We start from the raw sequence: 60,948 nt of genomic DNA on the forward strand, positions 1-60,948 counted from the left end.
AAATATTGGTGATGGTCTCTTTAAGTGCTCTTAATTGTGGTTTGGGCCCTTGAACGGCTCACAGGGCAGCCATAGATGTCTAGAAGCCACCGCCTCGCCTTTATGTTCGCCTCAGTACATCTAGCCAGTTTTGAGTCGTAGTATAAACGCTTCGGACTATAGCTTCGTCATCATAGCTAGGTATAGGAAATAGGAAATTCCAGAATTTTACTTAGTCTGAGGTATTCATGCGTCGAAAAAACAGTTTGAGCAAATAAGCACTACAGTGCTATTCCGGAGTAATGTTGACCGTGTTTTTTTCAGTATCAAGCACGAAGCTGCATTACGGGTGCTCTTACATTTTCCACTAGACAAAAACCGTCCGCCTCGGCCGGTATCAAACCGTGCTGCTCAAAGGCGCAACGCTATATCGCGAGAAGTCGCCCTGAGCAGTGGAGCATCAAGAAAATAATGATTCAGCGTGGAGGGCAGAGCTTCATATCTACCATTGAACTAAAGCCTAATACTTTATCGCTGTGATTCGGACTAGGTCCTGATACAGTGGTGATCAATTCAGGAAAGTTATTCCTTTTTTCATAATTTCCACTTTATTAATCTGGCTTTCAAGTGGGAATCGAGTCTGACGAGTTTTCATGGAGTTAGAGGTGAGGGGAATATGTTGGGGTAAATATAATGTTACGTGACGGCAAGCCGATGAAGACAGGACTACATGAGAGATAATGATGGCGTGATTTAATGGGGGTGGATATAGCGCGAGCACTCCGAGCCGAGGTACTGCCCACTTTGCCGTCTTCTAGTCCGTGACATTACCCGGGGCCATGCACTAACATTCGTAACATTCGTAACGAACGTTACGGAGAAGACGAAGTAATAGGCAGTGGCACGGGGAAGAGCGCTCGCGCTAAGCCTGCAGCTATTCAAAGTCATATTTCATCTGTCATAATGTCGTCCTGCTCCTAGGCTCGCTATCTCATATCAATATTTTCTGTTAAAGACCAATAATACAGCAAGTACAGCAATGACCAAAGTTTCTGAGCTGTGACCGAACACTGCGGCAGTGGAATCTCACTTTGGTGCACGGCGATAAGGGAGCATGCCGTTAACGATATTGCCCAGCTGTTACTCCGTTTTCTGTAGAGGGGAGGGTGGCTTTAAGCAACCTTTGTCAAGCACAACTCATCCAAAGCGCTGGAGTCTCGATACGCTGTCTGTGGTCTCAGTGGGCCGTGGGTGACGGCGCACGTTGCATTCTTTAACTTGTTTACACGTCCTGCAGCCATATAAAGGGTTGCGGTACGTAGCAGTAGCAGTAGCTTCAGTATCAGGTGTGCGTGTGAAATGTTTTAATTCTAATCGAAAAATATTCAAGAATCTGAATAAATTGAACACAATGAACTGTGCAAGTAAAATGGAAAAAACAGCCAACACTTTTCAAATGTCGTTTTAGTGGGGAAATTGTAGTGGTGGAGCACTGTCTTTGTAGACTTCACTTGCACTTCTCACAGCATGAGCCTTCACAGCATGCCGTGGCAGCAAAAGAGAAGAGAAGTGAGGCTAACGTGGAAACCCAGTGGATGCCACTGAATTTTTTGTCTGAATAGAATTTCTTAATGACGCATGTTTCTGAGCGTACATTTTTGACGGCTGCTTTTCGTTCCTGTCTGAAGCCTTCCTTGTTATGCGCTATTACTTATAATATGATATACTTATATTTCGAAGGCATCGCGATTGAATATAGTGCGCTTTCATTGCAACGGTAAGACACATTGGTTTCTTTAAAAGCATGAGCAGTTTGCGGGACCTCTAACAACCCCATGTGGCAATGGGTGGCTTTAATTGTATAGGCGACAAGAGTGACCGTGCTGCTCCTGATGGTCTGAGTGAGAGGACGGGATAAGTCTTGTCACGTGGTCCAGAAAATGCAAGAATTCTAGTTTCCCAGTCTTGCAATGCATTCGGAGGCGTTCTTACTGCAGCGCAGATTACATTTACTCATCCTACGCGCACATTTAGCGTTAGGTATTATGTAATACTGCACCACTTTCTTTCAGTTATGAACGTATGGTGGCTAATCGGCTCGGTTAAATGATCGTTGAAAACTTGGGCCGCAGAAGACGCTTTAAAGGCAAAACTCATGAAGTATTAGTGACCACAAAGTTTCCATTTTTCTGCTCAGGCAAGTGCAAGGGAGCATTTCTCGACATTGTTGTACTGGCAGCATGTACGTCGTATATTAGGTTCCGCCTGTACAATCAAAACGGAATCCAACCTCATGTTACAATTAGACATTTTTAAATTATGCCCAGAGCTTCATATTGTGACACTGCTCACATTCCGCGAGCGCCGCCATGCGGCCGAGCGGCATGACTGGGCTCGCGTGGGAGCGAAGACGACGACGTTCTCGCATGTACGCGCGCTGCGGTTGTTCTTGGCCATCCGATTAGAAGCTCCTTTGGTGTCGCGCTACTTTTGTAGGCGACATTTTGGTGGAGCCGCTGGGTATCGTCCCAAGAATGCTCACCCCGAGGACAATTCTTACGCTCATCAACGGCGCTTGGAAACAACCCGTCCACAAAGCGAGCCGCCAGCGAGGCCTGATACCTGAGTGTGAGCTACTGACGAGGTCGTTGCGTACCATGACGTCCACTACTGGCGGTCAGACAGGTCTGCCTTCCGGCACGGTCTCACCGGTTGTAGTCCTCACACCTCGCTGGCCACCATCCTCTCAGGGCGATCGGTTCGATCATGTCGAGGACTGGTTGTCCAGCTTTGAGCTTGATCGAGCCTACTTTTATCCAGTGGGACGACGACTGAAAACTACGAAACGTGTATTTCGCTTTCCATGACTCGGTGAAGACACAGTTCGAGAACCATGAGGCATCCTTTACCAGCTTGGAAGCGTTCCGTCGTGGGTTGCTCGCTACCTTCAGCACAAACGCACGCATGGAAAACGCCGAAATCGCCCTTCGCTCGAGGTCGGAGCAGTCGAAAGAAAGCGTCGCCATGTTTATCGAAGATATGGCACGTCTCTTCAATCGAGCTGACCCTGCCATGCCCGAGGCTACTAAGGTGCGCCACCTCATGCGTGGTGTGAAGGAGCAGCTCTTCGCTGGCCACATACGCGACCCTCCAAGAACCGTCGTTGACTTCGCCAAAGAAGCCACGGGCATGAAACGTTCATTGCCGGAACGCAGTGCGCAGTTCGGTCGTCGGGGAAGTGTTGCGGCGACCAACTATTGTGCGTCACTACCAGTCGCCGGAGACGAGGCACTTCGGGAGCTTGTGCGGAGTGTGGTTCGCGAAGAACTGCGCAACCTCCCCTTAGATACTCCACCTGCCAGTGTTGCAGCTGTAGCCGATGCCGTCCGTGACGGAATTCGGCGAGCGGTCCAGCCACCACCGGCACCACAGCTGGAGCCGTGCATCGTGAGCTACAGCGAAGCCCTACGGACACCGCAGCCGGAGCCGCACATCATGAGCTACAGTGAAGCCCTGCGGAGACCTGCGCCAGTGCCACATGCATTCCGCTTTGCTGCCGAACCAACGCAGGGGTACCTTCTTCCTATAGAGCTGCGTGACCCGCGCCCTGTTCGAGAAGCAGACGTGTGGCACACACCCAACAACCGGCCACTATGATAACACTGCGGGGAGCCTGGTCAGGTCCTCTGCAACTGCCCATACCGGCAGATGGGATTAAGAGGATTTCCACCAAGTGCACCTCGACCGCGCTATGGTGAGAGACCGCAAGACATTGAAAAGTACCTGGCCGATCATGTGCTGCCCTCAACGCCTCCACGACGTCAGTCTAGGTCGCCGTCTCCAAGACGGGCTCCTTCACCCAGTCACGCATCGTCATCTGCCCAATTCAGAAGCACGTCCCCCCGCCGGGAGAACTGAAGACGGCGTCCTAGGGGGTAGGATTGCCGCTGCCGCAGAGAGTGAACAGCCTCCATCCAATGACTTGATGCAACGACCCGAACTCCGACGAGCCCACCCGCCGACCTCACAGGCGATCTCACTGCGGACCTCAAAGACGATCCCACCGCCGACCCCACCATCGACCGCTTCGACGACCACACTGACGACCTCACCGACGACCCCGTCGACGACGGCAGCAAAGATCTCAACGATGAGTTGTCAAAGAATTGTTTCCGCTGACGAAATACTTGTTGCCGCCGATGGCTATGACGTGTCAGCACTCGTGGATACCGGAGCTGATTTTTCTGTCATGAGCAGCCACCTAGCCACGACCCTCAGAAAGGTACTAACACCTTTGCATTGGCCGCAGATGCGCACAGCTGGTTGCCATGTGGTAACACCGATTGGCGTCTGCACCTGCCATATAAAGATCCGGGGTGCAACTTTCTTTGGGTCCTTCGCCGTGCTACGAGAGTGCTCCAAAGAACTGATTCTCGGCATGGACTTCCTTAAAAAGTATGGGGTGGTCATCAACCTGCATGAGGAATTGGTATCGTTTTCGACACAGGGAGCCGTTGATAACGACCCTGAGAAGCACAGGACATCACTACGCATCTCTGACGACCACACAACGGTACCGCCGAGTGCAAGCAAGTTTGTCACAGTCCAGTGTGATACCAGCTTCGGCACTGGGGGCATTGCCGCAGCGAACATGTCGCTGCTACTGTCTCGGCAAGTCTGCGTTGCTCGAGCCCTTGTCGACCTTTTTCACGCGCAGACCGAGCTCTTAGTGACCGACTTTAGGTGCGAACTCCCCCATTTGACGAAAAACACAGTGATTGCCCTTTTTGAAGAACTTGGCGGGCATTCCGGCCAATGTGCCTTATCCACAACGGAGCCCGGAAGAGCGGAACAGGACACGGCAACAGCCATTAAGACAGACGTGAACCCTGTCCTTCTGACCAATCATAAACGTCGCGTGGAAAGCTGTAGTGTTTGTATCACGATAAGCAAACGGCGAACTCATGGCCACGTGCCTGTGTTTCGGCAGCGCCCCTTTGCCTGTCTGTATCTCGATATAAGTGCATGGCGTGCTGGCTTGCACGGGCAGTCGTCGACCAGCGGGACGCATGGTCTGACGGCCGGCTGACATTAAACCTGAGTTCTTGTTACACCTTGGCTGCAGTGTCGTTCCCCTCCCAAGACACAACAACCTTAAGCGACGAGGATGGAATCCTGAGGCAGGCCGATGACCGTTCCCACGGAGACCGTTAAGACGGATATTCAGCCAAGTGTACAAGAACGACGGAGGGACTCGGAAACATTCAGGATGGTCACGATTTTGCAAGTGGAATCTTTCGATGAATCTCAGTCGGATTGCGAAACGTACGAAGAAAGGATTAATGCATTCTTGCGAGTGAATATGATTCCAGACGAGAACGAAGTAGATGCCTTCCTGAGTATCGTGGGTCAGAGGACGTACAAGGTGTTTAAGAGTTTGACGCCCCGAACACGCCGGCTAGTCAGTCTTTATTAGAACTGCAAGAAGCATTACGGGAGCATCTTTCGCCCAAGCAATCGGTTATAGCGGAAAGAGCAAAGTTTCACCGGAAAACGCAACAACAAACGGAGAGCATCGCGCAGTTCGTGGCAGGCCTCAAGCGATCTTCAGAAACATGCAACTTTGGAGCGAACTGAGAAAAGACTGAGAGACAGATGTGTATGTGGTTTGGCCAGCGCTGACATCCAGAAGATACTCTTTGTTGAGGATGTATCTCTGACCTTGAGAACGGCGGTTGAAATAGCCTTATCAGTAGAGGCGGCTTCCAAGAACATTAGAGTGCCCACCTAGCAGTGCAACCCAGGAAGACTTTCAGAAGTTTTCTGCAGAAGAGTCCCTTGCACGGGATGGTTAGCCGTACACGCGATGTGGCTTGCGTCACCGCAACCGGGCTTGCCGTTTACGAACAGCCACTTGCTTTAGATTCCACTAAGTAGGGCATATTCAAAAGATGCGCCGCTGCAAGCGGTCATCTAATTCGCACCCTTCGAATGCGAGCGGACAAGACACACGGAAAAGAAACCCCCAGAGGCAAAGCTTCGGCGTGTTCGAGACCGAGGAAGACATCGAGCCACTGTTGCAAACAACGCTCGAGAAACCGCGTCAAGAGCCGATACGCTTTACGATGTGTGTTCAGGGAGTGCCGCTTGACATGGAGCTGGACACTGGAGCAGCGGTGTCAGTGATGCCATACAGGTTGTTTCGCTTATGCTTTCCACAGATGAAGTTACGCCAGGCATCGGTGTTACTTCGTACTTACACTGGGGAGTGCGTGCGCCCGAAAGGGGTGGTTACAGTAAACGTCAAGTGTCAGCACCAGTCTCTCCAGCTAGCCCTGCGCTCTCCCTGCCAGGAAGGTCCGGCTCTGATATGAAGAGACTGGTTGCATCAGCTCAGGCTCAATTGGAGTAGCGTTAATCGCGTGGTTGCGCAAGACCGCCGGGCCTTGAAACAAGTTTTAAACAAACGTTCTGAGTTGTTCAACGATGAACTCGGCGAAATTCAAGGTGAGCAAGCTAAACTTTCCCTGAAGCCGGAACACCCAATTTTTTGTAAATCTAGAAGCATTCCATTCGCACTGAAAGAAGCGGTGGAGAAAGAACGGGAAAAACTAGTTAGTCTGGGCGTAATCGAGCCCATTTCGAACAGTGCTTTCGCTTCTCCAATTGTACCAGTTGTAAAAAGATGGCAGCGTACGCATCTGCGGGGATTATAAGGCCTCTTTGAATCCTAGCTTAAACATTGACAGCTACCCCTTACCCAAGATCGAAGAAATCTTGGCCACACTTTCGGGAGGGCAGGTGTTCTCGAAGATTGACCTGAGTAGGGCGTATTAGAAAATTGTGATGGATAAGGTTTCGCGCGTGTACCTCACCCTCAATACGCACAAGGACTGTATGCAGTAAATCGCTTAGCTTTCGATGGGGCATATGGACCTGCGATTTTTCAAAAGATAATGGAACACATGTTAAAGGGAATGAAAGGTGTAATGTGCTACCTAGATGATATTCTCGCCATGGGCCGGAACGAAAAAGAGCACCTAGTGAACCTGGATGCGTTACTAAAGCGGTTGCACGAAAGGGGAGTGCGGATTAAACTAGAGAAGTGTGATGACCCCCATAATGCGCAGGTCCACACGGGACGGAGAGGCAAAGAGTATGGCTCAGTTTAAACAAACAGGTATATTCAATAATTACACATGATTAAGATTATACATCAGAGGCTGGGGCGTCCGAGCTTACGTGCCGACGACTTCATGGGGGCGATGGAGTGGCTCCGGAGTTGGGCTCGAGCGGTTGCTGGCAGAAGCTGCACGCCGTCGGGCTTCGGCGCTGAAGGCCCTCTTGGCGAACGATGTCGTCCTCAGCGTGTATGCAGTAGAATTTCAATAGTCGTCCGTTTCTTCGAGGATGGTTCACAGACCCTTCCTCTAGTGTCGTTCGGCTTGGAAGATGAACAGGAGGCGAGCTTGTAGATGATGACAGCAGAGCATAATTTTACAACATACATATACAGAGAATTAAACTGGAAAAAGCAGAACTGAATTTACAAAAGAACAAACTTTGCACTACTTTACTCATCGACCGGGCAGGTTAGTGCCTAAGTAGCATCACATTACATGCTAAGCATGGAGCCCCAGCTCAGACTGAACTGCATCCGTTTACATGCGCTTTTAAGCACTTGATTAACAAAGGACTAAGGGCGGTCATTTCCAGTGGCCCGCCCAAAGCATCAATTCTCCAATCCAAAATAACATGCGAGATGGGGACCACCCCTTTGGTTGGGCTTAGCCTCGACCCCAGAGTCTGTTAACAATACAAACTAAATAAACAACAAAAACGCCACCACTCTCTCTCAAGTGAGAGTATACACAGGCTCTCTCTTCGGAGCTAATTCACTAGCGCCTGTCTTTCCACATTCTTGGCGAGTACTGCCTGTCTGTCTGACAGGTGTCCGTCACGGCCCTTCTGGGAAGCTGTGGGTGCCTTCCCGGCGATAGCCCACGACAAAGGGGGGGGGGGGGGAGGGAAAGAATGTTGTCTTCGCGGTAGCGCATAGCGTCGGCTGTGGTACGGCGCGCTCTGGCCCGCTGACAGCTCCCTTGTCCTGGAATGTGCCCGGAAATTGGGGAGGATAAAGCCTGTTTCCCCGGGGCGGCGGCGGGTCCGGTTGTTCTGGTCGTCACTCAAAGAGCATGGCTGGGTAATTGATGATGCCGCTGTCACGGGTCTCCGTCTACGCCGCGCCGTCGAACGTGGATCCTCGTAGCACACACGGAATGTCACACTCGCTCACCCTCCAGAAGAATGTTCTCCGAACATTTGAGTCCACGCAGCTCCCCTTGTCTTTCTGAATCGCCTCGCACAGTGCGTCCGACAAAACACTTTTCGCTGCACTCAACACCATTGCACAACACCAATGCCTCCGCTGTCATAACTGGCGTCTCCAGGGGCAGCACTGATCTTCTTTTACAGATAAACATGAAACTCAGCACCCAAGCCTCTCCTTTCTAGTCCCAACTGGACGAAATAAATTTACCACAGTTACAAAGGAGCTCCCACTTCTAGCACGATCACGGCACAGACAAAAATATAGATAACGAAAGGAAGTAGGGCAGGTTCTGCATGCGCTCCGCATGCTCTCCTGTGAAGGTGTTACTTAATGACAGAAAGGTTTAACTATTAACTCCGATAACTTAACACATACGCATATAGCAATGTTATGAGCTGCGGCATTACACAATTCTAACCAGTTCACAACTCCGCTCTGTTTACGCCATTAGTCCGACTTAGCTTTCCGATTTCGCAGCGGAAATCGGCCTTCATGAGTCATACTAAGTAAGTCTGTGCCCCTTTGTCTGCTTTGGGACTCGCGAGGGCTCGTGGCAGGAGCCTCTCCTGGCGTTATCTGCGCGGCAACCTCGCGCGCTTCTTCTAGCAATGCATGAAGTAAATCCGGTGGCATTCCGGCCGTCACCTCGGGCGCCTGCCGAACAAATGCAGGAGAGGGCGTTTCTTGCGAACTATCTGCGCGCTCCGCTTCACTTCTGTCCCCATCAAAATCCGCGCTTTCCCTTTCCTCATTTCGTGAATACTGAACCGGTGCCGACTTGAGGCGATTTGCGTGTATCCTTATCAAGCGCCGGTTCACGTCTCGGACTCTGAAGTTTACCGGAGAAAGCTTCTCGACAACCTCGCACGGTCCTCTCCACTTCGTCTGGAACTTACGAGCTAGCCCAATCTGCCTTTGGCAGTTTTCAATGTACACGCTGTCCCCCACATTAAACGGCGCGTCTCTAGCACTGCGATCGTGCACCTCCTTCCTGCGCTTCGCCGCTTTCTTTAAGGACTCCTTTGCGATGTCCCTCGCCACTTGCAAGCGCGATTCTAGCTCAACCTTATAGTCGTCCAGTGAAGCGTATGGGACACGACGGGGGCCCTCTGGCACTTCACTAGGCTGGTCCGGGTCTCGGCCGTAGAGAAGAAAGAATGGCCATTCGCCCGTGCTCTCGTGTGCTGCGGAATTGTAGGCAAACATTGCATACGGGAGCCACAAGTCCCAGTCCCGCTGGTCGCGCGAAACAAAATGCGACAGGAACCCGGCCACGGTTTGGTTCAGTCGCTCCACCGCGCCGTTGCAAGCCGGATGGTACGGTGTTGTCTGCTTCTTAGTGATCTTAAGCAGCTCGTAAACTCTCCTCATTAGCTGCGACACGAAGTTCGTTCCCCGATCTGTCAAGAGTTGCCTCGGGGGTCCATGTCGGAGCACGATCTGTTCGACAAATGCTCTTGCAACCGTGTCTGCCTTCTGATCTGGGAGTGCTACCGCTTCCGCGTATTTTGAAAGGTGATCGACAGATACTAAAATGTACTTGTTTCCGGAAGTGGTCGTGGGCAAGGGGCCCATTATGTCCATACCTGTCCGCTCGAAGGGATCCGAAACCTCAAGGAACGGCTGAATTGGAGCTGGTCTTCGTCCCTTGGGTGTTTTTCTTTCGAGACAGGAATGACACTTCGCACAGTAGTCTCTAACATCCTGTCGCATGCCACTCCAAAAGTACAAACGCTGCACACGCCTGCGTGTCTTCGCTACGCCAAAATGACTGGCGCATGGCGCATCGTGAAACGCGCGAAGAACCCTTTCTGTCCACGACCGAGGTATGACGACTCTCTCCCAAGCGGTTTTCTCTGGTCTCCCTTTCCTGGTTGGCCTCGTGCGCCGACACAGGGTGCCGTCTTTGCCAATGAAATAACCTAGCTGTTCGGGGTGAGACGGTGCGCCCTCTAAGCTTTCGATTATTCGCTTCAGGTCAGGATCTTTGCACTGCTCTGTGCGTAATTCGGCGGGGTCGGTTAGTGCCTAAGTAGCATCACATTACATGCTAAGCATGGAGCCCCAGCTCAGACTGAACTGCATCCGTTTACATGCGCTTTTAAGCACTTGATTAACAAAGGACTAAGGGCGGTCATTTCCAGTGGCCCGCCCAAAGCATCAATTCTCCAATCCAAAATAACATGCGAGATGGGGACCACCCCTTGGGTTGGGCTTAGCCTCGACCCCAGAGTCTGTTAACAATACAAACTAAATAAACAACAAAAACGCCACCACTCTCTCTCAAGTGAGAGTATACACAGGCTCTCTCTTCGGAGCTAATTCACTAGCGCCTGTCTTTCCACATTCTTGGCGAGTACTGCCTGTCTGTCTGACAGGTGTCCGTCACGGCCCTTCTGGGAAGCTGTGGGTGCCTTCCCGGCGATAGCCCACGACAAAGGGGGGGGGGGGGGGAAGGAAAGAATGTTGTCTTCGTGGTAGCGCATAGCGTCGGCTGTGGTACGGCGCGCTCTGGCCCGCTGACAGCTCCCTTGTCCTGGAATGTGCCCGAAAATTGGGGAGGATAAAGCCTGTTTCCCCGGGGCGGCGGCGGGTCCGGTTGTTCTGGTCGTCACTCAAAGAGCATGGCTGGGTAATTGATGATGCCGCTGTCACGGGTCTCCGTCTACGCCGCGCCGTCGAACGTGGATCCTCGTAGCACACACGGAATGTCACAGAAGTGTGAATTTTTGAAACTTGAATTACAGTTCCTGGGCCATTTGGTCAGTAAACAAGGAATTGCAGCATCACCAGAGAAGGTAAAAGCCGTATTAGAACCCCCCGTCCCCGCCGATAAAAAACGGCCTAGAACGTTTGCGGGCATGGTAACAAACTACGCACAATTTTTGCCAGAGTTATCAGCAGTCATCTACCCACTGAATCGGCTGCTGTGCAAGAATTCGCCGTGGGTGTGGAATGAACAGTGCGACATAGCGCTTAAAATGATTAAAAGGTTGCTAACAAAAGCGCCGGTGTTGGCACATTACTATCCAGAAGCCCAGCTTTAGTTAGTGTGCGATTTCTCATCGTATGGAAGGGTGCCGTCTTATCAAAAGTGGAACAAGATGGTTCCAGGCGGCCGATTATGTTTGCATCAGGCACATTATCGCTGAGTGAACGGAACTAAAGCCAGTTAGAGCGGGAAGCGCTAGCCTTAGACTTCGGAATTAAGAAGTTCCATTAATTGGTTTGGTTTGGTTTATGGGGGTTTAACGTCCCAAAGCGACTCAGGCTATGAGGGACGCCGTAGTAAAGAGCTCCGGAAATTTCGACCACCTGGAGTTCTTTAACGTGCACTGACATCGCACAGTACACGGGCCTCTCAAATTTCTCCTCCATCGATATTCCACCACCGCGGCCGGGATCGAACCCGCGTATTTAGGGCCGGCAGCCCAGTGCCGTAACCAGTCAGCCACCGCGGCGGCATGAAGTTCCATTACTACATTTATGGCAGACAGTTCAACTTGGTAACTGATCACAAGCCCTTACAGACGATACTCGGTCCCAAAACAGCAATACCAAGCATTGCCGCTGCGCGTTTGCAGAGGTGGGCAATTACGCTGTCGGCCTACCGTTATGATGTCGTCCATCGTTCAGGGGAAAGCAATGCAGAGGCACCCTGTCTGTCGAGTCTACCTCTGCCCGGGAGTGGCGAGAAGGAAGAGGACGACAAAGTAACCGCTTGCTACGCACTTCGGTGCGAGACTTTTCCAGTTAGAAGCTCGGACATTTCGCAAGAAACATCACGTGACCACAGCTTACGGCGAGTTCTTCACGCGGTAACGGGACAATGGCCCGAGCGGGTGACTGATAAAGAGATGAAACCATTCGTTTCAAAAAGACTCTAGTTGCAGGTGAACCAAGGATGTTTATTTTGGGGAATGCGCATTGTGGTTCCCCTGTATTTACAGAACACAATCCTGGACGAGCTGAACGAGGGGCATGCTGGAGTGCTGCGGATGGAAGAGATTGCCCAGAGCTACGTCTGGGGGCCAGGAATTGATGCAGACACGGAGAACACCGTGAAAATGTGTGCGGCCTGCCAGTAGCAACGCGCGCTGCCTACCCAAGCTCCCCTTCATCCGTGGGCTTGGCCTACGAGGCCATGGGCCCGACTCCACTTGGATTTTGCTGGCCCGTTTCTTCAGCGCAATTTTTTGGTGGCGGTAGGTGCCCATTAGAAGTGGCCGGAGGTGTTCGTGATGCCCTCGACGTCGGCGGAAGCTACCATCGGTAAGCTGCGTGACCTCTTCAGCCGTTTTGGATTGCCCGAGGTTATCGTGTCAGACAACGGGCTGCAGTTTTGCAGCGAACAATTTCAGTTATTCGTCAAGGTGAACGGAATAAGACATGTACGGTCCGCGCCATATCTCTCGTCAAGTAACTGTTTGGCTGAAAGATTCGTCTGAACAGTGAAATAAGCCATGCGAAGGGACACCAGAGCCCGGCCCATTGAAGCGCAACTAGCCAGTTTCTTTCTACCGTAACGGAATACACCACATGCAACTACCCGGCAATCTCCGGCTTCGCTTTTGATTGGGCGACCTCTCATAAGTAGACTCGATTTACTTAAACCGAGTACTCGTTCAGTGGTCGAGCAAAATCGGTTTCGACAAAGCGCAGTCGCAGATCACTTCAGAGAAGCTTTGTTGTTGGCGGCAGTGTGTTTGTGAGAAACTCCAGAGAAGGTCCATCATGTTTGGAGGCAACGGTGACATCACGCTCGGGGCCTGTGTCTTATGTGTTACAGGTGACAACACCACGTGGTGTCATGGAATTGAAGAGGCATCAAGACCTCATACGTGGAAGGCAGGCAGAACCGGAGGCACCGTCTGCCGACCACGGTTATGGCGCCCATTGTGAGGACTCCTGGCAGCCGTGGCAACCATCTGGGTCACCGACGGGTACTCTGGTCGAGTGCCGTGCAACCGCAGAAATAAGCACCGAGCATAACTGAGGAAGATCCAGGGGCGTTTACCGTAGGAGCCGGACTATCGACGGCAGCCCTCGGTTCCGAAGACACCGATCACGACTCGGGGTTATCTCCTGGCGCCAGGGGCCACGAAGCCTCAACACGACATCAGTGCCCGAAAAGGGAAAGAGTCCCCCGGATTGGTACACACCAGGGCCGAGATTGTGCGAACCAACATTTGAGCTACAGTTTGAACAGTTAACTTGTTTCTGTTATGTCTGTATGAAAGCTAACCGTTCGTTATAAATGTCAACCATTTGTATTGAGAGCATGCATCGTCTAGGGAAGAGGGAATGCAGTGTTTGCATCACGATAAGCAAACGGCGAACTCATGGCCTCGTGGCAATGTTTGGGCGCCGCCCCTTTGCCTGTCTGTATCTCGTTATAAATGCATGGCGTGCTGGCTTGCACGGGCAGTCGTCGAGTAGCGGGACGCGCGGTCTGACGGCCGGCTGACATTAAACCTGAGTTCTTGATACACCCCGGCTACAGTGCCCTTCCCCTCCCAAGACACAACAAAAGCCTTATTGACTCTTTCCGCGACCGTTTTGCGTGAACCACCAAGGTTCGTTAGACGCCAATAACTAAGCACCGCACTAACGTCGATAGTGACCAGAGACCGCTATATCAGCGTCCTTATGTTTCGTCGAAGGAACGGGATGCCATCCGCCGCCATGTTGCCGATGTGCTCCCCGACGATGTCGGGGAGCACATCGGCGCACCCCTGGGCATCACCTGTTGTTCTCGTCGCAAAGAAAGAGGGCAGCCTACGGTTCTGCGTAGATTATAGGCGTCTCAACAATGTTACCAAAAAGGATGTATATGAGCTGCCGCGCATTGATGAATCATTAGAGCGCCTCCGCCATGCTACTTACTTTTCGTCACTCGACCTGTGTAGCGGTTATTCGTAAATCGAGGACGGCGAACGTGACAAAGAAATGACAGCCTTCCTTGCTCTTGACGGATTGTACGAATTTAAGGTGCTTCCTTCCGGCTTGTGTTCAGACCGATGCAACATTCAAACGTATGATGGACACCGTACTAACTGACCTTAAGTGGCAGCTCCTGCCTTGTGTATCTCGACGACGTCGTGATTTTCTTTGACACTTTCGAAGAGCACCTGAAACGTTTGCATGCTATTTTCGAGGCAATTCGTTCCGCGGGAATGTCTCTCAAACCTGAAAAGTGCCACTTCGCATTTACAGAGTTCAAGTTTCTTGGCCTTATTGTGAGCGCTCAGGACGATATACCTGACCCGGAAAAGACGGCCGCCGTAGCTGCATTTCCCCAGCCAACAGATAACCGAAGCTTGCGCTGTTTTCTGGGGCTTTGCGCCTATCATCGAAGGTTAGTTCAAAACTTCTCCAAGCTCCCAGATCCGCTGACATGCCTGACAAAAGACTCCGAACCTTTCTTCTGGGGCCAGGGTCAGGAAAAAGCTTTCAAAGAACTTAAGGCCCGCCTCCAATCTACGCCTATCCTTGGCCACTTCGACGAGGAAGCCGACACGGAACCGCACACAGATGCCAGCAATGTTGGCCTTGGTGCGGTGATTCGGCAGTTGCAAGGCGGTGTGGAACGCGTGATCGCACACGCAAGTCGCACTTCGTCCCGTTCCGAAGTGAAATATTCCACCATGGAAAAAGTGTCTCGCTGTTGTGTGGGCAATCACGAAATCTCGTCCGTACCAGTACGGCCGCCCGTTTCGAGTCGTCAGCGATCATCACTCCTTGTGTTGGCTTGCGAACCTGAAAGATCCATCGGGGCGACTTGCACGGTGGAGCCTTCGGTTGCAAGAGTTCGACGTCACCATCGTGTATAAGTCGGGTCAGCAACATAGCGATGCACACTGTCTCTCCCCAGCTCCTCTTCCGTGCCCACCAGATGAGTCCGACGACGATTCTACTTTCATCGGCGCGGTCACCACATGCGACCTTGCCCACCGCCAGAGGAACGACGGCGAACTGCTGCCTCTAATCGAGTACTTCGAAGGAACCGACCTGTCTCCGCCAAGACTCTTCTCGCGCGGACTTTATTCGCTTTGCTTAATAGATGCAGGCCTCTACATAAAAAACTACGGCTTCACCGAAACTACGTATTTCCTCGTTATCCCAACCGGGCTTCATCAGGAAGTTCTCGCTGCATGCCACGGCGACCTTTCTTCTGGCCACCTTGGTTTTTCCAGAACATTGGGACACCTCCGCCATAAGTACTACTGGCCTCGGCTTGCTGCGGTCGTCCAACGCTACGTTAGAACCTGCCTGAGTGTCTACAACAGAAGATACCGCCGACAAAACCGACCGGCCTTCTGAAGCCATTTGATCCACCGCAAATTCCATTTCAGCAACTCCGCACGGACTTACTGGGCCCATCCCCACTGTCCACCATTGGTAACCGGTGTATCGTTGCTAACACGTAATACCTCCGCCGCTACTCTGAATCCAAGGCTCTTCTCCGGGGCACCGTGGCTGAAATTGCACAGTTCTTTGTTCACAAATTGTGCTTCGCCACGGCGCCCCTGCGGTCGACGCTGACCATCGCAAATAGGACGAAATACTCCCTTACATCAAGTTTGCGTGTAATACCGCCCACCTAGAAACGACGCGCTTCACTCCGTTCCGTTTGGTGTATGGCCGTGACGCCCTGACCATGCTGGACGCCTTGCTGCTCCCGGATTGTGCCTCCTCGTCTGTCACAGGCGCTGACCAATTCGTTCGTGATGCAGAAGCCGCTCGCCACCTTGCTAGACAGCGGATTCGCCACCTGCAGACAACTGACGCCCGGCGTTACAACCTCTGCCACAGGGAGGTGGTTTACAATCCCGGCTAGCACGCCTGGGTATGGAGCCCTATACGTTTGCGCGGGCGCACTGAAAAGTTTCTGCGCCGCTACTTCGGCTTCTACGGGGTGCTACGTCTACTCAGCGAGGTGAACTATGAAGTGTTCCCTCAAAGAATCGTCCGCTCTTCTCGACCTCCCAAGTCTGATTCATTCAGTCCACGTGTCCCTCATGAAACCGTATTACGCCCGTTAGCCATTGCCAAGGTTCACATTCAGTGCCGACGCCACACGCGCCTTAGCACTTTCAGTGCCTCCATACTGTTTTTCCCCTTGCCGGAGGCATCGAGGCGATGCCTCTTGAAAGGAGGAGGGCAATGCCACACTGCTCACATTCTGCGAGCGCCGCCATGCGGCCGAGCGGCATGACTGGGCTCGTGTGGGAGCGAAGAAGACAACGTTCCCGCTCGGACGTGCGCTGCTGTTGTTATTGCCATCCGATTAAAAGCACCTTTTGTGTCGTCCTACGTTTGTCGGTGACAATATATTGCATGAAAAAAAATTTTAGCAGGGTATATCTGGTGGATTAGGGACACTTGTAATTTTCAGCCTACTGTCGGTAGTTCCGCCAACTGGCCAAAATTTTAACCGAAATTTGAAGGCAGGCATTTGCTAAAATAATATTTAAATACATGGCGCCGTCTTCCCGCTTAATTAAGCCACAAGTGGCAACCTCAATGCGAAAGAATGCGCATAATTTTCATTCACTCCAGCTGATAATCTTGTTTAAGGGTTTATGCTCGAATAGAGGTATTTTCTCTGATTTCTCCTAGTTGTTTTGCACATTGACTTCTGAAAGTCCCTAAGACTCTAATGACTTGGTTAGTAAACTTATTAATGTTTCTTGTAGAGAAGAACACCTCAGGCCTTACCGCCCCTTGAATGAAGAAGAGTTATAGCCAGTGCAGCCGAGTAATAATGGAATCAAATATTAGAAATATTCAGTGCTCCATCCACCTGGGCATTACCTGAGACACATACGCGAGATTAAGCTGCGTTTCTGTCCTCCTGTCCCAATTACAGAAATCGCAAGATTAAAAATAAAACCAAATGATGGCAGTCAGCTACAGAACTTGCCTTCGCATGAATTCATGAATTTCGAAGAAATTAAATCTGAACCCGCTTCCTGTGGCGTTGCGAGAACTTAATGTGAGCCAGGGCTACTGACAGTTCGCACAAACTAATAAAAAATAAGCGAATCAAGCGCCAATAGAAGCTGCAAGGCTGACCATTTTTGTAGGCGCCGAGATTATGGAACATAGCTTGCTCAGAAATTTCTATTAGAATTAATGCGGTTATAAATGTGATCAGGAGGTATTGGCAAGTCACTAGCATGTTGACGTCGTACAGACACTGTGATATCAGACGAGAAGTTCTTTCGAATAGAGAATAGTATGGTCAAAAAAACGACTCTTGACTCATTTACTTACACTATTTTTTTTTCTTTCTTTATGTATTAAATGCATTGTTTGAGGATGCACCCAGGAATCCTGGTGGAAAAGTTTGGGTAAAACGCCGCTATTCCCATCGCCTACTGTCTCTGTTTTTATGCTAGCCATTATAAATTGATATTTTTATTTTATGCTGCACGTTTCACTATATTAACATTGATATATTTTTACTGATGCCTATCGACAGCCAGATTTCTGTCAAACAATGCTCGTCTAGCAACGCATACAGTGCGTCTTGTTCCTCTCAACCAATCTCCAAAGGCGTTATAAGGCTTTGCTCATATCACACAATTCCAGCTTGAATTATATTTACTATGCTCACAAATTATTTTACTGTCATAGGGAAACTGCAAAACAAAAGTTTTTCTGCGATATCGCTGTCACCTACTTGCCATTTATATCACGTTCAAAGTGAATATGCGTAAGGGGGATGCCAAGACAGTAAAGACAATAGAACAATACCTGCCTTCTATGTTTTACCTTATACGGTTATCATCTTGGCCTTTCCTCTCTGCTTTGACGTCCGGCGGTGGAGCCATTGAGGTCTTATTCTTCTAAGCAACGAGCGAACATAACCGCGCCGCCAACAGGAGCGCCTTTTGCGGCGAGAAGCGCAGCTGCGGCAGGGTACGCTCACCACGGCGCAAATTTTCGCGGCTGCAATGCGTTCGAAGTGGCGAGAGGTGTTTCGTTCTGAGTATGCTCAGACAGCCGATTTTAGACATAAGTCGTTGCGTTGTAGACGTGAGAGGCATACACATGCCAAATTACTCCCGGAACTAGGCTGTCTGTTAACGGAGAATCAATGCGACCAATTCAACTTCAATGCACCGATAATGAAGATTGGTTCCCTACACGTCACTCAAATATAGAGCGACCATTTTTTTTGCCGTTGCAAATGAAAGTAAAGACAGCCATTCGACTTTCTGTCTTGTCTGCGTTGTAAAAGCAACACTCTAAACTTTCTTTGACTGTCGCTATTTTAGAATACACCGTTAAGGAAGAAAAAAGTCCTTCGTAACTAATTTGATTCAGATTAAATTTCACACAGCTGTGTTGAATCTACCTCAATTTCTCAGCATTCGAAAACATATACCTGCTTATTTCAGAAAATAATTGTACGCTAGGATTACTCTTCTGCTGACAAACTTGTTTCTGCATGAAGCGTGCTTGTCAGCCCAAAGTGTGTTAAAAAAACTGCAGTTCATGGCCCAGTGGGAAATTTGGGCGCGCGCTGGAAAAATTGCATGAAAAAATTGCTAGCGTCACTTTAGCTCTGCATTAAGGGTATGACGCGATAGCATTAATGAGTTCATTCGAATGTATATAGAATAAGTCATTCTCTACTTAACATTCAAAGATATCGGCAGTCCTCATAGCATCATGGCACTGTGTCGCAGTGGTTACGCAATGCGCCACTGCCCTTAGATGGCAGGTGCTGTCACCGATAGGACGCATGCGACCCATGCTGCTCTTTTCAAAGAGCCTCTTGCGGCCAATAATTGATTTACTGCTACCTGCCACGGACCGCAGTTTTCACACAATCCAATGGGCAGGTTGTAATGGCACCACAAGGCTACGTGACCTAGATGGCACGCTGGCCTCCTTGGTCGCCTTTCTGCGAATTAGTAGTTGATTTTCTTATCGTGGTCAACGTCGGCAACGACACTTACGGCGGCGCCAAATTTTCTTGTGCACCAGCTCCTTAACGTTGTTGCCTTAACAAATAACTTCAGGCGGTACTGACAAGATGCCCGAATGGTTTCTTTTGCCTTGCTCAAAAGAACACCATTTCTTTACTACTGGATAAATAACGCTCCTTTTGATCTATCAGCCGTCTCCTGCGAGGTGAATAAATTTTTAAAGTTTATTCCAGCTGCTGTCATCTGGTTTCAGCTTGAACCAAGAAGTGTCTTCCTCCTTGTACCAGCTTGACTAGTTTAGATATGTTCACCTGATCATGACGTCCATAAGTAATTTGTCCCTGCATTCAATTTTGTCCTGGCTGAGTTGACGATAAACCTCAGTCATTAGTTCACCGCCTTTGTAGCTGTGTCATGTTGGCGCTGTTTCGTTTAGTTACCTACTGTCATGCTGTCAACCAACCGCCCATTGCTCTCAGTACCGTCTTTTGCAGTCAGAAATTGTCTGACTGGTTCATGATCCTAAACATTCTGTCTTGAACAACCAGCGTGACTACTGTACCGTGCTGGCATTTTGTTCATGCCGGCACTACAGCCCTAAGACACCGCGAGTATTTTTCTGCCGTCATCAGGGACTTTCAGCACATTCGTCTCGTAAATATGCTAAGATTACTACAAGCGCACATAAATGCTTGCTAGCACGGCGCGTCAGTAGAAACAGCCACGTGTTACCATATTATCCGTACTCGCCGTGCAACTAACCAAAACACTGTCTAGAAGCAGCCATGGCTGTAAGATCCTTTAACACCTAGCGGTGCTGCAGTAGTTTTAAATCTGGGTGGTGCTGACTGCCAAGCGAACATAGCTCCACCAAGTTAATGCTTGTCGCCTACATCTGATGCGGTACCGAGAATTACAAATAATGGGTCATGCGTAGCTTCTTGGGTACTTGGAAAATAGAAAAAAAGAGACTCTTGAAGCACGATCCAGGTGTCGTTCGCAAATAAACTGTTTATAAAAGCATCGTGGGATACGCGTTTTGCTTAACAAAAGTGTGACAACTTAGCGCATTCGCAGAGCTTCATAGAGCGAAGAAATCGCGGTTCATTTTAAAGTAGGACGCGGTTGTAAGATGTGACACCGCTTCTGTTAGTTTCGTCAGTATTAATTACCGTGTAGCCAGCAGTCGCGTTTCACGATGCACTGAGGGCGGCAAAAGTGCCGGATTACTCCTACCTGGCAGATAGCATCTGGCTCTTATGGAGACGGATCACGTTCAGCCGACCTGTAAATGTTTTCATGTGCCCTATACGCAATCGGGCGCCATCGTGTATTATAGGGAGAGCTGAAAACTATAAAGTCAATTTGGGTGAATGTTAAATGGCATTCCTTGGGGCCAGTTCGTATCAATCCATCTTTGGGCCGGCGTGAACTTAGGTACGCACCAACGTAGACAGGCACATTGGAACACGGAACACACGCTCAGCTGTATGTTCCGCGTTTTAATCTGTCTACATTAGTGCGTTCGAAAGTGAATGTCAGTCCTTGAGAACACTGTCGCAGGGATGTCTGGAAGGCGGTCCAGTTTACGTATATTAATTTGCCTTGTGTAGAAAGTTGTTCGAATCATACTGTCTTTTGCCGCCATCGCGCCACGGTCATTTTGGTCTTGTCTCCGACCAGACACGCAGGCGGCACACCGTGCCCTCGAGCCGCCGTGAACTCAGTTCACGGGCCGTATACAAAAAAGAAATATGTCACCAGTTCTGCTGTATGAATTCACTTGCATAAATAAAGCATTAACGTGGTCCACAACAACCGAATCCATCTCTTTTCTGAGAGCACTGAGAGCCGCAGTGCTTCGCGAATTAAACGACGCATTTTTGCTTTAACCGTACGCGCTACTGTGATTCAGTGCCGCTCTATTGGCAGTACGAGTACGGTATATGTCTATGGTTCTGCAGCGTTGCATTTCATTGCTTTTATACAGGTCACGTGTCGTGTTCGCCTTCTCCGGTACACTGATAATTTCAGCATATTAACCGAGCGGCTACACTGAGCGAAAAACAGAGCTGAGTCCATTAACTTGACCACTCGATTATGTACACAAATTTTTGTGTGCAACATCGAGCAGAGAGCAATTGCGTAATTATAGAAAATTTACAAAAAGTAGGTCGATTCGGGTTCTTAGGCCAAATGCTATGGCATGACTTGCTATGGCATGACGTCAATTGTCGTCTAGAGCTATTACCTACTAGGGGGTGCCAGGATATCACCTAATAGCCAGTCGAACTAATTCTATTTAGCTACAGTGCGCGCACCACTCGAAACACTTTCTAGTTCTAACCGCTGCTGCTTATTGCACCCAGCTCGGTGCGCTTAGGGGCAGTGTCGTTTAATTAGCGGCCCAGCTTCTCGCATGGTTACCAGTGGCTGCACCTTTGCAAGTTAGCCACCTGGTGGTCTTGTGAGCAGTGGCGCAAAGGCAAAAGGCAGTTGTTGGCATTTTCGGCTGCTTAGGCTCATTGGGTTGGGTTCCAAACCAGGTTGCTTTTCCCGAGCTGCCGCTCACGATTAAATGGGCTGCCGCATGACACAGTGGGCAGATCGCCCACCACCCGGTGGGCAGGTGAGCAGCCTTTCACAAATCCGGCTTCAGATAGACAGACAGACAGACATACAGGCAAACAGTCAACGCCAAAATGGGGGTGAGGGCAACTATAAATGCTAGCCCACTAAAATTTGTAAAATTCATGCTTAATAAATGCAGCGCTATGTATGAATTGGTGTGTCCTTTGAAAGGAAAGCTGCAAAAGTTTACTGGAAAGAAATTGGATTGATGCGGATGAAATTCAATAGCATTGAACAGGGTTAGTCCTGGTCACTGGTAGGCGGTCTAGCCTCCGGCGCCAAGTTCCCAACGATTAAAGTTGTTTCCTAGTTAAAGCATCAAAGTTTCACGTAGACACAAGTTCCACCTCGCCAACTTATTTGTTTGCAGAGGCATTGTTCTCATCTTTAATTTTGGCTAAGTAAATCTTAATTTCTCTAAGTTGGCGCAGTCAAACTTGCCAATCTTTAAATTTTGCGTCGAACAGTACCATGGAGTTCTGCAAATTAATTTTTACACCCGCCATTAACTTGTCTCTGTATATTTCATTAATCATGCTTTGCACTTCATCACGTGACCTAGCAAGGCAATGTAATCAGCGAATTGCAAACTAATCATACAGTCTCCGTTAAATATTATTCCATATTGTTTTGAATCCACACCTCTGAATAGCAGAATACCGCAGTAAACAGACGGTAAATTGCCTTGATTAGCATATGGCCCCTTTCTTGACTCGGTTAATTATTAAAATTTTATTGCTGACTTTATGGACTTTATTGCGGACTTTATATATATATATATATATATATATATATATATATATATATATATATATATATATATATATATATATATATATATATATATATTGTTACGTACTCAGCAGGCACTGAGTGAGTCTGGGGTGTTTATTTAGGAGATTTAGCGACGGGGCGCAGAGCTCAAACCGATCAGACCGACCAGCTTCCTTTTCCTCTAAGCTTCTGATCTCCTCTCCGTTACACTTCCCCCTCCGCAGACGAAGCCTCCCACGGCGAGCTAAGCAGTGTCCCGAGGGCTGAAGCGTTTGAGCCGAGCAATATGCACCACATGGGTCTTTCGTGACCATCGGCCGCTGTCAGTAAGGCGTGAGACGACGTAGTTCAAATAACTGATGCGCTCAAGCACAACAAAAGGGCCAGTGTAGTGGGACAGGAGCTTCTGACACAAACCGCGCTTCCGGAGCGGCGTCCACAACCACACTCGATCGCCAGGGTCATAGGAGATGGGCTGGTGACGAATGTCGTAGCGGTGGTGTTTAGAGCGCTGCTGAGAGTCCAAAATGCGGAGGCGGGCAATTCGACGTGCTTCTTCAGCTCGGCAGAGTGTAGTGGCGATGGAAGGCTCATCGTAGATAGAAAAAGGAAGGATGGTGTCGATGCAGCGGCGGGGAACGCGAGCATACAGGAGGTAAAAGGGGCGGTAGCCAGTTGTTTCATGCCGTGCAGTGTTGCAGGCATACGTAATAAAAGGAAGGACATCATCCCAGTTCTTATGGTCAGAATCGACGTACATGGCTAGCATAGTGGTGAGCGTGCGGTTTGTGCGCTCGACGAGGCTGTTCGTTTGTGGGTGATACGGTGTCGAGTGACGAAAATTGCATTCGCAGCGACGAAGAAGTGCTTCAACAACAACCGCAGTAAACTGGCGTCCACGATCACTGATGAGAACGCGAGGAGGTTCATGACGGAGAATGAGAAAGTGCAGGAGAAAATTAGACACATCGGAAGCAGTGGCAGACGGTATAGCTGCTGTTTCACAGTATCGGGTTAGGTGATCAACACACACGATCGCCCAGCGGTTGCCATTCGCAGACCGGGGAAAAGGGCCTAACAGGTCGATGCCCACTTGCTCTAATGGAGTGGTCGGAGGTGTGACAGGGTGCAGCTGGCCTGGCGAACACGATGCAGGAATTTTGAAACGCTGGCACTAGACAGAGCTGGCTACGTATTGTTGAATAGTTTGACGCATTTTGGGCCAGTAAAAACGTTCTTGTGTGCGGTGAAGGGTCCGGACAACTCCCAAGTGGCCTGACTTGGCATCGTCGTGCATCAGTTGAAGAACAGGGATGCGAAGGCTTTCCGGCACGACGAGAAGGAACCGTGCACCGCCGGGCGTGAAATTCTTCTTGTAAAGTAAACCAGCGAGAATACAGAAACGGGCAGCAGGGAAATGGCCGGCGGCGTCGAAGAGTGCTGTTAACGTCGTGTCCTTGCGCTGTTCAGTCTTGAACTGGTTAGCATCAGGAAACGTGGGTGAGACAGAAGCGAGGTAGTCGTCGAAGTTGTCGCCATCGCAAGCAGTCGTCGGAAGCGGCAGCGCGACAGACAGTCAGCGTCGGCGTGTTGACGACCGCTTTTGTACACGACAGTGAAGTTGAACTCTTGTAGCCGCAAAGCCCAGCGGGCAAGTCGGCCACATGGGTCACGGAGATTCACGAGCCAACAGAGCGAATGATGGTCGGTGACGATGGTAAAAGCATTGCCGTACAGGTAGGAACGAAAGCGTTGCACAGCAAAAACTACCGCGAGACACTCTTGTTCGATAACTGTGTAGTTTCGCTTCGACTTTCTCAACGACCTACCGGCATAAGCTATCACATGCTGATCTCCGCCGTGGCGCTGGATGAGCACACCGCCAACTCCCACACCACTGGCGTCGGTGTGAACTTCGATGGGAGCAGACGGGCAAAAATGGCGCAGAATGGGTCCCGACGTAAGGAGAAATTTCAGATGGCGGAATGCAGACTCACAGTCAGGGGTCCACTGGAATGGCACGTCTTTTTGTAGGAGGCACGTGAGTGGGAAGGCGACGTCGGCAAACCATGGAACAAAACGGCGAAAATACGAGCACAGCCCTAAAAAACGGCGAAGTTCCTTGACTGATTGCGGCGCTGTGAAGTTGGTGACAGCCTCAACTTTCTGGGAATTCGGCCGGACACCGTCTTTATCAACCAAGTGACCGAGGACAATTATTTGACGTTCACCAAAGTGACACTTCTTAGAGTTAAGGACCAGGCCCGCTCTTTCAATGCAGTCGAGGACGATAGCGAGGCGGCTGTTATGTTCGCTAAATGTCTTCCCAAAGATCACGACATCATCCAAATAACACAAACAAATCTGCCACTTCAGACCACGCAAAATAGTGTCCATAAATCTTTCATATGTGGCAGGTGCATTGCATAGTCCAAAGGCATGACATTAAATTCATACAGTCCGTCAGGTGTGATAAATGCAGTCTTTTCTTTGTCGTTCGGGTGCATTGGTATTTGCCAGTACCCTGACCTTAAATCAACCGAGGAAAAATATGAAGCGGAGTGTAGACAATCGATGGCATCGTCTATGCGTGGGAGCGGATACACATCTTTTTTTTTTGTGATGGCATTTAGGCGACGATAGTCTACGCAGAACCGCCACGTATTATCTTTCTTTCTCACGAGGATCACTGGGGCCGCCCAAGGGCTTGAAGATTCCTGGATAACTCCTCGGTTTACCATGTCATGAACTTGTTGGTCTATTATCTCACGTTTGGCTGGTGATACGCGGTATGGCCTTTATCGTATTGGAGGTGCGGATCTAGTATCGATCACATGATGAATGCGAGAACGGATATTGAGGTACTGGAGGGTCTCTGGAAAAATCTAACACTGTGACATGCTTCGAAAGGAGTCCCGCCAAAATGCGACGCTCGGTCGTGGAAAGGGACTTATTAATCATGGCCTGAACTTTGGACTCTTCACAGGGGTGTCCCGGTTCTTCAAAAGCGTGATCACTGAGCGCCGCAACGGAAACCGACAAGCCTTCCTCGAAATGGGCAAGCTTCATGCCACGAGGTAACTCGGCGGGCTCTTCCGAATAGTTCACTGTCCACAGTGTGGTGTGGCCGCCACTATAGTTACGCGGACTACGCAACGGGGCACGAGGACACTCTTCTTAACACACGTCAGTGCAGTGGGTTCCACCACGGCATCGAAGGCATCACACAAAATTTTCGATGAAACAACCGGCACAAATCCGGCAGACACCGCCGGTACAACTGTGTCCTCTGACACAGAGAACGCTCCGAATTCAAGAGAAGAGCTTTCCACAAGAGCCGACATCAGAGTTGCGTCCAATGAAATCCCTCCAGTACGACAGTCTAATATGGCACCGCACTGCTGCAAAAAGTCAATTCCAACTATAACGTCATGCGTGGAACGCGACAGCACAGCAAATTCAGTCCTGAACACTTGACCACCGATAATAACGTTCGCAGAACAGACACCAAGGGGAACTAATGTTTCACCCCCAACACCCCGAAACACCACAGCCCGATCCCAACCAAACATTACTTTTCGACCCAAACTATTCTTTAAGTTCAAACTCATTATAGATACTGTCGCACCGGTATCTACTAACGAGGGAGAAGTGTTCGGCCACAGGCGATGGTCTGGTTGCATCGGGCCTCGTCGGCAGCAGTATCGGGATATATGTCCGGTCATGCCACAGCGGTAACACACAGGTTGCGGGCGCCAGCGATCAACGTATGATGCTTGCCAAGAGTGGTCAGAACGTTGGTTGTAATCATCTCGAGGCTGTTGTCGCCCCATGTCGCCTGTGTAGGCACGCCGTCTTCCCACAGACTGGTAGTCAGACTGTACCTCGCGGGGTCTCCGATCGGCGAAGTTCTGCGAAGCGCCAGCTGGAACCCAAGAAGTAGATGGTGTTGCGGGCTCTGCCTGCAATGCGCAACCATCTTGCTGGGCGTCATCCCGGCGCACAGGTCTTGGTACCGGAGGAGTTCCTCGCGCACAATTTGGCGAATCATGTCAGCCATTGACACTGGAGCAGCGACGTCAACGCTGGCGATGAAGTGACATTCGTCAGACGCCCAAATTTCGGCACAATACGACGAAGCTTCAAAGCCTCTAACGCTCTTCAATGCTTGATGACGTAGGCCGTCGACTTCAAGTTGTCTTTGCTAATAAGGAAGTTGTATACATCTTCAGCAATCCCTTTAAGTAAATGTCGGACCTTATCTTCTTCAGATGTCCGCGGGTTCACTAGCCTGCACAACTTTACGATTTCTTTAATGTACATGGTGCAAGTCTCACCAGGTAATTGGGTCCGTTGAAGCAACGTCTGTTCGGCGCGTTTCTTTTTGGCAGATCCGTCACCAAAACATTTCTTTATCTCTTCTATAAAACGTTCCCACGTGGTAAGACAGTCTTCATGGTTATAAAGCCAAATCAGCGCTGTCGCTTCCAAAAAGAATACGACGTTGGCTAGCCTCACTCTGGCATCCCAGCCGTTATAGCGACTCACCCGCTCGTAATTAGTCAACCACTCGTCGACGTCTTCATCGGACGTTCCAGCAAAGGTGCGCGGTTCGCGGGGATGCTGCCAGTGGCCCGCCGCGGGTGCTGCTTGCTCCGAGCCGCCGTCCTGAGGCATATCCAGTGGGAGTGGTGGCAATCCGACAACTCTGCGGCTGCGTCGAGGACCAGGGGAATCCGTGGTGATACCCCGCACCTCCACTACAACTGTTACGTACTCAGCAGGCACTGAGTGAGTCTGGGGTGTTTATTTAAGAGATTTAGCGACGGGGCGCAGAGCTCAAACCGATCAGACCGACCAGCTTCCTTTTCCTCTACGCTTCTGATCTCCTCTCCTTCGTCGTCTACGCAAAACACGTTACAATATATATATATATATATATATATATATATATATATATATATATATATATATATATTTCAGTAATTCTACGTAACGCTCTTATACCCCCTCACTCCGCAATGGCCGCATGACTGCTGAGGTTTAGACTCAGTCAAATGCTTTCGTATAAATTATGAAGGCTATATGCAGGCGTTGGTTATATTGTGCGCATTGCTCTATTACCTTCTTTACAGTGTGAAAATGGTGTATCGTCCAGTAACCTTTAGGAAATCCTGCCTGATAATCTAGTTATTCAAATTCTAAGGTTGTCTTGACAGCTTTACCAGTTCCCTTACCAAAATACTTCGTACACAAGGGACAGTAACTTGATCGCACTGCTTTCTTTCTCAAGTCCCTGACGTTCCCTTTGTTATGTCGCAAAATTATATTAGCGTTCTTCCAAGCTTCCAGTGCCCTCGAGGTGATAGGACATTGCGTGTACAGGTTGCCTCGTTGTTCTAGGCAAATCTCCCCACTGTCCTTCAAAAGGGCTGCGGTTACCTGATCATCGTCAGCTGCCTTCCTGCTTAGCATTGCTCTTAAGACTTTTTTTATTGCATGCTTCCTTACAGGTGGGATGTCCCTTTGCTGTGTGATGCAGGCTATCTCATCCACCTCTTGACTACTTTGGCTGCTGCACTGACTTGTATAGAACTGTTCAGCTACGTTAACAATCATAACCGTCAAGCTTATTAAATTGCCCTTTTTGCCTCGGCGCATACACTTGATTTCTGCCTATGTCTATTTTCTTGTTCACCACTTTTAAGCTACCCCTGTTCTTTAGCGCATACTGGACACTCTCCACATTGAACTTCCTTATGTCGGTAACCTTGAGCTTATTGTTTTTACTTGATAAATCTGAGAGTTCTGTTCTGTCTGTACAGGTTGATGCTTTTGTGCTCTGACGTTCCTTAATCACGTCTCATGTCTTCTGAGAGAGCTTGCAAGTATCCTAAGTACCGCCTAATCCTACTGTCCACTCTGTAACGGTAACTTTGAGATTATCGTTCATTCTTTGAACAATAAGGGCGTCTTCCTCAGTTGAAGCCAGATATATGTTCTTAAGCGATATCTCGAAATCTTCTACATTTCCTCTTGCTTCTAGCTCGTTAACGAGCTTCTGCTTCACTAGTTTCCTCTGCTGCCTCTTAAAGTCTAGGCTGACTCCAGACCTTACCACCCTGTGTGGTCGCTACAACGCATCTTTGCGAGGACCTCCACGTCCTGCACGGCTTTTGGCGAGGGCATAGTGTGAAGTCTATTTCAGTTTTGTCTCACCATTTCGGCTTTTTCACGTCCACTTCCTGTTCTCTCGCTGGCTGAAGAACGTAATCTTCATCCTTAAATTATTTTTCTCGGCAAACTTTATTAAAAACTTCCGGCTGCTATTTGTAGATACTATGCTGCACTTGCCTATGCGTCTTCAGCAGGCTTCTTTCCTACCTTGGCATAAAAGTCACCCATGAGTAAAGTACACTGTTCTAGATTTGCTGTTTGCCGATTCCACGTCTTCATTGAAGCGTTCTACGATCTTGTCATCTTGGCTGGGTGTAGACGCTTACGCCGGTGGCATGTTTAGTTGGAACTTCTCATTATGCTTGATTACTAAATTACTATATCTGTCATCGCCTGGTAATGCTAGAGCATGTAGTTGGCAGGCGGAGGAGGAGGCGGATGAAAGACAGGTAGGTTAGCCGTTAGAATAACCGGTTTGCTACCCTGCATGAAGGGGAGGGGGAGGGGATAAACAAATGAAAGCAGAAGAGAGAGCAGCAGGAAACTGTAGTCACTATGCAAAGTCAGCAAGCGTTCGGTAAAGTCACAGCCTATCATGCAGGCCAGAAGTTCTCAAGAACCGGAGCAATACCATGGAGGCCTTCACCGTCAACGATCGCCACTGCCAGTGGCCGAGAATCTTCATTTTCTTCAGTGGGCGTGGATCTAAATGCTCCAGCGCACAGCAGAGAGACTGCCTTTCGGCGCTACAGGCAGGGCGTTTACAAAGGATGTGGGCAATAGTCTCGTCACACCTGCATATGGCACATGCGGGGCTATCAGCCATACTGATTAAGAAAGAGTGATGGCGGCTGAAAGCTACACCAAGGCACATACGACACATCAAAGTTCCTTCACGTCGTAGTAGGCCGGATGGAAGCCGGAGCTTCACAGCTTGGTCCAAGAGTTTTATAAGTGAATTCGAAAATTGGCCTGAATTCCACGCGGCAAACGTGGTCTCTCCCGATAGTGTTTAGTTGGCAGGGGCTGAAATATGAGCTACGATTGTTTGTGGAACGCTTTACATCGGATAGATAAACAAGCGCAATTAACGACTGATGGTGACAGTGCCTTTTAACGGAGAAAGCGCGGGAGGTATGAAGCCCCTTGACAGACTGCAGCCCCCATAGCTGGAGCCGCTATAGTTAGCAGGGTCTGTCAAGGGCCTTCATACCTACCGCACCTTCTCCTTTAAATGATACTGTCACAATCAGTGATTAAATGCACTTGTTTATCTATGCAATGTTAACCGTACCGCGAGCAATTGTTGATCATATGATTTTCTGGTAATCTCAGAATCATGTAAGGAAATGTGAGACTTCAGTAGTGTTTCCTGGCTGTGAAACCTTTGCACGCCTCTGCGGTATCATGTGCAAGACTCACAGAGTTGGCTCAAAACGGCACGCAATGCACTCTTGACAGGTCCAGTCCGCAAGTGCAAGAGCTGGAAAAGTGTAGTCTTTGGGAAATTATCTTCAGGGTAGATGCTACACAGTACACACAGGCAAATGTCTTAATATATAGTGAAATCAACCGACACCAGTGAAGGCAAACGTAAGGGGGGTGGGGGGAGACTTCTCCGACAAGTGTCACGATCACCTGTGCACCTACATCCTGCAAAAAATTGTGTGCTTTTTGTGGGAGCAGGTTACAACAAAAAGCTTGGAGACTTTCAGGCACCCAAATGATATCTAGACAGGCATACTATCTGAATGCAAGCGTGCAGCGTGCAAATAAGGTTACACCATACCTTTCGTGCCGTTTTTTGTGCTTTTGCTTCCGCCGACCTGCTCCTGTGTACCACTGTACTTGTGTCATCGTTTCAACTTTTCTTTTCTCGTGCTTATGCTTCATCCTACATTCTTGGAAAGAGCATGTCAACTTGCCTGCAGACCAGATCAGTACATCTGCAATACACTATCAGTTGTAATACAGAGCTCACCCGATGGCAGCGTCTTTTTTCTAGCCCACTCGCAGCACTGACATTCTTATGTGGTATTGCAGCAACCTTGTCAAACTACGTTTTTGCAGCGCATGATGCATTTGATTGCGACCTCCCGGGTAAGTTTGGAACCATCGCTCGGGTTCTAAATTAAGAGTGCCATCCTCAATAAAAAAAATTCGATTTTAATAAATTATCCTCGCTTTTTAGCCAATCCTGCCAAAACGCTCTTTACACCATACTTGCCATTCACATATTCTTCTGTCAAGTGAGTACTGATTGCTGTAAATCTCTAAGATATGTGCAACATCCAATCATTACACTCTAGAAGAGTGCGGTGAGGGGCTAGTTACAACAAAAAGCTTGAAGACCTTCAGACACCAACATGGTGACTTGCAGAATACATAGTTGCGTTCACAAGATGTGACTGGGTTAAGTTATTGTGTGAAATGAAAATTGACGTCAGGAATGTCTGACTGGTGCCCAAGTGTGTCAATCGGCAATAAATGTGTGACGAGGTGTATTTTTCGTGCTGGCAATACCAAGCTTTTGCTGGGGTGTTCATGTTGATTTTCGTAATTTTGGGAGCGATTTCCTTTTTTAATGTATTTTTGTTGATTTAACAGACAGCGCTCTTGGTAATGCACTCCGGAATAATTTCGGCCGCCTGTTTTTATACTCGTACCACTTGTGAGCCTAGTGGTTTGTACCACTGCGAAAGAGTTTCGTTTCATGAACACGCTGTTGTTTTACCGATAATTAACTCTCAACCATGATCAGCCTAAATATATTCACACCACGAGAAAGGCTTCGCACATCGCCCTCAATCTTGTCTTGTGCAGATGTTTCCTGTTTATCAAAGGAAGCAACCTAGTTTCATCCACCTAATTGACATTCGACGCCCCCTGCTACACGTCTCCTCTTTTAGAATCCCCTCTGTTACCATTAGATATTATCGGCTGTGATGCCTCCTCCTAAAACACCCAAACTTGCCACCATAATTTCTCATGTATCGTCCCCAACATAGGGGCTTTTACAAAGCTACGCAGCCTCGGCTTCTGAACAGCCCGCTCGGAGTGTAATGCTAAATAATTTAAAACACGGTCGTGCTTGAAGACTTGTCTTTACTGATTTTGTAGCACTGCAGTCAACGGCGGCCTTTTCCGCGTTTCAGTTGTGAACAGCATTCGCGGTATGGAGCTTGTTCATTCCCGGGTATTCTTTTGCACTCTGGCGAGCTTTTGTAAGGAGCGCACCTGCGAAAGTTTTCGGAAAAATAATACCAAAGACAAAATCAAGCAAACCAGAACCATCGAAAAGCCTCAACATTCTTTGGCACCAGGTAACTTCCTGTAGCAATGTTTCAGACTTACAGCGTTGAAATGCTTTCATTCCTTTATGGTCTGAGGCCAATTTTTCATAAAAAACCTAATAGCAGACAAGAGAAGATATATAGTTGCCTGTCTTCAGAAGAGCACCGTTTTATCCTAAAAAAATGTCAAAACAGATCAAAAATTAATGCAGCTTTTTTAAGTGTACTGCATATTGTCACGTAGTGGTGACGGCAGTCGAAGCAGCGATGAAGACGGACGAAAGGGTCTTCTAAAAGAACTGTTTTGGGTGCTGATTTGCACCCAAAATGGACTGAATCCCTCGGCGGCGGCGAAGCGACAAGCGTGCTCGGCGGTCGTAGAACAGAATGCCCGCCGCTGTCGGCCGTGCTCAATTTAAAGCTGATAGCGAACATTCGAAATAAAGGGCGCAAAGTTACTAGAACATTCCGGAACAACGTAGAATCAGCTTTGCCTGGCTGCGATCAATCGAGATAAATCTAGTCGCGTCTTGCGTCGCAAACAAAGCGATAAGGTGGTGTCGCGGCAGATTTGAAAAACGAACAAACACTGCAAATATTGGCGGCAATATACATCCGGTGGATGGAACTGGAACTTATTTTAGTTCACCGCAAGTCAAATAGCTTTTCTTGTGATACACATAGAAATATGCTGTGACGTCAATCATAATAATTGTAATGCAATGAGTATTCATTCTGCAATAGCACAAAGACTGAAAAAGTGGTTTACATATAGGCATGTTTAGGAAAACTGCAGCTAGAAGAAAACAATTTGGCGATTTTACTTAGAGTTGTTGATTGCATAAATAGATGTAAAAAAATAAGTCTGCAATGTTTTGGGAAGTCTTCGCCCACTTATTTCTTACAGATAGCTACGCAATAAACCACATTAAATTAAATCGCCAAATTATTTTATTCGAAAGTTTTGCACATATATAAAGTTGGGATTGCTGGCTTAAGAAAGAATGGGAAAACTGTGATAGTCGAGAAGAAAGAAATGATTTGTATTTACTACAAATCCCATAAACCACGGTCCAAGATGGTTAAAAGATACAATATTTGTAGCTCAGCTCCACCTTACTCTTTATTTTCCCTGATTTTGGTCTTGTGACAAATAAGCATATTTTCTTGTGTATTCTGTAGCATCATAAGATTGAAGAGGAGATTTGCAAGTGACCTGCTGGCCACCTGTCAGGCGAGTTTCGTGAGTTTGCAGACTACGCTTCATTCAAATGAGCTTCAAAATGTCTCTAAAAGTTTGTCGTATATCAATAAATGGGCACATTTAGTAAATTTGTTGCGTGTTATCTTTTTTAGTGATGTCCAAGACAGTGCTGTGCAGTGATCCAGGCATAGCATTCGGCTATACCTGGTATTTAGGGAGCTGCGGTGGCTCATTGGTTATGACACTTTGCTGCTGACCCGAAAAGCGCGGGTTCTAACCCGGCCTCGACGGTTGCAATTTGATGGAGGCGGAATCTTAAAGGCTCGTGCACCATGCGATGCCAGTGCACGTTAAGGAACCCCACGTCGTCTATATTATCTGGAGCCCTCCACCACGATGTCCATGGGACGTTACACTAAAGAAAAAAGATCCGAAACAATGACTACCCTGTATTTTTTTAATTGTTTCGCATGGTACTCAGAACTTCCTCATACGAGCACATTTCTTCTACTTCCTTACCAAGTAATTTTGATATGAGTGGTGATTACAATAGCAATTTTGTATTAATAACAATAAAAATAAATAACAACTTTCCCCTTCCTTTTGCTTGCTTTTGATGACTGTTGGCTTTCTTTTTATGCACCTTTTATTATCAGATAGATAGTACCGCACATACACTACGCGCATTACCAGACATACAGTTAGTGGAGCACTTGCTGCGTTTTCTTGGGGCGCTTGTACTCGAGCGAACACAAACAAGGAAGGCAGACCACACAGGTGGCCGAGTGGTTGGGCATCCGCCTCGCATGCGGGAGGTGCGGGGTTCGATCCCCAGAGCCGCCGGGTACCCACCGATGACACAATGGGTACAAGCTTTGCCCTGGTCTGGTGCTCGGCTTATTTAGAGTGAAACGCTTGGAAAAATAGGTCTTTGACCCCACCTTGAGAAGTCGAAATACCTTGTGTCATGGCGCTCTTTAGCAATAGATTCTCTTGCGCCATAAAAATCCATCATCATCATCACAAACAAGGAAGGCAACACGAAGCTGCACAATAAGTGAGACATCGAAACAGTCCCTTTAGGACAGACATCTCAGGTGACTATCCTTTATTGCTGTACAAACCTTCAAGAAAAACGTTCGCAAGGAAAACCTAGATGAGATGTGGCATGGAATAGGCTGAGAACACAAAATAAAAGGCGCACCGGACAAGGATTTTGAGCGAGTTTGTCTTATATTGTTAACAGCCACATTCAACAATTTTGGTTGCTCGTCTTCTTTTTTAATCATGCCTAAAAGCAGCGTACAGTGATCCAGATATGGTATTCGACTATCATTGACAAGATTTTTTATTTGAATTTGATGCTCCTCGTATTTAGAATTCCTGCATATGAAGAATACTAGTGGCAATTCTCCGTTTGGCGGGTGCACATACAGCCCTCGTAACAAAGGGACATGCTTCCTCGCAACCGAACAGTGGCGAAGGCGCAATAAAAATTGTTTTTAGACTGTAAGATAAACACAGCCTTTTTAACACCTTCTGTAGTACAGAACGTCTTGTTGCTTAATATCAACATAATATTGAACAGTAAGCTTCATTTGAAGTTTCATTATTCGGATGCAGGTTTTGTCCTCCTAAATCAGCTCCCGAAATAAATCAAATTCGCAATTTCCCAACCCCTGTCCGAAATGGAATTCTGCAATTGGCTCTTCGAAGAAAAACCACCGAAACATTTCTCCTGTGAAGCGTCATAACAGTTTCTTTTCCCAAAACCTACTCAAAAAAGGATTCACCTCACTGCAACCATTCCAATTGTTCCGACTGTTCCAAGCAACTGTGTTTTCAACATACTGTACCACAGTGTACTACTAGAACTTCTACGTACTAATAAAAAAGAAAGCAGACAATATACTGTCGGCAGAAAGACTTACGTCACACCAAAAATATAACTATAGGTTTCGTTCACTCTTATGCAAGTATTTTTCATGCAGCCAGCAGTGGTGATGCTTTCTCCAGGATCGAATGTCTGTCCGTCCAAATAGCACTTTCCTGGAAGAGATGAGTTTGGGAAAATTTGTAGAAAATGTGCATTTCCTAATACCAGGACCAGTAGAAGCGCGCAGACTTTCCGCAGATTTTCAAATCCTCTCATGAAACCTAGCGGCAGTGACCACTAGGTCATGCGGAAAACGAAAGTAAGTTATGCTCATTTTTTCGTTGTTATGTGGCAGGGGCATACATTTAACGGGACATCTTCAGTAGATAGCTAATATAAGCTGAAATTGAGCGCGAAACTGAGCCGTTCATGCGGTCGAAAATTACTTCCCTCCGGTACCAGCTTCAAGCGCCTTTATAAAGTCTGCGAAGAAACTTTATTAAAGGGTATTGAAACGGGAAGGATATAATTTCACAACTTTTAAAATAGAATAGTTTCGACTATTGTTGTATAATGTAGTGGCCTACAGGTTCTTGAAAAGTTTAATGCTTTTTTTATAAAAATAAAATTCTTATTCGTCTCCCAGTGGAAACAATGCTGCCTAGCTGCTAACTGCTGGCTTTGGCAATGATCTGCATCCCTGCGAGGGTCTATTTTCAAGGGACACCGAGGACCACATTATGCAATTATCGCTTTTAATAAAAATCTATTATCTGATTTTTTTTCTGGTTGTCGTAACGTATTTAGGGAAATAAAAGAAGCATGTGTCAGCTAGAAAATGGTATTTAGAAATTTTCCCGCCTGTGGATTCATATTCACGACTTCCTTGCTGAAAAGTACTTATTTGCACCGTAATAGAGAAAATGGAGGTATAGCGTAGCCTCTTATTTGAGGCTAGCACACAGGCCCAGTGAAGAAGACGGCTTCCTTCGCTGTAGCTCGCTGATCATTCCTCGTGTGGCTATGGGCCATTAAGCCTGAGGACATTATCATCATCATCATCATCTGCCGCGCCCGAGTGAAGCAAATCACACCAAGAAGAAGGAGGAGAGGAAGGAAAATAAGGGGAGGTGAGGGCAGTTTTACATGAGTGTAGACTGTGTTCTGTGTCTGCCTTGATCTCTGGACAGCTTGTACAGTGAGCTGCGTCACGTAATCAGATGTTGTAGAGCATTAGTGGGGTGAGAATAGTCTTTGTTTGAAGAATTGCTTGTGCATATGGTGTCTTTGGCTGCACATCGCGTTCTGTAGTAGGAGAAGTACGCATGCAGTTTACATGCAAAATTCTCCTTTGTGTCGCCACCAACGTTTGATTTTTTCTTGTTTCCTAACTAATAAAAGCTCCGTTTTCATTTAGAGTATTCTGTGTCTGATTAAAGGACCAGCTTGTTATCGACACAGGTGAACTTCTATTTCTCGTGTGTGTCCGTTTTACTTTATAGGTGCGTTTCATGTTATGTGATGTGGGCCCTTTTCCTTAGTGATGCGTTCTTGTGCGTCACATATGCCTGCTAACTAGAAATTCTATGTTTACTATTATGCCTCTTTGCTCCGCAAATAGCTTCCCATAAAGGACAGCTGGCTTTGCCTGCAGACATTCTTTGTTCAACAGTGACGTGTCATTCTCACATCTCATAACCTTTGTAGATTTAGAGATTTTTGCAGTTCCCAACTATAATGCTTGAAAGCAGACCCCATGGGCTGAAAAATTTTGACCAACCCTGTATATTCTTTGAATTACTTCTTCCTTCATAAGCATTAAATTTTTTTGCGAAACCCTGCTCAATCTTTTCCCCGGCAAACACAATTTGAGACCACGATTCTTCACCTAAACGCGACTAGTAGGAAAAATAAAAATTTTGTCTAAGCTATTCTCGATCGCAGCCAGACACAATTTTGTTACGTTGCGAAAAGGCGAATGATAAGATTTTTCACTATAAATTGTGGATTCTAATTTCAGTTACACTTAAAAACAGGCAGCAGTGAAATTTGCTTGAAACATACCTAATGTCCCGACATCAATACCATGATTCTGAGTATGTTTCTAACTAAAATTTCACAAATATACTACCTGTTTTCTCACCTTTCGCACGAAGGTTTGTATTGGGCCGCCTACTCTTCTTAATTTTCATAAATGATATAGTAGATGAGCAAAAGGTAAAAACGGGCTTTATGCAGATGATTTCATATTGCACTCTATAGTGAACTCCGAAACTTGTAAGCGACAACTCAACACAGATCTTGGTCGCCTGACGCAATGGTTCAACAGATAGCAGATGACTTGGAACGACCAGAAAGTGTTGTAATGTTTGTAAGACAAAGCAAACAGCACTTCAGGTCTGTCTATACAGCGAATAGAAATGTACCAACACATGTTCTGAATAAAAGTACCTACGGTCTGTACATAAATGAAAACCTTCACTCGAACCATCATCCTTCCATGATGGCGAAAAGCTGAACGATAAACTTACAGCACCTCAACAGAACGCTTCGGGTTTTTTAAGTTAGCACAAACCTACTACCATCTGACACTTTTATTCAACCAATTCCTGATTCTGCTGACGTCTTCTGAAACAAGTTGACTAGTGCCAACGTTAGTGGAACGGTGGCAGAGTAAGGCCTTTAGGTTTAATTTAGATAACTATGAAACTGGAAATCCAAAATAGAAAAACAGGGTTAAGGCTAATTTCTCATAGATATAAAATATGTAGATTGGGCTTCATGCTTACAATATTTGAAGGTCGCTTAAATTTTGATAGCTCGCCGTATAATAATTTTTGTTCGGCTATGCTACCAGGAGCCGCCGCGCCATCAGTATCTTTTGTTTGCATTCCGGAAACACTGTATTTAAACTCTTTATTTTATACGAGAGTAGTCTACTGGAACAAAGTAGATAATGATAAAACCTACTAGACGATATATCGCTAGATTATATATGATATAGATGTTACCCTTTGTAATTGCTCTTTTTATAGGCTTATATAGATTATTATCGCTCCTTATTGTTCTGCCCGTAAATTTCTTAAGCTTGCGCATTCCATGAACGAATTCCTTCCTGTGAACTGGTAATATGATCTCCGTGTTGTATTTTTATCTTCTCATTGTCGCTTTACTTTCCGTCCTGCAGCAGGCACCTCAATAAGGTATAAGTATTGAAAACAAAAAGAATAACATTGATAACACCATAAGCACTCGTTAAAGCCTTCGGAAGAGAGAAACACGATTTTGACACTCTAATGGGTGGTAGTAGGACTGAAAGTGAATGCAAGTGCAGAAGCACAAAGTGGACGAAGTAGCGCTGATAAGGCGAAATCCAGCGGGCCTAATCGGCGATATGTTTTAGATAGCAGGAAATCCGTATTTTTGAAGCTTATGCTAAGACCTTTGACAGTACGTTTTTATGACCCGATCTCATAAGAAACACTTTCAAGTGGCAAATGAAAAAATCTGGCTTTTGTAATGAAGAGTGATAATCTGCCGCCAGGGAGGTACGGAAGTAATATAGTTTCCTAAAAGCCGTGCTGTATTGTGATGGTGTTGGGGTTATTTTACACACCGCGTGTATGCTTAAACGACCAGGAGAATATATATAGCTGCAATTTCCTTAATTTCTGTCATGCCTTTCCGCGCGCAGCAACAATAACAAAGCATGACCACATTGCCGCAGTAGGATACGAAATCTGCCTATCTTTTTAGCTGCGCTGGAAGAAGAGAAATATGAATCTTGCAAAACGAACGAGAACACGGCCCGGGTAGTTGAGCACTACTTCGTTTATCACTTGTCCTCTTTATGAAAAAAACAAGAACAAAGGATGATAGCAGTAGGTGGAACGCCCTACAAACTCTTCAATTAATCATAAAAAAAACACGCGAATAGCCGTACTAAAAAAAACATGTACCAGCTCGTAAACATATAAACTACGTCCTTAGGTAATAAAAAAAGAAGGAAATAACAAAATAAGTCGCACCGTTCACATCTTTGAATCAGGGCGATATCTTCAGCACATTGATTTCGGATTATGGATTGAAACATAATTTGTCACATGCTCCGAATCCATTGGAATTATTCCAGAATGTTTGAGTAAATCGACATCATTGTTTTTTCTTCACGTCCACAGAACGCTAAAGCAAGTCCTTAACTTGCTCCCTTTTGACGAGCTGAAGCTGGCTGGAAACAAACTCAGAAATTTTGTGTAGAAGGAGCGGTAACAGAAATTTCCAACTTACCATTCCTGTTGCCATTGCGTACGTCCGATATTACCTTTCGAGGAAATTCAATAACGAATAATGTTGCGAAGGAAATAATTATGACTTTCGTCCATACAGTTGCCATGACAGTTTTGCCTCAAGCGTTTGCTTCTAGACAGGCTGCGCTGTTAGTGATGAAAAGATGACATTTCCCAATGTATGCTTGCAATTATTCGTTTCCAGCCTCCTCACTTTGTTCGTTCTTCAAACCTCCTTGTCTATGCAACAGACTAAAATTAACTGAAGAAAGCTTTGGCTGAAAAATAGGCGCCTGCTGCAGCTGTCGTAAAAAAAGCTTTTCAAATTCACCCTGTTTTACTGACGCTTTTGCGATAGTGGTAACGAGTTTTTTGACAGACAAATGTGTCAGCATCCGCAATGAATGGATGAGATATCAGCCGCGACACGATTCCATACAAGCTTTTTCTTTGCTGCGCGTCTTTTTTGCAGATTTGTTACCATGCATTATCCGGTCTTAATGGGAGTTTCGTGACTTTTATTAAATTCGCTTTTTTATTTTTTTTATTAACTTCGCTTTTATGCCTCCGCATTCTCGGCTTCGAAACAAAATGAAGGGTCGCACGAGTGAAGTCTAAGGCATCAATATAAAATAGAAGAGTACGAACTTCTCAGGTCTTTTACTCATTCAGTTGGCTGGATTCCCTGTCCGCATAAACTCATCTTTTTTCTCTGTGAACGAAAGGCACAGTTCCCACAGCCGCCTGTTTATTTCTGTCGGTGGAACGATAATAGAGAACAGGCCCTTTGTCTTAGTGCCAGATAAATTCATGCGATTTGTCTTCAGGTGAGCTTAAAGTCTGGTTGATGAAATGAACAGTCTGAAATGAACTGAACTGAGCAGTGATGAAATGAGCAGTACTGGTAACCATGCGCGCACTCGCGAGCAGGTATTCATTTCTAAAGGTTCGAGACGGCATTAACGCCCAAAATGCAAAGTAGACCACCGAATTTACATTCACGAAGCAACAAAGAATTGCTTATAACAATTTATATTCACTGAAGACAGTAAAGTGCGGTTACATTCAATCCAAGCGAGCCCCATTTATGCAACGCAATGTAGACCAAAAGCTTGCATGATTACTACGCGCTACATCACATCAAATCAAGGCCGGAACACCTTTTCTGAGCAGCTAGAATTGGAAGCTGCCCAAAGAATGCAGAAAACCAAGTGTGTAGTTTAGATTCCACTGACAGCAAAGTGAAAATTACAAATTCCATCAATTTATAAGAAACCGAAGATTCGAAGCAGTTCGTCCTTGAGAACAGTCAAAAAGTCTCCCTCGCTTGACAATAACTGCTGCCTGATTAATGAACATAGGCCAGTACGCGCCCATGCTGCTTATGATGTGTTTGCAAACCTACTGTGTGGTGAGCTGGCGGCACGTGTACCATACGTCATCAGCATCAACGTCAGGCTGAGAGAACAGAACGGGACAGAGAGATCGGTGTGTGTGTGTGTGTGTGTGTGTGTGTGTGTGTGTGTGTGTGTGTGTGTGTGTGTGTGTGTGTGTGTGTGTGTGTGTGTGTGTGTGTGTGTGTGTGTGTGTGTGTGTGTGTGTGTGTTTGTGTGTGTGTGTGTGTGTTTGTGTGTGTGTGTGTGTGTGTGCGTGTGTGTGTGTGTGTGTGTGTGTGTGTGTGTGTGTGTGTGTGTGTGTGTGTGTGTGTGTGTGTGTGTGTGTGTGTGTGTGTGTGTGTGTGTGTGTGTGTGTGTGTGTGTGTGTGTGTGTGTGTGTGTGGCGCCTTTAACTTACGATGATCAATTACTAACTAGCCCAACAAGAAGCCCTGTTAAGAAGACTACGATCATTGCAGGAAAAGGGCCTCCACTGTTTCTCTCCAATTTACTTTTTGTTATTTTTCGCAAGCGCTAAAAGCACACGGACACATAAGGAACAGACAGGACGAGCGCTTCTTTGTCCTTCCTTGTCCGTGTTCTATTTTGGCTTGCGAAAGATGACAGAAGTGCACCAACTAGCCCGATCCGCCACTCTTCTGTGTCCAATTTGCTCTGCCGTTTCCAGCCGTTGCCAGGTTTTTACCGCGGTCTTCTTAACCTCCTCCGCCCACCTGACAATCGGCCTCCCCCTGCTACCGCTTGCCTCCTCTATGAATTTCTTCCCTTACCCCTATCGGCCATCGGCTGTCTTGCCTTCAGATTTTATGCGCTGCCCAAGGCCACTTCCTGAGCTTGAATTTAACTGGGATGTTATCAACTCGCGTTTGTTGCCTGACCTCTGTATTGTGCGCATTTCTATATCCGCTTATTGGTAGCTTGAAGATAGTCTATTATCGAGTAGCCTTTACAAAAGCCGTCCTGTAATTTCGTTGAGTGAAGTCTAAGGTTTTCCTGATTCTATTAGCGATTACCTTAACAACTAGTGGGCAATAGAGGGTGAGCTAACCTATGCGTAATTTTTGACGTCCTTCATTCCCATGATGGTGTTCGCGTTCTTGGGGCGCTTGCTTTTACTATAATGATCATCGATTTATGCAGTAATTTTTCTTCAGTATATCTTCTTGCTGATGACTCAATTATTTTCGGGGAATTAACAAATGATAGCGACAAGCACATCATTCAGTCTGACTTTAACGCTATGTGATCATGGTGTAAAACTTGGAACATGCGTTGAATGTTGACAGATGCAACCTTAAGAGAATTTTTCATGTTAGTACTTATTTGCCTGTATATACTCTTAAAGGTGTGTTACCAGAACCAGTCACAGCTTATAGGCACCTCAGAATTCATATTACTTCTAACTTTAGCTGGCACGCGCACGAAAGCACATCACTAACGAGTCTAATTGCATGGTAGGATACCTTAGACATAATTTTCACGCAGCCCCAACTAATACCAAACATCTACTCTATACCACACTCGCACGCTCACAACTAGAGTATGTTTCATCAGTCTGGAAACCTGATGTTAAGAATTTGATCGACATTCTGGAAACGGTACAACACAAATCAGCGCGCTTTAACCTATCTGACTTTCAGCGTACATCAAGCGTAAGTGCTATGAAGACTACAATGGGCCAAGCTTAACTTGCATCACGGCGCAAAATTACATGCCTGTGTCTTTTCACAATATCTTTCATCATAAGTCCTTTTGCTACGAGTTACTTTTCCTCCTTCATTTATATTGTGCCCCAATCATCACATACCTAAGGTAGCCATTTCTACATGAAAAACTAAAACCTTCTTAGATTATTTTATTCATCGCACGTCATATGACTGAAACCATCTTCCTTCTTCAGTCACCACAATTTATAACCCTGTATTGTTTCGGTATGCTGTTACCGTCAGTAAATTGTGATATGTTGTCTTCACACTTATTCCAACTGTTATCTATGTTTTCATTCACTATTGCGTCCCTCAAGCTTGAGTCGCTTTGGGACGTTGAACTTCCATAAATCTAAACCTGTTATATATGTTTTAGTAATTTATTGCTATCACCTTTTTTTGTTAGTTATATTATGCATTACCCACTCACCTATGTAATACTTTACCCTGAGGGTAAAATAAATGAAATAAAATAAAATACGCACGTCGAAATAGTCATGAGAAAGAATGTAGCCTCACCGCCGTGACTTGTCCTCGATGACTTCGCTGTTAACAAAACGGACTAGGATGAGGTATTAGGTGTTCAGGGATAATAAAAAATTTTCTAAAACAAGAACAATGGACTTGTCGTTACCATTAATACAAGAGGGAGTCTTTTCCTTTGGCATCGTAATAGCGATGGCGAGATATAAGAGATCAGGACCAGTGCCGAAACAACACAGGTAGCATGTGTTCTCCACGCATGTTTATGTCTCCGGCAATTTTGATGGGCAGGGAGAAAAAGTTATATGAACGCATGGTAATGTGTGTTGGTATCGTGGAATTATCATGTTTGTAAGTCATACGGCAAGTCCGTGAGGTTGATTTTGATGCAATGAAGAAAAACAGTGGCTTATAAGGCCTAGGGTTAGCGTATGTCACTCGCAACCTAAGATTAATGGGTTCGAATACCAACTAACTTGCCCAATATTTGTTTTCAGAGCAATTGATTTTCATTACATTCATATTTGTCATATTGATATTTGAAGCTTGATACGACCTCTAAAAAACGATTTAATTTATTTTCATTGTTTTTATTCTAAAGCTAAACATTTTAAATCACGATCCTTTCGACCAATCATAGCGACAACGACGATTATGCCAGGTGCTCCGCTTAACGAAGCCCTTAACGCTGTCGCGTTAGCACTACCTTCACGCAGTGGAGCTTACTTGGAGAAATGGCCCTACAGTGGCGATAGGAATGTTGCATTTGCCAGATTTTTCTTTACAAAATAGAGGTTTGCAGACTACCTAGCGCGTTTTTATTTCAGATGCTTCACCTATCCGCACAGACGAACCTATATTTTTCCACATTGTCTCATAGATATAGGCAATCATTGGCGACCCGTTTTTGTTTACCATAGCAGCTGTTATTATAAAGTTAAGGAGACGGAGGAATTCCCCGTAAGTTCTCGACAGGCCCGGGGCGGCCCGTCAGGGTGTCTGCAGACGTTCTTGTTAATTTTCTTTAACGGTAGCTTCCTCCGTTCTACTGGATTAACAACTCGGTACAACAACTTACGCCCAGCTTTAATAAGGCCTGCGCGTACACCATTTTTCTAACATAAGGCAAGCAGTATGGTAAACATATATCTTGATCAATTACAATTCTGCATGCCTATTCTATAGTATGTGTCAGTCAGAAGTCGGGGACAGGTCCGTATCTACTTCGGTGAACGCTGTAGTCGCTATTCTAATGAGCGGAGAACATCTGCGCTGAAGATTCTAGTCGCTATGTCTGCACTCTGAACAGCTGTTGGCGCTTTCGCAGCAGCTGGTTCGCGCAGTGCACACAGGTGTGCGCTATTGGGTAGCTGCGTTAGCGCGCCGTGCACGGAGTGGCACTACTGCTGCTGCTTTATTGCGAAAGCATTACTACGCCAGGTCTAGCCGCCCGTCGCGTATGCTGTGCTCCCCTCAGAGCCGGCGCTGCGCTTGGCAGGTGATGTGACGTCAGCACTTTCCGTTGCTATGACGACGCGTGACATCAGCTTGCCGAACGTTGCACGTGACACTTGTTTCAGCCGGTCGGTTTATCGAAGATCTCCCGGTCAAGTTCCACACATACATTCACTTTTTATACGATATATCTCCAAAAACTCCCTAGGCTCATAACTGCTTATTTATTCCCTCTGTTATCAGTGACCTTCTGGACATTTCTTTTTCGGGCAGCAGTAGGGGTATTCTCCTTCCGTAATTGGTGTGAGGAAGCAAGGTGGCTTCGCTATTATTAGGCTGCACCTGCAACAAATATTTTATTAGGATAAGAAAGCAGAAAATAATTTCGTATAAACAGGGAATTCAAAGGCATGAAAGCTGAAAACCCAATTGGTGCGATTTGATAGTGAAAACTTTAACAGTAAGCAAGTGGAATCTTTTTTTTTGCGCCGTTGATGATTTGTATATCCCCGATTATCACAAACCGTATTTGTTCTTGGAATATAAAGGCACCATTTTGAGTACGCTTCCATCTCTTATTATTCTGAGAACGCGTAATATTCCCCACAAATACAACTTAAAAACTGGGATGCTTATGGTTTGGTTTGCTGCTGGTTCCTTTTGGCTCTCCTATTGCTGTATCTTGCATGCGTTTCGAGTTCTGCTTTCTCTTGGACTCAGCTCTGAATCTGGCGCTACTACCGTGTGCTATGCGGGTTTTCGCGGCTTGTCAGGCTCTCCTGTAACAGCCCAATGTAGTTCCGCGGCCTGACATTGAAAATATGTTACTTTCAATCGTTCGGAAACTTACACTAATGCTTATGTACATTTTCGGGAGAGAATAACGCCGCCGAAGTTTGTACTGTTAGCCGCTTCGGTGGCTCACTGGTTGTTTCGCTCGGCTACTGACCAGAAACACGCGGGTTCGATCCCGGCCGCGGCGGTCGAATTTCGGTGTAGAAAAAATTCTAGAGGCCTGTGTCCTGTGCGATGTCAGTGCACAATAAAGAACTCCAGGTCGTCCAAATGTCCGGAGCCCTTCACTACGGCGTCCCTCATAGACTGAGTCGCTTTGGGACGTTACATTCCTATCAAAAATTTTATACCGTTTCTTTATTCACGTTCAATGCCGCCGGCACGTGAACTTATCATTTGTTTTTTTTTGTGACGCCACACGCGACCATACTTGTCTGTAGTGATCGCGCTCACGCGGAATTGCTTCCACATTGTTCCAAGTTGTAGTTGGTTTTGTTGCCTTATCTTGAGGTTTGCTTGGAAGCTATAGATTCAGTGCAGCCGAATTCAGTAGGCATTTTGTTCCACGACCGCCAAGCACGTTTGTCTTGTTGCTATCGCCGCCGCGGTGTCCTTCAGTTATTTCTAGGTGCAGGTCAGCAAAAAAAGCATTTTCTTTTGAAAAATCTTTTATGTGCCGTACTAACTGCCGTCACAGGTGTTTGAAACCCGGTGGAGGTGTTGAGCGACTTCGGCCGTAAATACTATTTTCCTGCCCATGACGAGAACGTCAGGGGTGCCGTGGCGCAAAAGGATCTTCTCAACGAAAAGGTTTGCGACATCCGCTGCAGTACCACTCGGCAGGGCTTTTGCATCGGGTCAGAAGGTCAGGTACTCCGGCCACCACGAAGTTCCACCACTTACCCGCTGGGGACATAGGGAAAAGGCCGAGGCAATCCATTCCAATCTCTTGAAAGGGCTTGTTCGGTAGTGAATGAGCTGCAATAGTTCAGCTGGCCGGATCAGTGGCGTCTTGCGTCGCTGACTCACAGCACTTTTTGACGTACCGTGTCATCTCGACAGGCATTTGTAGCCAGTATCATTTGTCTTGAATACTGCAAAGAGTGCAGATAAGCTCGAAGTGGTCGCGTTGGTTCGTCGTGGAAAGCTTCCCGAATTTCTTATAAGGTGTGAGAAGATGTGATGCCATTTTACATACAGAAAGAGGACTTTGCTCAAAGCCTGTTTATGGTATAGAAGCCTTGCCTTCGAAAATGCAGGCCGGGGTCCGAGCGTTGGTGCTACGCGAAGTCACTGCAGCTTCATAATCATTATAATCGTCAACCTGACTTATGCTCACAGCAGGGTAAAGGCCTCTTCCATGTCGTTACAATATACCCGGTATTTTTCCAGATATGGCCAACGTATCACCGAAGCTTGTATATCTTTACCAAAAAAGCGTCCTCATCGTCCACTTCCAGCGGGTTGTCAAAAAAGGCTCGAGATAAGCAGTCCGGTTTGCTGAGCTCCCATTAAGAATTGTAGACGACGGTGATGTAAAACTCCTGAGCGCGCAAGCTCCATGCTGTGAGGCGGCCGGGAGGGACCTTGAAAAAAAGCCAGCGCAGTGTGTGGTGATCGCTGACCATATCGAATGGTAATCAGTACAAGTAGAGACGCAACTTCGACGCAGCCCAGATGATGGCGAGACATTGCTTCTCGGTCCTGTAATAGTTAGCCTCGGTTTTTGACAGGGAACGGCTAGCGTAAGCGATGTCATTTTCCAGACAGTCGGTTTTCTCAGTGTGGACAGCCCCTACGCCTACAGGGCTTGCGTCAATGTGAATTTCTGTTTCGGCGTTTTCGTGCGACACCATTCGGACACGCTCGCTTCCTCTTTCCAACGTACCAATCTTTTTCTTTCGCTCACCAAACACATCCGTGAATCTTGGCAGCCGATTTTACGGCCCTAAGCCGTCGTCGAGCGAGATCTACGCTAAGCTAAGTTTCTTGTGTGAGAAATAAATAACAAACTCAATAGTGCCGTGACTGGGATTCGAACCGACAGAGGCCCGAACAGATCAGCTTCGCAGGTCAGTACACTAGAGCACTATGCTATATTGATGATGATGATGATGATGGCCTCTGGCTGAATGGCATGTACCCACCGTGGGGGATCGGCCAGGGTACATTGTTGATACAAACGGACACATGGTTAAGGAGTGGAGTAATTTGATAATTTTGGAAGACGCAAATTTGGATGAAAAAAGATGAAAAAAAGGAAATGAAAATGCTGTGAATTCACATTTTAGCATAAGAATCTAACTGATGCAATTATATACCCATGAAAAAAAACGCACAAAGGTTTCAAGGCATATCCCTTGGCGCTTGCCCCAAAGGAGAGTAGGATTGGAATAGATAGACGGAGCCCCAGTCGAGCGAGGGGGATCTCCAAGTATGTTCTACGGAGAGAAGTGAGCCGCCGGCAAAAGAGGAAAAAGTGATCTATTTACTTTATTTCGCCACAAGACTCACAAAGGTTGGTCAGCGACAACCCAGATAGACATAGACATAGACAGATAGACATGGTATTCTGCAACGCAGGAGGCTCATGAACACCTCAAATTTCCTCAAACTGAACATCCGCATACTCCAAGGAAATGCCAGGCGTTGAAAATCCGCTACAGCAAGGAGAGGCTCATGGCTCAATTAGTGGAGGCACTGGAACCGTTGAATGCATGCTGCAGTTAAGAAGACAGTATTAGGGACGAATGGGGCAATAGGTCCCCCAAGGGTGGGCTTAGCTAAAAAATCTGCCCTCTCATTAGAAACAATGCCACAGTGCCCAGGGGTCCAGTGAAAACAAGCTTCTGTAATATGTGGTGGAAGACAAATCGAAGGGAATGGCTCATAGGGGTATCCCTCGATTTTTCGTGCGCTGTCAAGACAGAAAGGCTGTCTGAAAGTATAATAACCTGAGAGATATTGCAGGGGATCCTGATTAAGGCCAACTCAATGGCTAGAAACTCGGCGACAAAAATCGAGGTATAGTCAGGGGCCCGAACTGAATAACTCCAATCAAGAGCCATTGAGTAAATGCCAATAGCTGCCTTTTCATTTTGCTGGGAGGTGTCTGTAAAAACGGCAATAAGGTCAAAAAATACGCAGATACTCCTTCATATGACTTTTAATGCACTGGGAGGCAGATCTTTCGCATTCCCTGGGAGGGTGTCATCACAGGAGACCACCGTGTCAGCGCGGCGGGGGACAATTGGTACTACAGAATTTATTGATACGGAAATTTTTGACAGCAGGGAAATGGTGAACACAACCTGAGGAAGCTTGTACCTATGCCAAGAACAAAATAATAGAGATGGGTTTGTTGTGAAAATGGGGTTAGCCAATCCAGGAACACGCTCCAAGGACGTGGAAAACATCCGCACAGTAAGAATGTTGAACATCGAATAAAGATCAGGTATCCGCGCCTTCAAGTACAGCCCAGCATTCGCCACCGATTTAGGCTGACCTAAGCAAAGGCGCAGAGCGCGGAGTTCCACAACAAACAGGGGTTCAAGCTTGTACTTTGGGCACCCAGAATAGAGAACAGAGCCGAATTCAAGTATTGGCCGCACATAGGCCTTATAGAGAAAGAGCAAAGTGTCGCGACACATACCAATTTTTTTGTTGCTGATCCTAACCGACCGGTGAAGGGCACGCTCAAATTTAGGCACAATGCTTTTAATATGGGGCCGCCAGTCTAACTGCGGGTCTTATAGTATACCCAAATATTTAATCGAATTAAGTTGCGGGATTAGGATAGAATGATACGACAAAGAAATGTAGAGAGGAAAAACAAGGACGGCACACTTGTTGACATTTAAAGTTAATATCAGGCTGTCGAGCCAAACTTCAAGACCATTTAAATACTCCTGCAACAATTGATACAGGATATGGATATTTTTGGCAGAAGCGAAAAAAGCAATATCATCCGCATACACATACTTTGACTCCCGGGTGAATACGGATATCACGCATTTGTATGTTTAACAACAACGGCGAAAGAACGGAGCCTTGTGGGACAACTCAAGACTGGGCGTATGTGTTAGAATTTAACGTACCCTTAGTGCAAAAGAAAGATGTGGTCCTTAATAGCTCCCTTATCTACGCGAAGAGGTAGGAAGGAGGTTGTACACCAGCTACCTTTTGAAGCAAAATGCTGTGTTCAACGCTGTAATACGCCTTAGCAATATCTAAAGTAACCATATCAGATACCTCTTTTTACCCTAATACGGCTCTCCAAGTCTATTTGTGCGGTAAAAATTGAACACCCACTTCGAAAACCAATCTGAGCCTCACTGAAGCCTCGAAGAGACAGAACATGATTCGTGAGGCGGATGAAAACTACCCGTTCTACAAGCTTAACCAAATTTGATGTGAGAGCAATCGGCCGAATATTGTCGAACTCGAAACCCTTTGTCTGGTCTTTGAGCAATAAAATTATATTTGCTGTTTTACAATTTTGTGGAATCCAGGCTTTTTCCAGAAACGAGTTAACAATCTGCAAGAGGTCCAGGGAAAAGTCTTGAATTAGTATCTTCAGCATGCCAATAGTTACTCCGTCAACCCCAGGGGCAGCAGACTGCAGACAATTTACTATAGACGTTAAATCAGATACAGAAACCTCAGTAAAATCTGCACTCAAATAGAATGGAGTCGAAAGAAAGGCACTGCGAGCATGAAAACGCGCAGCAAGGCCTTGAGCTATAAACTCCAATTGTTCTTTTTCATCCCGAGGGGGCAGCACTGTAGATTGAGCGACATGAGAAGAGGGCAGCACGTTAGTACGTTCCATGTATCTATAGAGAGATTTCCGATTGACTGCGATGGACAAATAGTTGTTCAGATTTGCATTGTAGTCATCCTTAGCCTTAGATATGGTTCTTTTAAAAGATGCTGCAAAGAATTTGTAATTGATTCAGTTCTTAGGGCACTGGTTATGCCCTAGGCTCTTCCATGCGGCTTTCCTCTGACGATTAGTTTTTTCGCATGCTTCATTCCACCAGTTCGTAGGAGTTTTATTTTTAACGGTTCACTGAACCGTAAAAACTGATCGCCGAGTGGCGTGTAACACGAAAGTTAAAACTTGAGGACCGCGGTCAGAATTATCCGAGGGAACAACCGATGAGAAGGCCTCACCTTTAAGTCTCTTGAATAGTGTATTATTGACTAATTTATGTGCGTAACCAGTCGACCTAAGGGGCTGCATGCAGTAGTGAAAGTGATTGGATTGTGGTCACTTGACGTACCGTGGTCAATTGTAGACCACGAAGATACCCCAATACCATTGACAGCTAAAGTTAAATCGATAGCGGACCGAGAGTTTGCCCTCATGCAAGTAATGGCGCGACTGTTATAACAGCTGACACCATTTGCTGACATTCAAGACCAATGTAACTGCCCGCTGTAGTCTGTCCTGACACCTGATATAACGTGGTGCGAATTGAAGTCCCCACCCAGAACTACATTTTTGCTGTTGCGCAGTAAAGCATCTAGCCCGTCCGTGCTACGGACACCGGCGGGGAAGTAGGTATTCGCAACTGTAACAGGGGCACACTGCGGCACAAGGATGTCAACTGCAAGAATTTCACAATCAGGTTGCATTAATTTATGAGACACCTTAGCACGATGGTACAGTTTTGACGAAATCATTGTTACCAAGCCTTTACCCCTTCCGTTTGGGCGATCAGCGCTAAAACAGAGTAGCTTTGAATTGCAAAAGGACGATTTGGAGAGAGCCACGATTCTATGTAGTAAAATATGGTCTGGAGAAAATTGAAGAACACAATGCTGGAAATAGTGGAAAGAAGATGCGATAGATCGGCAATTCCACTGGAGAACAAAGATACCCGCCATGATTATTGCTTTTAAAATGAGGAAGCAACAGCCTCTTTCAACGCCTGCGATTTCTTTGCAGTTCCTGGCGAACCTTTCTTGGTCTTGATATGCGGATGGTCTGATTTAGAAGGGGAAGAGGAAGCACGACGCTTCTGAGATTGAGTTGTCATTTCAACGTCTGACTCACAAGCCTTATAGAGGGAGACTGGGTCCGAGACATTTACACTCACAGGCGTGGAGGCAGAAGGAGAGAGTTGTTGAATATTGTCAGCAGATACATTGGATGGGGAACTGGTAGACGAGGTTAGGTTACCTAATGCCGATGAAACAGCCTGCGTGGAAATTACCTGAGATAATGCGTCACTGAACGTATTAATCATGCGGTCAAGCACTTCAGCAACAGCGTTCTCTACCGCAGCGACGACCTACTTTGTTAAGATTGTCTCCACATCGGCAGCGGTCGTGCGGATATTTGCGTACGAGCTCTGTCATCTGTCAAGAAGGGCATAAGCATCTGCGCGTGAACACCGTTCGCGTTGAATAATGTCCAAGACATACTGTTCATCGGCACGCTTCGGACTGGTGGGATCGTCAGCTGTGGGATCAGAGCGGCAAAATCAACCGCTAAATGACTCAAGTGCAGACGTCGGAAGCATGATCACCGCCGCAAACGCGGCAGCGCGTTGCCGACTTGCAAGAATTCCCATTGTGACCAAAACGCCAGCAGTTCTTACATTGTAATGGTCGGGGCTACAGTAGGTCAACACAGTATACAATGGGCCAGACTCTGATTTCACATGGGCAAGAGGACACCGCAAAAGTCGCTATGACTGACTCAGTTGGAATACGAGAGCCTCCAGCCTCTCTGTTGCAGCAGTAAACTGAGAGGATGTCGACAGTGGCATTATGGAAATCTGCAAGAATTTCCTCTGGGGTAGCGGAGAGATCTACACCGCGTATTATTACTTTTACGCAGGCAAGTTGCGCAGGAAAAAACGCTTTCACCGGAAGTGAGACGAAAGAAGTGCACTGCAGAAAGTCTGCAACACAATCCAAATCAGGTTATCTGCGCAGAATTCCTCTTTTGCCAAAAGGCTGAACGTCAGCAATTTCCAGATAGTGGCTTGTCGCAGCCTTCAACTGATCCCAGATCAGATGTGAACTTTTTATTTTAATGAATCTATCTCCTACAGGCACCAGCGTCACAGGGATGTCCTTCACACCGTTTTGTGAAAAAGACTTTACTGGAATATTTTCAGCCGGCAAACTGGCGAACCAAGTTACCGGACCTGTGCCCGGGGATGGCATAGCCATTGTGCGAAGCCTAATAAGACAGGACGCACTCAAAAGGGGAAAAACCGGGCCAAATACCTCACTAGCGAAACGGCCTCGCAAGTAGTTGACGGCAGGTTAGAAGACGCAGAGGCAGTCAGCAGCACCAAGAAACACTTCAGCACAGATTCTTCCTTGAAGAACGCCGGGATGTGTCTCGCTTCGCCGACCGCTTGTTCCGAGAGACTGCTCAGACACCAGTGGACTAATCTATATTGCCGTCGCACTGTACATTGCAGATCATCGCCTTCATCAACTTCGATCTGGGGTGCGAACAGATCAGATCAGCTTAGCCTCTATCAGAGCTTAACCTGAGTCGAATATCGCTGCCACACATGACAACGACGCAGCAAAGCAAAACCATGAGCCACTCAGGCTAAACACATGCCTTTGCACACCTTCTCGGTTTTACTACGTTAAAGTCTTACGATTTTATTGTTAAATTGTCCAAGGACTGGGAAAGGACTCTAAACGACGCTGAAGTTATGTGATGGCTTCCGCTTGCCGTGCTTGCCATTTAAATAGCATGACTGCCTTTGTGCGTAAAGTCAGAGTGTTGGCGAGAAATTCTTAACAAATCGTCGTCATTACACCAACAGTCCCAAGAATCAGCGCGCAGCGGTCTTGTCTCCAGGCAGCGGTAACTGTGGGACCGCACCTGCTTTCTCTACGTGAGGTCATATTCCATCATTGCTTACAATGTGGCCCAGAAACAGCAGCCCCGCATTGGCGAAGTGGTACCGCTCTGGTTTCATGGTTAGCCCAGATGCCTTCGTAGGTTCCAACACTGTTCAAAGCCTTTTTTGTGGGGACCAATGCTCGAGTCAAAGACAATGATGCCATCTGAGGTCACTAAAGAAATCTTCTGCTGCAACCAGTCAATACTGTATTCAAGACATGTTGGAATGTACCTGGTGTGGAACAGAGACGAAATGGCATCACAATGAACTGAAATTGGCCATCCGACGTTGTGAATGCGCTCATCTCTTGGCATCTTTCATCGACCTTAATTTTCTAGTAGCCGCTCTTGAGGGTCAATCGAAGGGGTGTACTCTGTGTTAAGGAGCCAGTCAGATGTGTCGGCGATGTGGGAGAGGAGGGTAGACATACTTCATTATGTTGTTCAAGCAAGGGTAATAGACGCAGAACCAGAGTGTGGCGCCATTACTTCTCACTAGAGCTACTGGTGTCTAACAAGGCTTCCTCGAAATCTTCATAACGTCGTGACAAAGTATTTCTTCCGCTTGGTACAGAAGCGGCTTTACAGAAAGGGCTTTAGTAGAGAGGCCTGGCGTGTTCGTCATCAGCAATGCGATGTTTGGCAATAGGTGTTTTTCGGATATCGGACGGTGGCTAAAAGCATTCGCTGTAACTTTGAATAGGAGCGAGGGTATGCTGCTATCTGTTCTGGAGTACTGCGAGGGTGATGACGAAAGTGGGCGAGTTCGCTCCTTTCAGGAATCTGGGGCGGATCGAACGGAGAGGGCGGCGGCGTATCCAACGTCGGTTAGTTCGACTACGGCAATATTTATGACACTGTTGAAGTGTCAGTGTTCCTTCAAGTTTCTCACCAGAACCCTGTCTTTTCCGTTTCAGAAATGAGTGTTGCGTGGACAAATGGCCAGTCCTAGGTCTACGAGCAATTGCGTGTTTCGCTCGACAATGCCCTCAATGTTCTCAGTAATCGTGGCACCCTTCGGGCTGATGAGACGTAACCGGGGTTGTACGCTACCGTCTTCCCCGTGTACACTCAACGCAACGGGATAATTTAGTGTTCCCTTGGAAGGTAGGGCTTCCTCTTCCGAAAACGTGATGAATTTGGATTCTAGGTCAATATCACTCACTACTTAGTCTAGACGTATAAGATTACGACTCTGGAAGATTGCTGCGCAGCTATTCTAGACGCAATATAGGTATCTGTGCTGACCTTTCCTCCTGCGGTACACAGCCCTGACGGTGCAACTTGGTGGCCTCCAGCGGTGTATATTTGTGGACCGTGCCAAGTGACCACTTCCTTGATTGGTTTATTGGTTTGCTTTATGAGGTTTTAACGTCCCAAAGCTGCAGAGGCTATGAGGGACGCTGTAGTGGAGAGCTCCGGAAATTTTGGTCATCTGAGGTTGGTTAATATGTCCTGACATCGCACAGTACACAAGCCTCTGGCATTTCGTCTTCGTCGAAATGCGATTGCCGCAGCCGGCAGTAAACCCGCGTCTTTCGGGCCAGCAGCTGAGTGCCACAGCGCAACCGCAACCACTGAGCAACCTCGGACGCTCATAGCTTTCTTGTGCTCAACTGCAAACGGTAAATTAATGGCAGAGCAGTAGGCTCTTGTGTCCACTACCGCATTTACCATGCTACCGTCAACGGCTACTTTGAGGCCGCTTTCCCGTATCCTCGCATTGTGGCATTGCAAGTTGCTCTTGGAGTTTGGTGTCGGCTTCTTCGGGTGCTGTGTTCGTGGCTAAGGTACGTGGGTGTGGTTTTGCTGAGCGGCGGCGTCATTCTGATGTCAGGTCATCTCTCGCTTAAGGCTGTCTTTGTATGTGGCGTCGGCGTAGAGGATGCGAGTTTTCACCAAGCGTGGTCGGTGGAGTATCTTTGCCGTTTTATTTGTAAAACACCCCATATGCTAATTTTCCTCTCAATAGTTTTCCCTATGCTGTCTCCAGACGGAAATTGTGACGCATGTTAAACAACTGTGCTCAAGAAGAATAGCTGTTGGCAATAAACTTACGTCCGCCCGAAGAGGTAGCCATAAGTACCGTTTACCTCGATGCAACCATGCTTCACGCATTGCTTGGTATCGTAGAAGTTATCATCTGGGCTATATACAGAGCCATTATAATAGCACTTTCCTAGAAAAAGAATAACGGAAGATAGCTTTAACGCGGCTCCTATAGCAATGCGAAGATGTACAGATTAATCTCATAATGAAATTTAAGCGTGAGTGTACAGTGCCCGATGGGAGTGATGTTCTTCAGCGTTGCAAATAAGGCGATATTAGTCTGACTTGGAAAGACTGCGGCAAACAGAAAATTACGGTTTTCTCGGCACTTTCTGCGCCGTTGCAGGAGACGATGCAAGAGAAAGACGATGTTCTTTGCAAGTGCTTCTAAGTGTGATTCCTGCCCTCAAGTTCGGTTCGTGCCTTCGAACAGGTCCTCTGGCCGCCATAGATGTCTGGAAGCCATGCGTCGAATTTGTAGCAGACTCAGCACACAGTGCCAGTTTTGAAACGTACAGCAAATGCTTAGGATTGTAGCGTCATGACGCTTGGCGTCTGAGAAGAAATGACTCTGTAGGAGGCACTAAACGGGAATTTAGTCCAAAGTGTTAGGCGTATGAATTCTAACAAATGGTGCAAGTCTCTGTATATATAGAAAATAAAATACGATGGTGCGAGAAAAATGCAAAAAATGGCCAGCACTTTTCAAAAGCGGCTTCAATGGTGATAATGTCACTATTTTCTTTTAACTACAATCCGGCAGCGCTATAGCCCCGTTTCGCCAATATTGCGGCAGAGCAATGTCTGTGTAAAATTTACGTGCCCTTTCTACAGCAGGCGCCTTGATGCTGTTCCAAGAGAAGAAAATTGAAAGCGTGATGTCGACAGAGAGGGCTGTACTGCCTGTTTTGTCGATCAGAACTTCATCAAGGCGCATGCAGCTGAGGGGACATTTTTGCGGGACACTTTCTTTCTTCTGCCAATACTGATATCATCGTGACCGGTGGGTGGTTACTAATCAAGATTGTCTATATAAATGGAGGTCACGGCGACTGAATATTGTTTGCGCTTTCATTGCTATGGTAAAACACAATGGTCTCTTTGAAGGCATATGGCTAGTTTACTGTGCTGTGAGCAACACGTCTCCATAAAGGGTGACTTCGATTGTATAGGTGACCCGACTCATCGCGTCGCTGCTTGTGATCACAGTGAAAGAACAGATAAAGTTTTGTCACGTGGTACAGATGATTCAGGGATTCGGGTTTTGCAATATTTCGCCGACCCGCCGCGGTGGCTCAGTGGTTACGGCGCTCGGCTACTAATCAGGAATTCACGGGTTCGAACCCCACCGCTGCGGCTCCGTTTTTATGGAGGCAAAACGGTAAGTCGCCCGTGTGCTGTGCGATGTCAGTGCACGTTAAAGATCCCGAAGTGGTCGAAATTATTCCGTAGCCCTCCACTACTGCACCCCTTTCTTCCTTTCTTCCTTCACTCCCTCCCTTATCCCTTCCCATACGGCGCGGTTCAGGTGTCTAACGATATATGAGACAGATACTGCGCCATATCCTTTCCTCAAAAGCCAATTATTATTAATGTTATTAATATTTCGCCGCATTCTGAGGCCTTGTCACACTAGCTTTGATTAGTTAATTAAGAGATTAACTGCGCGAAAGCGTAAGACGACAGGATGAAACACATACAACACTTAGCAACGCAGATTGTGAACCTTTGACAATCAGCGCTTCTGGGTGTCGTTTTGTTTCTTGCTGTTGTCTTGACCGTGCGCGGAGTTAACTCCTTATTTATGTATGTCCCAACTATCTCGTCATCTCCTGTTGCGTAAAATAGATTTCTACATTTTCTGCGCTCCTTTCCAGTTGGTTTGTATGTTAAATTCTCCCACTTTCTTTCTACTGCCAGTGTGTGGCCGCTGCTTGGCTCGGTGAAAATGGTCGTTGAAACTTTAGGCAGTAGAGGACGCTTTAAAAAGCTAAACTTATCACAAATTAATGACTACGAAGTTTTCATTCTTCTGCAATCGCAGTCGCATTGTTGTATTTCTTGTAGGAAGCCGTTGTTTGCACTTGACAGGCAGTTTAATCATTAGATACGTGTGATACACAGTCAATTTTGCTTTTTTATGTTTTACAGAATATACCAGAAGGAACTTAAACATTTTTTTAGAACCTCTCAGAGTTAGAATAATAACTATTTGGCATTTATAGGGAGTCCGTTGCTTGCGACAAACGTCATTTTAAAATGAAGGGCGCAAAACCAGACAGTGAAGAGTTCGATCTTTTCAACGCACGCTTTGCACTACGAAAGACTTAGAGGTCAAGCTTTGGTTCTTCCGCAGCGTCATGCAACGATAATATTGATTCCCACTCATTTTGTCGGGTGGCACTCTTGTAACCATTTGTGACCGAAGTATATTCGCTGTTAATGAATTCTTTTGAATTTCTCATGGAGTTCATATCTTGGCGTTGTCGTTTCTTCCCACGTGTTTCATGTTCTTTGTAGCACGCCTGTGAAAAATGGTTTTTCAGTTATCAGTAGCCCTTTATTTCACAAGAGGTACAAACACACATTGACCAGTTACCTCTCTCGAAAGCGTCTAGTTTTGGTGGAATTTTATGAACATTTTACAAATTGAAAAAATATTCTCACTACTTTCAGGTTGCATAATTTCGCGAAGGCTCTTCATTCATTTCTCTTTACGCGGTTTTTTGCTCTGAAGTTATAGAGTATTAATTCTGAAGAGTTGTGATGACAGAAAGTTGCACTCGTGAAAGACTACAGGCTAAACACGTCGGCAAAGGCGGAAAATAATAAACGGTGGCCTAGGCTATCTTCTGCTTAGGTCCACTCTATCACTCTAAGTTCTTCGGCCTAAATGGGCATGATATGTGTTAATGGAAGAGTGCAAGATGCCGATTTGCGTTCTACAAAACCTTTTTTCTGGACAACAAACCGGGCCTCCACATATAAAATTTTTAAAAGGAAATACGTCTTTTTGTGTTTTGAAATTTCGTCTCTGCTTTATAGTGGAAACCATTGAGCAGTTGTTTCTTAAGTGCAAAGTTGTACATCTTCTTTGGAATAGGAAGAAAAGGGCACAAATGATACACTTTGTTTTTTATTCCCACCGTGCGCGATATCTTGTGGACGCTCAGCTTGATTACCTGCGACTTGTTATGAAATATTAAACTCAACAGCACAACCTCTATTAAAAAATGCATTTACTATATATATGCTCAGAGCTGCATAAAAGAGGCAATTTGATCTTTTCTGGCAGGGAACAACTGGTGCTATAGGAGACAACCAAGCTATTACACAAAATACGGTTTTATAAGAAGGCACCAGTTTCCTGCCTAATTAAAGCATGAGACTTCAGGATCGCTGCAAAAAATGCACTTAATGTCACCTTATTCGACCAAATATTCTTTCGAACCTCTTGCATGCTTTATGCTCCGTATGCACATTGACTTCTGAAAGCCGCTAACAGACTTATGGCTGAGTCACTCCGTTAAATCACTGTTAGATCAGAGCACTTCACGGGTTTCCGCCTCATGAACGAGGAAGATTCATGCCTTGATAACCGAGCCATAATGTAATCACATGTCATATATTTTCACTACCCCTTCTGCCGGGCACATACTAGGGGCATATACTCCAGATGAAGTTGAGTGATTTATCCACGTTTTTCGTTCACACAAAAGGTAAGCAATTGAAATGAAGCTAAATGGTTGTAGCTCACTACAAAAATTGCCATCACATCGATTTGAGAGAGATGAATGTTCAATTAGCTTCCGGCGGCTATACGAGAACTCACTGCGAGCCAACGCCATTGGCAATATGTACAACTTAACGAACGAAAAGCGCAAAAAACGCTAACTGAAATTGTATGGCTTACCCTTCTTGTAGGCGCCTGGATCACGCCACATTGCCTGTTCAGAGACTTCTGTTAAAATCCAAGTGGTTACAAAAGTTATCAGGAGATATGTGCAAGTGGCCGGCATTTTGTCGCCGTCCAAAGAGAATGATTGAGAAAAAGTGCCCCTCTGGAAATGGAAGTGTTCCGAAAAGAAATAAAAACGGCCTGTTATGTCGTCTTATTCAACCATTTCTTCTTATACCTACTTTTTATTTTTTGTTTGTATTAAAAGAATGGTTTGTGGATGCAATCTGGAACCGCAATAGTAAATGTAAGGGAAAAATTCGCTCTCCTTGCGGCTGTTTACAAGGCCGCCTGCTCTGGTTGTTATCCTACTGTTTTGTGCTGACAATTCTGCTTTAGTTGCATGCTGTTCATTTCACTTCGGTGAGAACGCTATCAATTCATTAGTGCCTGTCGACGGCCGAATTCGAATGAAATATGATATGTAGTACGAAAAGTGCATCTGGCTCCTCAACAAAAAAGGCCCAAATGGGGTATAAGGATTTGGTCGCATCGGACTATTTAATCATTAATTTTGGTTTTAAATTGATGCTCAAAAATTCAGTGCAGTGTAAAGGAGAAGCTCCGATGTAGTTTCCAGGTGAGGTTTTTGCCAACTTCAATTTATTTCGGATTGTAAGTGAAGATCCGCTTTGACAATCGAAGAAAGTAAAGACAATAGAACAATATCTGGATACCACGTCTTCCATTATAAGGTCATTGTATTGCCCATTCTTCGTTTTGATGTCCGGCAGTAGAGCCATTGAAGTCTCACTCTTGTAGGCAACTGGATAACGGAACTCCGGCGCTGAAGAAGTGCTACTTGAGGCGAGCAGCGCACCTGCCGGAGGATAAACTCGCCGCCGCCCGAACTGGCACGAGTTAAACGCGATCGCGGCGTCGGGTGCTACTGAGGTCTGTGTTTTCAAAGAGAGCCAATATTAAAGATTTGTCGTTGCGCTGGCTCAGGCATGCAAATGCGAAAATTTGCAAAGAGCTCAATCTTAGTCATCTAGTCTCATGACGCGGCAGACACTGCATCCCAAGAAACATTTGGTGGTTACTGACGAATCAATGCTACGACTTTAACTTGCATGCATCTATAATGAAGGAGGCCATCCCCCGTTTTCACGTTAGTACACACTATGGAGCAAGCGTTTTGTTCGCGGTACAGATGACCATCCGCTTTTGTTTCTCCGCTGTGTTTTTAAAGCTGCACTCTGTCTTCTCTCTAGGGGATCAATAAATCAGTGCAAACTTTTCTGAAAAAAAAACCTTCGAAACTAATGTGTTTTGAGCGAAAACTCTCACAGCTATGTTCAGTTTGTTCCTGTTTTTTCGAAAACCTACATATGGTCATTTCAGAAAATATAAGTACACGAGGAAGCCTCTCATGCTGCGGAATCAGTTTCTACGTGAAGCATGGCGCTAAACTCAAAGTGCGTTAAAGAAACTTAAGCGCATGAACCACTGGAAAATGTCTGGACGCACGCCGGAAAGATTGCGAAAATGTCAAAAGCTTTCGTGAATTTTGTTATCATGCGGGAGCGGTCTGTTCCGCCTTGCTTGAAAAAGCATCATTATTTTATTATTTGATCAGTTCATTTCGTTGCTAAGAAATATCACACGTCTGCTCCCAGGTCAAGAACTCTAAAATGGCCACACTGGTTTAAGGAAGTTTATTTTAGCTGGTAGCAACTGGTTTCAGCTGCAACCAACAGGTACTTTTCTCCTTATACTAGTTTC

The 60,948-nt window shown here is 46.6% G+C and overlaps 1 long non-coding RNA gene across 1 annotated transcript; it reads right to left on the bottom strand.

Annotated features, from left to right (window-relative positions):
• Positions 1-44,717: 44,717 nt before the first annotated feature.
• On the bottom strand, positions 44,718-59,313 carry LOC144100562 (uncharacterized). The gene is made up of 3 exons (XR_013307733.1): positions 59,179-59,313; positions 55,275-55,395; positions 44,718-44,878 (listed from the first exon to the last, which is right to left on the bottom strand). It is a non-coding gene; the product is annotated as an uncharacterized LOC144100562 (long non-coding RNA).
• Between the last annotated feature and the right edge of the window lie 1,635 nt (positions 59,314-60,948).

The sequence above is a fragment of the Amblyomma americanum genome, chromosome 8 (assembly GCF_052857255.1).
Source record: "Amblyomma americanum isolate KBUSLIRL-KWMA chromosome 8, ASM5285725v1, whole genome shotgun sequence".
NCBI lineage: Eukaryota > Metazoa > Arthropoda > Arachnida > Ixodida > Ixodidae > Amblyomma > Amblyomma americanum.